We start from the raw sequence: 72,089 nt of genomic DNA on the forward strand, positions 1-72,089 counted from the left end.
AGACAATCATCTATCATACAACTCCTACTGGTGGGCGCATTGTGGCCGTAGACCCACCGCTACTGGAAGGTAACTCACCTCAAAGTAGCTGTTGATCTGCGCGGGAACTGACTGTCTGCTGATGCTGCTGCCCCGGGAATCCTAAAGCTATAATTCCCACGAAAACACTCAGTCAAATACTGCTAACCGACCTCAGGGTAAAATGACCTTTTACCCCTAATAAACCAAGAGTCCAAGTCAAAGTCAACTGCCAGTTGACCTGACTTGCCGAGTTGGCTTGCCAACTCGCCGAGTCCCTTTCCCTTAGTCTGACCATAAATCCGTCTCTACTCGTCGAGTTAGGCGCTGAATCAATGAGTTTTCCTTCTATACCCAAGGCCAATAGTCCTTCATCCTACTCGCCGAGTTGTATGAACAACTCACCGAGTTCATCTTCATCCGAAGAACACTCTATGTTGTGACTCGCCGTGTTGTATGAACAACTCGCCGAGTTGTTCTTGAGGCAAGAAGATTGCCTTGAACTCGCTGAGTCATGGCATTGACTCGTCGAGTTACTTCACGAGTGAGTCTAGCTTCCGACCCACTGAGTCCTATCCCACGACTCACCACTCCACCCCACAAACGTGAAAAGGGGGAAAACTCGAGGACTCGTGACTCTACTCGCCGAGTCAGATGAATGACTCGCCGAGTCGGCCACATGCAAATACTATACACGCGAGTCTGCTTGAATCCAGCTCATGCTATTCATAGATTTGGGTTTCTAGGGCATGAATAACAAGTAAAGTTTCCTACTTTACGTGTAAATAATCACCAATGAAGGTTTTAGGGCTCAAAATGCACCAAAAGAGTAGATCTAGGGCTTTCATGCAATATGGCTCCATAAAGGCAGTAGATCTAAGCTCCTGGAGCTCAATTACACCTAGATCTAGAGGCTAACAACTTATTACAAACCATAAGGCACAATCAAGCTTGGGGAAAAACTCAAGAAGGACTTCCATGGAGCTAAAAGGGACTATAAACATGAAAACAGAGGGAAATCGAGTTATACCTTAAGGAAAACACTGAGATAGCTCAAAGATGCCTGGCCTCCTCCTCTTCTTGTTGATCTACTCTCCTTCCCTCTCCAAATCTTCAAGAAAACACACCAAAATGCTTCAAACTCACAAGGAACAAGGCTTGAACGAAGTATAGAGCTCTGAGGGTGAAGGGGGCGAGCTTGGGGGCGGATAAGAGGGTTTAAATAGGATGCAAACCCTTGAAATTTAGGGTTTCATCAGACAGCGGGGACTCGTCGAGTCCAGAATATGGACTCGCCGAGTCGCCAACTTAAACGTGTTCCGGATCCCGTCTCTACTCGGCGAGTCGGACCTACAACTCGCCGAGTCCAAGGCTAAAATGAAAAACACTAAGATAAATTTTACGTACCAGGAACCAGGTGCTACATTTAGTTACTTATATATAATATATATATATATATATATATATATATATATATATATATATATATATATATATGTAGTGACGGTTCGGTTCGGGTATCCGCGGATATCGAAATATCCAAACCGAAACCGACCAGTAGATAGTCGGTTTTTTCGGTTTCGGTTTTGGTTTATTTCGGTTGCGGTTTTTTCGATTTCGGATTGGCTGGATCGGATTGGTTTTTCGGGTTTGCAGTTTTTTTGCACACCCCTACTACCATCACTGCTTTCACCCAAATTTATCACCCTAAATACCTGATGCAACACCCGCACCACCATTACAACATCTACTCACTTAACCAACCAACATCGCTTTCAACATCGTGCTAATCACCACCTGCTTTATCTCTATTAGCCACTAATATCTCCATCTCTAGACAAATGTTGGATACAACTTTTACATGCTCCATCTGAACCCATGCACCACTAAAAGCCACATGCTTCCAGTAAACAAATGACATATACAAACCTCCACTGGTAGCTCTCTATCTCGATTTATGATTTTTTATGTTTCATATAGTGTTTTTCTTTACATTTTTTTTTTATAGATTTATGCTTATTTGATATCAAATTCTGATGATTTACTTATAGGGTCTTGGTTTGATTTTTTGGGTTTGCTTGAAGAAGACGACTTCAGTTAATCTTAAAGCAAAAGAGAAAGCTTAAATTTGTTTGTATTCTTAGGTACGTTCACCATGTAGAAAAATAGAAGGTTAGTTTGGTCATATTATATACGATTATCTGATATAGTTTTGGAATTTAAATCAAGATTTTTAGTAGTTGTTGTTTTACCAAAATTTGATTCTATTTGGAAGGTGTTTTAACTTTTTCTTCTTTGTACTTTTTAATGAATTTTCTTTGTTGAGCATAGCCTGATTTTGTCTTTCTAATTCTATTTTTATTACCTGCCTGGAGTTGGTGCTCCCCCTCTAAAACCGGAATCAAGGATGTTTGTTATGGATCAGGGCAGACAATAAGAAGACATATCAGGGACAGATGCGGGTGCAACTCAAATACCATCTCAAGGTGACCTGGTTTGCTTCTGGAAGATGTGGACCAGATTGCCAAGGGTAAAAAGTTAATTGGATTTAGTTTTGTTGTTTTTATGATGTTTGAAGATATTTTAATTTGAGAAAAATATCAATTACCTTTTTGCTGTTTCCTTTTGCAAGAATGTATGCTCAAGTGACAATTTGTCATAAACGTTTTATGTAAAAACATAACTGCACTCTGGAAAAATAAAAAATTAATTAATTAAAATTCTTATTTGTTGTTTGTGGGGTAAAATTTATTCTTTTAACCTATAAATGAGACTGGGTATGGAAATCATTTTGTTCCTATGACACTAGGATGTGGATCAACAACATAAGATTTGGCTTCTTCTACATCTGGAGGAGCGAAGGCAACGACTTTGCATCTCTTTTGCATCATTTCCTCTAACATGAATATCATTTCTTGATAGAAATGCATAGGTTCGTCTTATATTCTAGCTCTTCTCTCGTCTCTTTCCTCTTTTCTATTTCTGAGAAGGTCTGTTGTTGTGTGTGTATGTGTGATGATAATGTATTGGATGATGTAATGTCATCTCTTTGTTCTTTTACATTTCTTTCATTCCCTTTAATTTTTTAATCACAATATTTTTGGCTCAATACAAATTCCATTTAATTTCTATAATTTAAAATTTTTTCCCCTGGATAACACCTAGAAAATGTTACATTAAAAAAATGCTTTTATGTTGCATCTTTTTGGGCATTCCAGTTCTTTGATTAATATGTTTTTAGGAATTGAAGACGAAAAGTAAGTTGCACAAGACACATATGGTATATAAAACCTCAGATTTTCTCTATTTTTTGTTTTGGGATTTGAATGTGATTAAAATTCTTTTTTGTTTGTGATTCTTGCATTTTCAAATGCCTATTATTTATGTGTGTGTATGGTTTTTTTTGGGTTAAAAGGAAAAAAAATCAAATACCTTTTTTTATTTTCTGAAATTAGGTTATGTGCACCTAAATCTGACAATATTTATCTGTAGATTTGTAAATATTTACGTTGAAGAAAATTCGTGGTGCTTTTGCATGAGATTGCACAATATAAGCTTATGCTTAACATCACAAAAGAAGCTTCCTCACATGTTCTTAATTCACAAGAGACAATAGCTAATATTATTGTTTGGTAGATGTGATAATGCCCAATATTTTACTATTAAAAAGTTTATTTGCAAATTAATGTATGAAGTTGGTAAAAAATGATAAGCCTTCATTTTGCATCCACGAGAGTGTGTTGAGATTGATAAAGTTAGTTTATTATTTCTACAACCTATGACCCTCTTTTTGTTTTCTGTAAATATATTTGACAAAACTTCATTTTTCATTGACTTTCAGGTTCAATGAGTGTGTTGGGTCTTCATCGGATAAGAAATTCGGAGAGTGTCTTCAAATTGCAATGATGGTTGTTGAATACATCTATTTGTTAGTTATATCAACCAATAGACAAAGTTCTTACTGCACATGATCAGGTACTGATTTACTAAACTTTCATGTTTGCAAATAGTTTAGACTTTCTAACTTTACAATTTTCTAATTAAAAACAAAAAAAATATGAATTTTACCAAAATAACTGGTGGAAGATGATGCTCATTCTGAGGGTAAATTACATTGGTAAGGAATTGTAACATAAACCTATGTCTGTACATCTATAAGACTATGAACAATTTTTATTGTGAATTTTGGGGTTAATATAAACAACTCGGATACTTACAGGTGGTAATGGCAAACCAAATGGATTTCACTAATATATATGCATCTATAAAACATCAAATATCACCAAGGAAAACTACGGATAAAAGACACAGTAGGAAACATGAAAACGTCCCGACCCCAACGGAAAAATGGTCAAGAAATCTGGACCATAAATAAGATGGAAGCAAGAACACCACCAGTTAGGAATTTGAGAGGGGAATGGTCTCAATAACAAGACTCCAAAGGAGAATAAAAAGAAAAGAAACTAGGCCCATATAAGCTTCCATATAGTGCTAGGAGCAAAAAGGTCATAAAATGAGAAGAAAAACAAGGCGGCTTAGGATGTACAGGGAAAAAAACTTTGAAGCTAACACCAAAAAGGCAATATCCATATAGAGCCAAAACTCACACCAGGTAAAGAACAGTCTCAAGTGTAAAATGGTCAAATTTTGAAACAAATTGTTGTGTGGGAATTGTACAAAATATTTTGCTATTTTTTTGTAAGTTTTGTTTGAGTAATTATCTCTCAAATAAAATAGATAGTTTTCTAATACATTCTAATTTGTTTTGAACGAGTGTTAAACTAAAAAATTCAACTAATGTATTTTTATAAATCGTGAGCTTGAAATCATCATGTGTACTTGGATGTTCCAGCAAAGATATGTCTGCCTTTAAATTTGGGTTGCTTGTATATGTTGTCCCTTTTTGAAAGATAGTTTTGATTTTTAAGGTTAAAATGCCGGTTTTCTCAACATGGATGCGAATTGACAGTTTTTTGCAACAAAGCTAAATGTGTGAACTAAAAAGGGTAGTATTACTTTTGGAAATTATCCTAATTTTTATTTACAGTTACAATATGTATGAAGTGTCGCAATTTTTAGAAGGGTTAAATGCTAAGAATAACAATGCAGTTTCATTGATTTATTTATTAGAACATTGTATGTTTTTTATAAATATTTTAAAATTAAGAAATTGTCAGAAATAAATTAAAAGGGTGGATCTTTGTTAATGGATGTTTATTGAAATATCTACTATTATAAGCTTTGAAAGTGAAAGGTAAAATGGAATTTGGTTACTAATTTTTGTTTGTTTACACTATGTTTTTTCTGGTTCTGCTTTCTGAATCTATTGATCTTAGCTCTACTTTTTGCACGATGTCATACAAAATCGAGTGATTGAGAACTTTGGTAGTTTTTACGAGTGATAGACAACTTTGACAATTTTTACTAGAAAACAAGTAGATCTATAATTTGATGTTTATGTATCACGTTGAATTATTAAATAAAAACTATTATTATTTTTTTTGTTTATTATAATTAGGTTGCTATTTAAAGTAAACAATTATAGTATTGTGTTGTGGATGAGTCCCAATTGAATGAATTGAGTCGTATATTTAATTATTGTAGTGAACATTGAACATATATCAAAGTGGGTTGAGTATAAGAGTTTTAAGATTGTCTTGGTGGAGTTTTTAACTCCCACTAATTTCTAAGAAAACTATTTGTACCCGTCGCTTGGCGCGGGTAAATGGCTAGTATATATATATATATATATATATATATATATATATATATATATATATATATATATATATATATATATATATATATATAAGAGTTTTTGAAAATAAAAATTACTGTTTCAACAACAAAAAAAACTAATAATATCTTCAATTATACAACCTATTTAACTTATTTTGTCATTTTATCTATAATAAATCAAAACAATATAAAATCCAAATGAACACGCGATAGATAGGTCAAATTAATATGATCTTAATTTTAGAAGGTGTAGGGAGATATTGGTGCAAGCATGATGCTTATTGTTTTAGGTGGGGGTGTTAATGAATGGCCTGTCTTACGGTTGTAATGAGTGTGCTTTTGTGGGTGTGTCGGAACGGTGTTGACAAATCCGTCGCCAATTCCTTTGTCTTTCCCTTGACAATTTGTCACAAACGACAAGTGCATTATTTTTCTTTAACTTGATCTAAAAGGTGTTTTATTTAACTTCTTTAATATATTTATATTTTCGTTTTACAAAAAATATAATAAGTAGATAAATTATTTTATAGTTTTTGCCAAATTATATATATATATATATATATATATATATATATATATATATATATATATAATAATAATAATAATAATAATAATAATAACTTATCAATAAAGTCATTAAATAAGAAGAAAATAAGATATTAAAAACTAACGAGTTTAATTATTTAACCTAATAAACATTTATAAAACTTTCTATCCAATTATTTAAAGGATTTTCTAATATGTGCCCTAAGGGCACATATAAGAAGTATTAATTAATGACAAATATTACCATAATTAAATGTAAAATACATTAATTATAACGAATATTATCATAATTAAATGTGAAATGCATTAATAATCTCTATAATAAATGTATTTAGAATTTAATTATAGTAATATTTTTCATAATTAATACTTCTTATATGTACCTTAGGATACATATTAAAAAATCTCTTTAATCGTTTTGATAAATAGTTCTTAATTTGTATCAGAAGCCAATATGGCAACTAAAGAGTAACTAAAGAGCTTTTGAGTTTGCATCATAAGCTATAGATGATTACTTTTATGTAATTTTTTTTCAAAATTAATATTTTTTTCATGTCATATTAATAGTTTATATTTTATTTTTGGTTTGTCTCAAAATGATAATCTATTACTAAAAATAAATATTTCTTTTATGAAAATACTCCTTATTATTATTAATCTATCATAGAATTAAATGCAACAAATGGATAAGACTATAATTTTAATTCAACAAATAGATAAGACTATAATTTCATTTAATAAAAATAATAATCATTAATATTTTTTGTATTAATATGTTTTTTTGTCTGTAAAAAATAATTTTAAAACGAAACAAATAACAGAAAAATATCATTATAATCCGTATTTTTTTTTTATCGATAACCTTCATCATGTATTCTATAATTAGATTCTAAAGACAAATGTGGACGGTCCTTTCTTTTTTGGTCATTTCTATTAGTTTTCGTCATTTTTCAATTTCTTTTTTACTTTTCCATTTTAAACCTTTTCTTTTATGTTTTTCTTGCTATTAACCCTTACTTATCAAATAACATCCCCCTCTACTTTTTAAAATGTCCTGTTTACCCCCTTGATTTTGCACTTTATATATTATCACTTTCGCCTTTTTTTTCTAAGTTTTTGTGTTTATTTTGGGGAATATATATATATATATATATATATATATATATATATATATATATATATATATAGAGAGAGAGAGAGAGAGCTAGGTTCAAATGTTTCTAGCAAATATTGTATGCCTAAATGCACCAATCAAAATTTAGGAAAAAAGAAATCATTAATTAAATAATAAAGGGTAATTTAGTCATTATGTATGTACAATTAATTATATTCCAAAATTATAATCCCTAAAATAATGGGTCAATTTCCCTTTAATAGCATTTAATCAAGATAATTAGTTTATAAACCCTTAAAAAATCATCGTTCGTTTCATCATCGTCACCATAAAATGCCGACTTCCACCCAAGCAAAAAATCCTTCATCCTAGGATATTGTGTTCTTCCCTTTTCGATCCTGGTAAACACCCTCTTCACCGACGACCCTCCACCTGCAGCCACCAATCCCTTCGTTTTTCCGGTGTTGGTCCCTTGCACCGACGATGATGGTGTCGCAACATACGAGGTGAAATCGAATATGTAAACTCGATCTCTACAATCGACGGTAAATTTCCTCCTGCTAATTTCTGATTTTACAATCGACCATCTTCCATCTCCTTCTTCGATTAAAACAATTCCTTTTTGAAATCATAATCGACAGTAAAACAGTTTCAATGGGGCTTCATTCTTGCTCTGTGAGCTTTTTATCCATCGCCACTTAAGACCCTCATTTCTGATGCACCGTTTCCACAGAGAAAGATCGAGTGGGAGAGAGGTAAAAAGTCAACACCGCCATCACCCTGCTATGCACATTCAATTACCTTTACCACACTGGTCGATTTTGCTTTACAAACCTCAATTCTCGTGATCGTCCCTTGGATTGTTGATTCAGTTATGAGAAGTACAGATGCCAAATTTTGTTTTCAAATTCTTCAAAGTCGGTATGAGAAGTAATTTGATGGTATAATTTTCGTTTGAACTCGATTTCTCATCGCCCTAATCCAAAGTAGCTTTTAATTGTGAATTCCAATTCTTTTCCCTCTGTTATTTCTGTTGGTTGCTTTTCGTGATCATTGAAGCCTCGATAGCCTCTATTTCCCATTTGTTTATCCCATCTTTATGTTGTTTATGCAAATCTCAATTTACATGTTGTTTCAGTGGCTTACAAGTTGTCCAAGTGTTTGATAATAAAACATGCCTTCCAAGTGTTTGATATAATGTCAAAAAGAGAAATTTTTTGTGTAAAAGAGACAAGTTTGATATGTTTTTTCATATCGATTATTCTGTTAGAATATTCAACAAAGAATGTTGAGAATATTATGCAACAATTATATTATTCTGTTAGAATATTCAACAAAGAATATTTATATATCTTTATGTTGTTTATGGAAATCTCAATTTTCATGTTGTTTTAGTAGCTTACAAGTTGTCTAAGAGGAAAGTTGATGAGAACTTGCATTTACTGCATACCATCCTTTTAGGAAAACGAATAAAGGTATAAATCAACAAATTAAATAATCTTTTTATCTTTTTTTATATATGAAAGCTAAGCTTTTGTGGCTTCTGAATATTATGCAACAAGTATATTATTCTGTTAGAATATTCAACAAATATTGTTAAGAATATTATGCAACAAGTATATTATTCTATTAGAATATTCAACAAAAAATGTTATTTTTTTAGTCACATTTTGTGTTAACATGATCGTTTCATGTATTTATATTTCAAATGTTTTGTTCGTTGGATATATTCATGATAATACAAATTCTTTAAGAATATTCAAAACCATTCTGCAAGAATAGTTTATTCTGTAAAGAATATTATTGATGTATTTTGATAGAATTATAGTTAATTATTTATATGTTTAATGTGCAGTTGTTACAAGTGTATCACTACAAAATATTTGGTAATGAATTTGTGATACAAATGGCTTGAAGACCTTATGGGAAAGGCTTGAAGAATGAATTAAAGAATGATCACACTCATTGTTTAAAAATATTGTTAATTTTTAAGAATTACTTGTTATTCTTTCAGAATGATGTTATTATCAAGAAAATGTTATTCTTGATAATATGTTGTATAATTCTTTAAGTATGTTTAATATAAAAAGTATATTAAATGAAATAATATTCTGCAAGAATAAAACCGCAAATATATTTACTAGTTTACTGTTGACTTTTTGTCATTCTGACAGAATAAAATCGGTTATTATTAAAAATAATATTAAAATTTAATTAGAATTAATTTAAAAAATTTCAGATTTTTAAAAAATAAGAGAATTAATGATCCCTTAAAATCCGAAAATTTCCTTTTTTAAAATAGGTTAATTGACCAACATACCCTTTTGCTGAAATTTATGTGATTATATGATACATGCTAACCTATGGTAATATCATAGACCCTCAGATCATGACTTATGATTCTATTGCATTCTGGCATACAATAGTTACTAGAAACAATATAACCTAATTATATATATATATATATATATATATATATATATATATATATATATATATATATATCATGATTTTTCTATAATTAACCCTTCAACTTTGTAAAATTCCATTTTGACCCCCTTAGCTTTACTCATTGTAAAATATGTCTTCACCCCTTCGACTTTAAACTTTGTAAAAATGTTTTTTTTGACCCATTTGGCTTTGAACTTTGTATAATCTAAATTTCCTTATTAACTTGTATTCGTTAACTGAAAAATAAAACTAATTTTTAACATACTTATTTTTATGCATGACTCGGTATAAATTCGATGTTGCAACATTTTGTCATACATTTAGAACTTTCGTTCGTCGATTTAAAAAAAATATGTATTTGTTTTTTTGTGTACTAATTGATATAAATTCAAGTTTGTTTACATTTCAGCGAAATTGTTTTTACATTTTTTGTTTTTTTTATATATGTTTCCTACGTATGAGTCGATCACATAAAATATATATTTTATTATTTAAAGTTTTGTGCGTTAACTAAATAAAATAATCTTGCCTTTTTATATACATGTCGATATAAATTCAAGGTTTTTTTTTTTTTTTTTTTTTTTTTTTTTTTTTTTTTTTTTTACGTTTTTATGTAAATTTTGTTTATATTTTCTTGTTAATTTTTATGTACCTTTCTTACGTATAAGTTCGGTCACATATAATACATTTTTCATTCGACGCTATACGTTGTCTATCTTTTATCAATACAATCGTCATAGTTAAACTCAAATCCGTTAGTGCCGCTACAACGCGGGGTCGTGTAAAATCCTAGTTCTATGTAAAAGGTTTGGGGTTTGGTTTTGTGCAATGGCCTTCAAAATATGTTCTGTGGAATCTTGTAACTATTGACTCAAACTATGTTTTATGGTAATATTGTGGGTTTCAAACTATGTACATAAATTGTGTATATTTTATGTATTTGTATATTGAAAATTTTATATGTAATGTAACTATGTTCATTGTTGTAACAGAAAGAAGGTTAATACATTTTTTTGGTGGTTGAATTTATTAATTTGTGAACTAAATTACTAATTTGTGTCCCTTAAGGTTGTTTTTGTAAGAAGATTAAAATGGTAATTTTCCCATTCAGTAGATCCATTCGACAACTTTATCATACAGTATTAGATCATTCATGTAAACTATTCGACCATTTCAGTACTCAAGCATCGAATTATTTAATTTCTACTAAACAACCATTATACCGAGTTTGTTGCTTAGCACAATTGCAATCATACAGTTAAAGTGTTACAAGTTAACAAAATTCAACCAACATATTATTTTGCTATAAAATAATATATAGAAATTATTTATATTTGGTTGTTCTAGAATATTTAAAGTTTTACAAATTTGAATGAGGATAATCCTCGGTTTTAACCAAACTACATATATCGGATAAAGGATCAATATCCTTTAAGGTAAAATTAAAATCTTTTATAGATGAACTAGGAAGTGTTCCCGTGCTTTTTACGGGACAATACTTTTTTATTAGATTTTTCCATTTTAAACGCAAGAGACGGCAACATACTTTCATTTAATTATGTATTATGGCACTCTACTTTCATTCCTTATAATAACGGCTATATCAAGAAGTCAATTAGTCAATAGAATTGATCATGTTAGTCCTGGTATTCAGGATGTGTGCTTCATGTGCCTATGTATGTAGGTTTAGTTTTGCTGTAGCTCTCACTTTATATATATATATATATATATATATATATATATATATATATATATATATATATATATATATATATATATATATATATATATATATATATATATATACTCCACCTGCAATTCTTCCTGTTGCCAAACTTGAAAGTACAGAGGTTGCACCTGCCCCCACTCCAAATCTGGAATTTGCCACCTGGAAGAAATGGGACAAATTCGTACTTCTCTGGCTCAGATCAACCCTATCTGAGTGTTGTCTTGCATCTGTTTCTCACTTCTAATCCTCTCATCAAGCCTAGCAAACCCTATAACACATGTTTCAAGCTCAAACTCATGCCTAACGCATGACAATGCAACAACAACTACAGACCCTCTCTAAAGGATCCTTATCCATGCTTGATTACCTTGAACGTAAACGCCAGATTGCTTATTCCTTGGCCGAAAATATCTCCATGGCTTGGATTCTTCCTACAGCTCTTTTACATCTTCCTTTTTAATGCAATCTGACATCAGCAACGTTGATAATCTCATTGGCCTACTCCTTCAGCAAGAAGCAAGACTTGAACATGATCTTACCAAACAAGTTGTTACCCATTTGCCTCCACCCACCTCCCTCTACCACACCATCATTACCTACTGCTCATCAGGTGTCTCGCACAAACAATCATAACTCTCGCCATTCTACAACTCACTCAGGATATTCATCCAACTACCGAGACACTGATTCATGTCGTTGCCGATTCCATTGTCAGCTCTGCAACAAGCCTGGTTATGAGGCTATAAATTTTTGGCAAAGGGCCAACCAAATTGACTACTCATCCACAAAGCCCGATCCTCATCAATAACAATGCCAAGCCCACCTCACTACTGGACCCAGTTCATCCACAGTTCTTGACCCTGCTTGGTATTTTGATACAAGTGCAGCAGATCACATCTCGCCTGATTTGAGCAAGCTGCAAATTACCGAACCCTATGTTGGAGACGACAAACTCCAAGTTAGAAATGGTACAAACCTCCTTATTACTCTTTTTGGCTCATATTCTCTATTATCATTGCATTTACCAAAAGTTCTTGTTGTCCATTGTTTAACCAGAAACCTACTCAGTGTTTTTCAACTTACATGAGACAACAATGTATACATGGAATTTTGGCCTAATCATTGCATTGTTAAGACATTTCAGGGAAAACCTCTCATTCACAGGAACATTGATAATGGTCTGTATCGATTGTCAACACACATCAATAAACCATCATCTATAATGGCTCTCTCTGGTGTGCGAAACTCCATGACTGGTTGGCACAATCGTCTTGCACACCCACATGAAGCTATTCTCAGAAGATTGATCTTTATTTTTCATCTTCCTACTTGCACCAATAACTTAACATCTGTTTGTGAACCATGCCAATTAGGAAAAAGTCATAAACTTCCTTTTTATTCTACTCATGTTTCTTGTACTCAACCATTTGAATTGGTATATTCTGATGTATGGGGGCCTTTACCCATATTTTCCATAAATGGAAATCGATATTTTGTTTTGTTTATTGATGACTTTACTAAATTTGTTTGGATATATTTCATCTCTAATAAGTCTTAAGTTTTTTCTTACTTTTCAAACCATAATCAAAACACAATTTAAGCGTGAAATCAAAAAATTCTAGTCTGATTAGGGTGGTGAATATCGGTCTGTATCTTCCTATCTCCAATCACGTGGCATCAATCATCGCCTATCCTGTCATCTACACCTCTGAACAAAATGGAGTTCTAGACGTCGAAACAAGATAATTGTCGAAAAAGGATTATCTCTACTCGCTAAATCCTCACTTCCTCATGATTTTTGGGAACATGCCTTCAAATCTGCCACGTATCTTCATAATCGCACCATCACACCCACTCTTAATTACACCTCACCATACTCTAAACTGTATAACAAAATTTATGACTATGCTTTCCTACGCACCTTTGGTTGCATGTGTTACCCATTTTTACGACCCTATACCTCCCACAAAATGAACGTCTGCTCTCTTCCTTGTGTTTTTATCAGATATAACACCTTTCATAAAGGTTACCTTTGTTTACATCGCCCAACCTCATGCATTTATATCTCACGACATGTAATCTTTAAAGAATCTATCTTTCCTTATGCTATAGCTTCTCCCATTCCTCACTCCTCCCACTCCACTTCCCCACCTATACCATCCGACATGAATATTCTTACTCATTCTCTCTATTTACCAACCACCCCCATTATACCTTCTCCGGTCTCTTCAGCCCCAACTCCCGCACACCCTTCCTCATCCTTTCCTCCCTCTTCCACTCTTTCCCATCGTCGACCCACCATTAGCTCCCAAGCAAAACAAACTACCCCTCATTTTTTCCGTCCCACTGCCAACACACAACATTAAATGGTCACTCGTACCTGCACCAACTCTCTTAAACCAAAAGCATTTCTCCATACCACTTCACCTTCACCCACAACTGAACCACATAATGTCCATCAAACTCTTCAAAACCCATCTTAGTTAAATTTAATTCGAATTGAATTTTATGCTTTAATGTGTAATAAGACATGGTCTCTCATACCACGCCCCATAAGGCTAACATTATTAGATGTAAATGGATTTTCAGGATCAAATGCCATTCTGATGGTACCATTGAACATTACAAGGCCCGCCTAGTAGTTAAAGGTTTTAACCAAGAGGAGGGTGTCGACTTCTTTGAAACCTTCAGTCCAGTTGTCAAGCCAACTACCATTCTCTTAGTTATCTTTGTGGCTCTCTCATGGTTGTAATATCTAACAACTAGACATCAATAATGCTTTCTTAAATGGTGTATTATCCAAAGAGGTTTATATGGAACAACCTCATGGTTTTGAAGACAAATTACAACCTAATGTCGTTTGTAAACTTCACAAGGCCTTGTACGGACTAAAACAAGCTCCAAGAGCTTGGTTCAATCAACTAAAAAACCATCTTGTCACCCATGAGTTTCGAGCATGTCATTCAGACACATCTTTATTTGTTCACACATCTAACGTTCCGTTGTCTATGTTTTTGTTTATGTAGATTATTTTATTATTACAAGCAATAATCCATCCTTTATTCAAAATATCATCAACAATCTGAATCAAACATTTTCCCTCAAAGACCTAGGTGATTTACATTACTTCCTTTGAGTGAAAATCATGAAGTCAACGCATGGCCTAACTATTTCCAAACAAAAATACATTCATGATCTTTTTAACCAAAACCAAAATGCTTGACCCAAAATACGTTTCCACACCAGCCGATCCTTCAACCATGCTTGTACTTTCTGGTGACCCTTTTCATGATCCCAAATTATACATACAAATCGTTGGATCCCTTCAATATGCCACCATAACTAGGCCCGAAATTGCATATGCAATCAATCGCGCTTTTCAATTCATGCATGTCCCAACCAGCCTCCAGTGGCAGGCTATAAAGCACATCTTAAGATATATGAATGACACAATGCATCATTGTCTTCATTTTACACCTCACAACACATATTGTCTCCTTGCTTATTCAGACTCTAGAAGGTTGTCTGAATCGGATGATAGCCGCTCTCAATATGGATTTGCTGTTTTCCGTGGACCTAATCTCATAAGTTGCACATCCAGAAAGCAACATGTTGTTGCCAGATCAAGCATTAAAGAAGAATATAGAGCTCTTGCCTACACGACTATTGAGCTCTTATGGATTCAACAACTCCTATGAGACCTGCATGTTTTGCTTCCTAAACCTCCAATTTTACTATGTGATAATGTTGGAGCCACATTTATGTGCAAATATCCCGTTATCGGCACCATGTCAAAGCACACTACTCTTGATTTTCATATCGTTAGAGAATAGGTGGACTTTAGAAATCTCAAGATCTGCCAAGTATCCTCTCTGCACTAGTATGCAAAAATCTTCACCAAGCCGTTGAGCAAGGATCGAATTGCTCAAATACAACACAAGCTTCTAGTCAGACCTGCACTTGAGCTTACCGGGGGGTAGTAACGGCTATATCAAGAAGTCAATTAGTCAATAAGACTAAGTCATTAGAATTGGTCATGTTAGTCATGGTTTTTAGGATGTATGCTTCACGTGCCTATGTATGTGGGTTTAGTTTAGTTGTAGCTCTCACTTTGTATGTATATACTTGTATCATTAATCACTTCAATAGATGAAATTTACTCTCAAATTCTCATAAGTACTATACCTTACTACAACAAGCTTGTACAATGAAAAATCTAACATATTATAGCAATTTTATCCAAAAACTTGAAAGTAAAGTGTTAGAACTAGATAGATTTTTGAACGTACAATGTTCAAAAATATATTCCAAAAAATATTGTCATATTTCACCCCTTTATTTGATCTTGTGATGTTCCTATTTTACACCAAATGTAAGTAAATGACTGTATGTTTCTAAAAAAAACATATTGTCTAAAACAACCAAATAAAGAGCAACATACACAATATGTTTCTATTTTAGACCAAAGTAAGTAAATGACTGTATTACCCTTTTGTTTAGAGTAACAACGTTAAATATATAATTTTTAGACATATATCAAATTCCAAATTCAGTACCTTAATATTAGCCTGTTTGTGAAAGCATACTTTGCAACTTTGTTATGTATTCCCTCTCATTACTTCTTAACATAATCAGAAACTTTTTCTTCTCTTCTTGCAATTTTACCAGCCTTTATCATTGTTTTCTCCAAGAATTTGCGTATCCTAATTTAATATATACCAAAAGCAATCAAGAACTTAAAACATTAAGAAATGGTATGTACATTAGAAGGTCTAATTACCAAAGAAACTTGAAAAAGAAGATAAAAAAACTCAAGAAAAAGTAAAGGAGGGTAATGCTTATAAACCAAAAGGTAATACTCAACTTTAAATTGTTAATACTATACTTTCTGGTTTTACTGGAACTCTTAAAGGTTGGTGGGATATCTATATTACATCAGAAGAAAAGAATGGAACTTTAATCACTACAAAAAGTATAACAAAATAAGAAAAATGGTCATCATGTACCAATATCAGTAGAAAATATGGTTAACGTAACGTCTCGATTTTTAAGGAAATTTTTTTCATTTTTATTTATTCAAAATATTCATTTGCATCAAAGTATTTATTACATTATGCGGAAACATGATTGTGAATGCGTGTATGTACAGTTGAGCCTTGCCATTCTCACGAGTCAATGAATTTTCTGAAAAACATTTATAACAACTGGGTAACCGCTAGGCAAAGTGAGTTCCTCAAAATGCCATATATCACAATACATATACATGCATACAAATAATGGCTTACGTTCTGCCAAAAATATGTGTATCTTAGACTTACAGCCTAACCCTTTCATCTTCAACATAGGTCTACGTGTCCTTACGGCCTACATGTCATTTCATCAACACAAGTCTATGTGTAATTACGAACTATTTTCCATTTCATTAATGCGGGTATATGTGTAACTAAAGCCTACTTGTCATTTCTTCAATGCAGGTCTATATGTACTTATGACCTACTTGCCATTTTGTCAACACGTGAGCCTATAGGCTCCCGACATCATTAGGCATTCCACCTGATGGGTTTTATAGATTACATTAGCTATGTGCTTGCAAAATTTCACTTAACATTTAAGGGAACATGCAACCTAAAGGATCTATGTATTTAACACTTTAAATGTAACATGTTATGAACAACAACAATTAACTTAAACCCTAATGAATCCCTAGTATAATCAAATAGAATAATTTGGGTTACATACCTTTGATTTGTTGTAGTAAAGAAATCACTTTAATCTCCTTCTTGAAAAATTGGAAAACAAGCACCAGAAATCTCGTGCCTCTAATAGCTCACACTCAAAACCTAGAAACCCTAGAATGAAGAGGAGAGGGAGAAGATAGGTATAATTTTCGTTCCTAAGCCTTATGGGAAGAGCATGAACGAAATTATAGTTTAGGTAACTTAGAGGCAAATTAAGATTTAAATAATTAAATAATAGATTTAATCCCAAATCAAATCCTTTCCATATCTTCATCCATGAGGCTTCTAGAAACCCTAAGGAGGCTCCCAAAATCGTCCACCTCTTGGATGATTCTAGAATTGCTTATTTTGTTCAACTATTCAATAATTACAATTCACCCCTTGAACCTTTAATTAATTCCAATTAATCCCAAATTTATTTTGGATTAATTCTGATTAATAATAAGTTAATTCCAATTGATTAGTTACTAATTTATTAATCATATAAATTAACAAATCAATTATATAACAATTGATCTCAAGTTAATTTATTAATTACACAATAAATTAACAAATCGGTTATCCATTTTCAATTAATATATTAATTACATAATATATTAGCAGATTATTTATCTCTCTTTCTCATAATATCATTTCTAGCTATTTCTGATTACGAGGGAACCCAAAAAGAACTTTGCTAATAATTCAAGATTATACTAATTTAATTTTTGACTAAGACACCTAATCCAATAGCCTCCAACTGGGTAAGTCTAAAACTAAATTATAGGTATAACTTCCAAATCAAATAGCAAAGTGTGCTTTCCAAACAACTATCGAACTCTGATCCGATCAAACATTAGTCCTAAGATAAGTGAACAAATATTCCTCTATTCTTTAAGATATCATATGGACGTGAGACATGGATCATAATCAATATCTTAGGCCAAGATTTTGTGTCCCGATTTCCGATTTATGATGACTAGATTTAGACTACTAATTGAACACATCAATTCAGCCCAGGCAAGGCCTTGCACATGCATGTCAACATCAAATCATCGAGGGGCCCAAAGATATCGCTTTTCCTGTTAATGAAAAAGGAGCGAATAAACTTCGACTCATATGCTTGTATCCTTTACTCATCAACTCATGCATGACACTACATTTTATAACATCATGTTACTGATGCGTTTTCGCAATACCAAAGCATAACTGGCTTGTAAATTACAACTCATATATCTCCGTTTTAAGAATATAAGATATTATCATCTAAGAATTACTCGTGATAGAATCCATGAAGTAATTCTCTGAGTGTGGTTTTATCCAATATTTAAATATCCATTTCTAAGTACTCATTAATCTTGTAGCAATACAATTGTTATGTATAAACTCCTTAGACAATCTACAGTCCAATTCATGACAATCTTAATTCACTACTTACTTCCTAAAGTAAAAGCGACTGTGGAACTTTGAATAATTAAATTGTTCATGAAGTAAACGTGCAAAGTGAAACATAATAATAAACTAATTAAGTATGGTCTCAAACCTATTGAATATAAATCATCTCTATTAATTAATCACCATAATAATTACGAATTTATTCATTGTAAAATGTTTTGAGCAATCAACCAACCACTTGAATTAAATAACATCAGTCATGTCATGTTATGAACATGCATACTATGTCTCTCTATGGTCCTTCCTTTGTGAACAAATGTTTATGACTAAGTTCTATCAAAATTATACGATCTAAATTGTTGGGCTGTAAATAGTTTTATTTATGTTGCGTCTTTTGGGCTCGTTAGATTAGCCTTTTTATTCTCCGGTTTGGGCATGTCCAACCGAGAGCCTTTTATGTATAGTATTTAAGTTAATGCTTGCATGCATATTAGGTTAAGATTCTAGAGATTATCGATATAGCGATTTATCAAGAGAACAATATTTTCCAGTAATCGTTCTTGTAATCTTCCAATCCTTTACAGTTGATGTTCTTAATCGAGCTCTTCTAAGGATTTTATTTAATCATTCGACACGTTTGATTCAAGCTGTTTGTTATTATTATTGCGTTCTTGCTGTTTCTTATTCATATACTTGTTCAAGATCTAATCGATCTTCATTGATTAAAAGTTAGTTTTTAATCCTATCAATTGGTATCAGAGCGGGAGGCTGTGTAATCGATACACATCTTTTCTGTGAAAAAGATTTCCATTAGGGTTTTCCGCAATCATCGATATTTATTGAGCCGTCATCTTAATTGACGTATCTTAGTATTTATTGTTTTGCCCTAATCTGCTTTATTACAAGTCTGATCTTTGAACAGGTTTTTACGATCATTATGGACGCAACGCAATCAAACCCTATTAATATTTCCAACAGCATCGGTTCGACGACAAAGATTCCAATCTTGTACACCCATGACTATGAAGTATGGGCACATCATTTTGAAGACTATGTGATTGGATCGGAAGACAATGGTTTTCTCATATGGGAAGCTATCATCAACGGACCGTTTTCTCATTCTGCGACATCCAGAGTTATTAAGACGCAAAAAGAGTACAACGATCTGCTTAAGGACGTGACGAATATTGCGCAAGATGAAAAAGACAAATTCCAGTGCAATATTAAGGCACTAAGGCTGATCAGATTCGCCCTTCAGTCCGACACATTCAGACTGGTCAGCTCATGCACTACGGCGAAGGAAGTGTGGGATAGGCTTCGCGAACTGTATTCCACAGACGAAGATCTTGAACATTCCATCCAAACCTTGCTTCTATCTGAATTTGGTGAATTCAGGCAAGGGGCCGAAGAAACTGTGACCCAGACATTTGATCGCTTCAATCATCTTCTCAGCAAGATGATAAAACACGACATTGAAAGGAAGCTCATCGAACAAAAGGTTACTTTCTCGAACGGACTACGATCTGAATGGAGAGCAGTTGTTTCCACAGTCAAAGCCCATGAACAGTTTAAATCATATTCTTTAGCGAAACTGGTGGGTATTCTAAAGTCCCAAGAGAAGATTGTGGTTCAAGAGAAGAATGTTGTCTCCAGTCTTGGTTCGTTGGCCCTCCTATCTAAAAGTAAAGCTGTGGTGGAGGATGAAGAGCTCAACTTGGAAGAATATGACCTCACAACTGAGGATTATGCCATGATGGTATCCAATCCTAAGAGGTTCATAAAGAAGAGATTCCCCAGCAACAAAAATAGAAACTGGCAGGGGAGTTACAGCTCAGAAAAAGCAAACAATGAACCGAATGCTGAGGAGCTCAAAAAGGAACCGAAAGCAGATGGCAATTCCGGAGTAAGCTGTTTCTATTGTGGTGGCAAGAACCACTACGCTAAGGACTGTGTTCTTAAGAAGATGGCTGAAAAGGACAATGGAAATGATGAGGAAGCTGTGCTGCAGAGGAGATTGGATGAGTTGAGAAAGAAGAAGTCTACCGCTAACCCTTCTATTAATGCTCTTATTGTGCAGGGTTCGGTCAATGACGATGAGTTCGGTAGCACCGAAGTTTGGTCTACTGACTCAGAAGACGAAGAAGTGAGGAAGCCTACTCATGGAAAGGCATATGCGGCTAAGGAGGAAAGCAGTGGTGGAAAATGCTTCATGGTGACTGAAGTGTCTCAAATGAGGGGATACAACACCGATGGAGGAAGCAACGGACCGAAGGTGCATGAGGATATGTGCTTTACGGCCAAACCACTCAGCCAACAGTTCAATGAGCTCGATGAACTGATAAAGAAGGTACAATCTGTTTTTATTTCATCTAAAGTACCATCATCCTCATATGAGAAAGAACTAAAAAATGTTAATACAAGAATTTCTCATTTAGATAGTAGCCTAACTCAAACTCGAGTCACCAATTCTAACCTGACTGATCAATTAAGCAGGGTGGCGTCGAAGAGTGAGGAGCGGTGAATGTGGATTGAGTTAAAAGAGTCGGAATTAATTAAAGTTAAAGACGAAAACATTTATTTGCAGAGAGACAATTTGAAATTGTTAAAACAACGAAATGTTTTTTGTTTAATTGCTAAACGTTTATATTCCAATATTACTCAACTTCACTTGGATTGTGAGATAGGCCAAAAGATCCATCGCATGATTTTGCCCTTCCTAGAATTTAAGGAGGATGAAATCGATGCCGAAGCTTACAATTGTGAGAGTGTGATATCATCTGATGATGTCAACCCAACTTATAAAATTGGACTAGACAAAATTGAGTCCTTCATTAAGTCCAAAGACCACAAGGACATGCTCAAAAACCTTTTGGATGAAAATGACAGACTTAAACTGAGAACCGAAACCATACAAAAGTTTGACTCTCTTAATGCCAAAGTAAGCTCAGAAAATAAAATCGATGTTGAAAACGCATCTGAGCTTAACGAGGACGAAAACATGAGTGAAATTTCTGTAGAGGATACGGTTGACTGCTCAGAATTTGTTAAAAGTGAAACTGAAAACCACAAAAATCTTATTTCTGAAAATTCTGTGGAATTCGCTAGATTGTCCCAACAAAAGTCCTCGAAATTAATAGAAAAAGCTGTCGTATATCAAAAGGTCAGGACCACTCCAAATCAGGTATACAAGGTCACTGGAGTAACCGAACATCAAACAGCTGAACTCACAGCTATTGTTAACGAAGACAATGCTGATGGCTGTGATGAGTATTTCTGGGAAGCTCCTATTGATAATGGAAACGAAACCATCGGCCTGTCTGAAAGAAACTCCTGGATGAAGAAAGGGAGATACATACCTGAACCCTTGAACAAGCCTGATAATTTCAGTGAACCAAGCACAAGTGGTACAAAAGATACTCCTCAAGAGATTGATCGTTCAGCAAAAGAAGACATTCCTTCAACGCCAACAGCTCGAAGTGAAACTTCATCCGATACTCCTTCCACTTCCTCAGGGGAAACTGAATCTTCTTCAGATATTCCCTCTGCTCCCTCGGCTCAAAGAAAAACTCCTAAAGTTCTAAAGGAACCAGCCAAGGTGACATCAAAAGCGAAAGCGAACGTTCATCATCAACCTAAACAGATGAGGGATAAAAAGATAGAAAGGAACCTAAGATACAAGAAAAACCTTTCTGAAAGGAAACAATTCTGGCACTCCCAGAATGCATACTATTCACACAAGGATAAGAATCTGAAGTATGAAAATAATCCCATAAGAAAGCCTGATAATTCCAACAACCAAAAGTCGAGGTTCGGTTCGCAAGAAAACAACAACCGAAAGCCAAGGTTCGGTTCGCATGAAAATACCAACCGAAAACAAAGGTTCGGTTCTGATAAGGATTTCAACCGAAACCAAAGGTTCGGTTCCAAGAACAACTCCAACCGAACTCAGAGGTTCGGCTCTGAAGTCAGACGAGAACAAGACTCAAAGGTTAACCCCACCAACGATCAAAAGCAAAAGGGTCACCTAGAGTCATCAGCAAGGAAGACATCTCCATCCAAATCAAAATCCTCTCTTCCTAATTCTTCTCGTTCATCTCCATCTTGCTCTAACGCTAATTCCGTTGGTTCTCAAAAACCTCGTCCATCTGCTGAACAGAAGGGAAAGCAGAAGGTCGATGAATCCAAACATGAGTCCAAAGCGATCAAACCCAATCCTAACAAAATAAAAGTCTTCACCATTAAAAAGAAAGATGAAACAACTCTAATAAAACGAACATATCTAGTTGACATCTCTCTTACTATTCCTGTTCCCATGAAAAACTCACATGGACCCAAGAAACTTTGGGTTCCTAAATTTGCTTAATCTTTGCAGGTTATAAGTGACGAGCAGTTTGACGAAGAATGGTACATCGACAGTGGCTGCTCGCGTCACATGACTGGGAGAAAAGAGGAGCTTAGGGAATACAGATCTCTTGCAAATGGTGGCAATGTTAAGTTTGGAAATAACTCTTTCGGCACCATAAAGGGATATGGAATCATAACTAATGGTGATTTTACCATAAGGAAGGTGGCCTATGTGGAAGGACTTCAACACAACCTCATCAGTGTATCTCAGCTTGTTGGAGGTACAGGTCTCAAAGTTTCATTCGATGATGAAGGTTCTGAAATCATAGAGAAAAAGACAAAGAAAGTGATTCTGAAGTCAGAACGAAAGGGTGAAATGTTTCCTCTGAACATGAAACCCATCAAAGGAAACCCAGCCATATGTCTGCTATCAAAAGCTCAATCCGACGAAAGCTGGCTGTGGCACCGAAGACTCTCTCATCTCAATTTCAAAGATATCAATCAACTTGTCACTGGAGGTCACGTTAGGGGTCTTCCACTGCTAAAGTTTGACAGAGAGCATTTGTGTGCTGCATGCGAAATGGGAAAGCAGAGTCGTCAAAGTCATCCATCCATAATTAACACAAAAGTTGTTGAACCACTCGAATTGCTTCATATCGATTTGTGTGGTCCTTCATCTATCGAAAGCATCGGTGGTAGCAAGTATATTCTTGTTATCGTTGATGACTTTTCACGATTTACATGGGTGTTCTTTCTAAAGCTCAAATCTGAAGCGACTCAAAAGCTGAAGGTGTTTATCAAGCAAATTGAAGTCCAACTCAAAAAGGTCGTTCGAAACATCAGGAGCGACAATGGTCTCGAATTCAAGAACAAAGAGTTTGAAGAGTTTCTTACAGAAAAGGGAATCAGTCATAATTTCTCAGCTCCCTACACACCACAACAGAACGGAATAGTCGAAAGACGAAACCGATCCTTATGTGAAGCTGCCCGAACTATGTTAAGTTTCGCTTCCTTACCTCTTTATTTTTGGGCTGATGCTATTTCTGCTGCTTGTTATACACAGAACAGGTCCTATCTCAATAAGCGATTCACGCTCACACCATATGAGATAATAAATAACAGAAAACCCAACGTGAAATTTTTCCATGTGTTTGGCTCAAGGTGTTTCATCTTTAACTCTAAAGAACACCGCAACAAGTTTGATGTCAAAGCTGACGAGGGAATCTTTCTGGGTTACTCACTCACTTCAAAGGCGTACAGGGTCCTAAACAAACGATCAAGAAGGATTGAAGAGACATACTATGTGACCTTCGACGATAGCTATGTCAAGAAGCTACAGGCCATAGATGACACTGCCAGGGAAATCTTTCCTCAAACTGGTCAAGTCACTGTCTCAATTGCCAACATGTACGAGAATTTTCTGGATCTCTTTGACGAACCGGAAAAAGCTTCTCTCTCAGAAGCAGGTGCAGCCGACAACAAAATAGATAATATGAAGCAGATAGTCGAAGATGCTGCAAGAAGAATGCATGAAGGAGAATCGCCCACTGATGAATCTCCATCCAACAATGCATCAGTCGAGGGGGAGACTAGTACTCAAATCGAGGGGGAGCCAAATACTCAAGTCCAGAGGGAGCCAAGCTCTACTACTTCAACCGAAGGTCCTTCAACAACCGAAGGTACCTCTCCTACCGAAGATCCCTCTCCAAGCGAAGGTGCTTCAATGCCTGAAAATCCAGCACCACAAGAAACCCCTGAACCTCATGTTTCTCAAGACTCATCAATTGAGGGGGAGCATGATGATATGACGCTTGATTTCGATAGCCAATCTGAGCCAGAAGAGATGATCAATGCCGAACTAGATCCAACCTTCGATCCAAATTACCCTCCTCTTACCAAATGGACCAGAGATCATCCCATCTCTCAAATAGTCGGTGATGTATCTGAAAAGGTTCTGACCCGATCTCAACTGAAGGCAAAACAGAAATCCTTATTTTCAAAGGTTGAGTTTTGCATGTTTAACTCATTCATATCAAAAGTTGAACCGAAGACAGTGAATACTGCACTCGATCACTCTGATTGGGTTCAAGCAATGCAAGACGAACTGAACGAGTTTGAAAGGAACAAAGTCTGGCGTCTCATTCCAACGCCTCCAGATGCTTCAGTTGTTGGTCTTAAATGGGTTTTCAGAAATAAAATGGACAAGGAAGGTAATGTCATAAGGAACAAGGCTCGTCTGGTGGTCAAGGGATACTGTCAGGAGGAAGGAATAGATTACGAAGAGACGTTCGCTCTAGTAGCTAGGCTAGAATCTGTTAGAATATTTCTGGCTTATGCTGCTCACAAAAACTTTGAGGTTTTCCAAATGGACGTCAAATGTGCGTTTCTCAATGGAGAACTTGAAGAAACTGTGTATGTGGAGCAACCTCCTGGGTTTGTGAATGAAAAGCATCCAAATCATTGCTACATTCTGGATAAAGCTGTGTACGGCCTCAAACAAGCTCCGAGAGCCTGGTATGAAACGCTTACAAAATTTTTAAAGATGTCCAAATTCAAACAAGGTTCGGTTGACCCAACCTTCTTTCGCAAAAAGGAAGGTAACCACCTTATGATAGTTCAAATTTATGTCGATGACATCATCTTTGGCTCCACGAATCCCAGCTTAACAGCCGAATTCAGAAAGTTGATGGAGACTAAGTTTGAAATGAGCTCAATGGGTCCTATTAACTTTTTCCTTGGTTTAAACATAAGACAGGGACCCGAAGGCATCTTTATCAATCAGGAAGCTTACACAAAGACTCTCCTAGCGAAGTTTGGAATGATGGGAGACTCAAAAGTCAAAGTCCCAATGGCATTCGGCACCAAGCTGACCCCTTCACTAGATAAACCGGCTGTTGACATCACACTCTATCGACAAATGATAGGCTCATTGATGTATCTAACTGCTAGCAGGCCTGATATCATGTTTTCTGTGTGTTATTGTGCTCGATTTCAGGCTAACCCACGCGAACCTCACATGCTGGCAGTGAAGAACATCCTACGCTATCTCAAGCGAACCGCCTCCTTAGGTCTTTGGTATCCATCCAATTCAGGCTTCTTCGTTCAAGCCTATTCTGATGCTGACCTTGGAGGATGTGGACTCGACCGCAAAAGCACAACTGGTGGCTGTCAATTTCTTGATGGGAAGTTGGTCAGCTGGCAATCCAAGAAACAAACATGTGTGTCGCTGTCTACTGCTGAAGCGGAATACATTGCCGCTGCATCCTGCACATCACAAGTGATTTGGATCCAGAGTCAACTTCGAGACTATGGACTCAATATGAAGAAGATCCCACTATATTGTGACTCTGAAAGTGCAATTAGGATCTGTCATAACCCAGTGCAACACTCTAAAACCAAACATATAGCACTGAGGTATCACTTCATCAAAGATCATGTGGAAGATGGAAATGTCGAAGTTCACTTCGTAAGAACCACTGATCAACTGGCTGATGTCTTTACCAAAGCTCTTCCTGAAGCATCATTCAATAAAATTTTGCAAGGGCTAGGTATGATGGAATCAGATTCAGTACCTCACACTACCTCTCAAACTCAACCGTAAGAAGCGAAACCAACCGAACGTTCGGGTTCGGTTCAATCATCTGACTCGCTCATCACCTCAAAGGTAGTCTCTCTTTGTTGTATATTTCTTGTACCATTTTGTTTTTCTCTATATTTAAAGTATTTATTTTGTATCTAACTTTCTTAGTTTTTCAAAATTTTGTGGAACCGAAACCAACCGAAGGTTCGGGTTCGGTTTTTCAACATTTTTTAGAACCGAAACCAACCGAAGGTTCGGGTTCGGTTTTTCAAAATATTCCTGAACCGAAACCAACCGAACGCTCGGGTTCAGTTTTTCAAGTTTTTTCCAAGTTTTTTTTTATATATAATTTTTTTTACTCTTTTATAATTTTTTTTAGGTCTTTTTTTTTATTATTATTTTTTTTTATATACAAATTTCAAAAACTCCAAAAATATTTTCTTTCATTTTTTTGTGTTCGTTTGTTCATGGGGATATATTTGATAAATTACTTAAGTGTCCCTAGAAGCATGCTGCTGTATGTGTCCCAAGCCTCATAAGATTTTGAATAATTGCCTTCACGACCTGGTATACACAAACCTTGTCTTCCCAATAAGGCTAACTTATTTATTCTAATCGTGAGCTACCTCACACTCTTCTCACATGAGTTAAGAGTCTCCTGCTTGGTCCTTTCTTTCGCAGCAGAGGTACTATGTCTTCTTTCACCATCCCCATTACACTTCTCCATAACATTCGTTTCATCACTGTAACCCTTGAGACTCTCAGAAACTACCACTGAGGTTTATGGTTACACAACATCTGTGTTTATGATCTTAGTTTCGTGCCACTACGAGCTGAGTGAAACCCAAAATTCAACACCAAAGAATTGACGGTGACAAATTAATTTGATCAAGTTTTCACCAATGAATTGACGAATGTACCTTCATGAAATCTCAATTTTTTTCTGATTCCAATGAAATTGTTACACACCATAACATTTCTTCCCATGGGATCCAGTTATAATTTTTTTTATCTGAGATTTTATACTCATCCAAGTCACTTAAAAATCAACTCTAACCTACTTGTTCAACAGACTACACCGGTCTCACAAGTACTTTGTTCACATTCGTTCTTATATCAAGAATTGAATTGTTGACTCAAAGCGAAACCACCCTTACTTAGCCTTATTAAAAGAAACCTTTCAACATTTATTAATAAATGTTTGATCGTAATTCAACGGGATTCCACACTAACACTTTGAGGTCTCTCTTGATCTTGAAGGAAGAGATTCGTGCCCGGGATCATCAGTTTCATGTCATAATTGACATCACAGATTATCCCAAAAAGAGCTGCTTTATTTCTTTATCTTTTACACTCTTTGCACGAAAATCCTAGGTTTTCAAAATTCCGTTACTAATTATTTTACAGGCTGGTTTATTACTGAGGGATTACTAATGAGGTTGTGGCCAACAATTAGCCACGTGGGTCCTAAATTGAATACAACTGATTAAAAAGGGGAAAAGACAAGAAGTTGCCGACGCGGCGGAAGTTCAAAGGATAGAAATTCAAACGACGGTACAAAAGGAGGGCGCGTGAATTTGAAGCGGCCGCGCTTTTTCTGACACTTTTGGACGCGTGTGCAGTATTGAAGCGTCATCTTGTTGGGCTGTAAATAGTTTTATTTATGTTGCGTCTTTTGGGCTCGTTAGATTAGCCTTTTTATTCTCCGGTTTGGGCCTGTCCAACCGAGAGCCTTTTATGTATAGTATTTAAGTTAATGCTTGCATGCATATTAGGTTAAGATTCTAGAGATTATCGATATAGCGATTTATCAAGAGAACAATATTTTCCAGTAATCGTTCTTGTAATCTTCCAATCCTTTACAGTTGATGTTCTTAATCGAGCTCTTCTAAGGATTTTATTTAATCATTCGACACGTTTGATTCAAGCTGTTTGTTATTATTATTGCGTTCTTGCTGTTTCTTATTCATATACTTGTTCAAGATCTAATCGATCTTCATTGATTAAAAGTTAGTTTTTAATCCTATCATAAACTTTCACAATCAAAACAAAGTATGAATGCCCTCTCCTTTAAGTTTATCATAGAGAAACTATTCCCAAACTTCGCAATTTGAAAATTGAAAACTTTGTTCCCTACGAACGGTATATGCAATACTAGCATAACAGTTATGATGCCACTAGCTTTGACATGTACCTATAAATCAACTGGACTTTCACCAATATTCTTGACTTCCTTACTGAAGTACAAATTTTTGTTATAGGATGCTTCGATAAGTATCCATGTAGACTTCTTAAGCTTATACACCTTCATTGGATAGTTTATGTGTATGTTTAATCCCTTTCAAAACTTATAGATATATGTATTGAATTTTCAAACAATCCGTGCTATTCCTCATAATTCGAAATATGAATAGGGATTCCGTAATCATATTGTGAATTTGAGAACACAATTAACACAACCAATATCCATACTGATCTTTATCATATCTTTTAAAATCTACTAGCCAAATCATTTCCTCATAATCATTCTCATTAATTAGAGTGAAACCTTTGCCACCTAGATTTTATGGTGCATACGTTCTCATCCATGTGAATCTATCATTTCCAGCATACAATCGGAAGAGAAGGTTTAGGACAAAAAACAAATTTAAATTTAGCTTTCCTTCATGGACCGAACTTTGCTATTCTACTTTTCTTGTCCTATGGTAGCACAAGGTCCTACCAGTGCTTCTGTGTTGTTAACAGTTCACCCATATTGATCAATGTAATTTTACTGACCAACATGCTTTGCTTTTGTAGTTAAATGAAAACATAGAACTCACAATCATTTCCAAATCAACAGCAAGGTGCATAGAAATAAGAACGTGTCAATTAAACATGACCAGTTATCAACCTCAGGTCGCGTGCTAGTGATAACTAAAAGGTTTATTGTCGGTTGAATCCTGAAACTCTCAAGATCTACAAGGCCCCACAGACTTCTTGAACTATGATTTTTCTCTCAAGGAACATTCCTTGACGAGCTTAAACAAATATTCAAGATTTCGTGTGGATTCTCGACAAGAAAACACTTCATAGAGTTGGTCTCAGTTTATCTTTTGTTTTGATGAAAAACATCACAACTCCAATTCTAAATATTCTAGAGTAAGAAAACATTATTACTCCACATTTCATGAGGTGTTGTCAACCTACTTAGTATGAAATAAGTTTCAAGACACAATTTGTAGTAACTAGAGCATGGCTCTAAAACTTGATTGGAAACAAAGTATGACTCATCTATTGATTGAACCATTTCAACAATATCAGACTCCTCTTCTTAGTCATTCAATTACGCTAAGATGTTCTTTGAGGATCAATTGTGATATAGTTCCATAATCGTTAAGATGATCATAAAACATGATGCTAAATTATTTCTCCTTTCCTTTCATATTGGAGAAACTTTTATCTTTCTGCCTAATCGATTCTTCTATTCGTTCTGCTACTCTTTGAATCTTTTTCAAAGTATTAGAATTATGCTTAATATTATAAACACAACCATATTTACTGAAACACTACTAAATCATGACAAATAGAATTATCGTCCTTTGTAGTGGATCTGAATAGTCCATATCAACAAGTACTAGATTCATCAATCCTTAACTTGACTGACATAAACATGTGAACAAAGAATTAGTTATAATTTTCCTATGAACTAGATTCTCATACAATATACAATGTGCATTGTACAACACCAAGTATCTGTCCAGTTGGTGATGAGATTTATTTTCAATTAGTCAATTATGATAATACCACACGCGATATTATAAGAATCGAATCCACAACTAATATTACTATTATTAGAAATGTAATCAACACTTTCATAAATTCCATTTGAAAGAAAATATAAACTAAGGCTACCAGATGAACCAATATTTCACTTTTATTGAAAGTAAACCAAAAGATGGAACTTGTCCTTACAACGCATAAAATAAAAATCTATGTTTCTAGACATCTCCTAAGAGTAATAGAAATCTATTAAATTATCCTAACTCCTAAGAAGTAGCTCCATTTATCATGATCAGATTTGGCTCACCTTGTTCAAGCTTTCCTTTTTTCTCTTAGCATCTTTGATATCATCAAAATGTGATCATCACATCATGTATTAAGAGTCAATGAATATGAACTCATAAAACAATGGAGTTAGATAATGGATGTACCTGAAGTAGATTCATTCAAATTGACTTTACCATCTCTGAGATCTTTCAGGTTATTTGGGTAGCTTTGCAACTAATGTCCCTTCAATTGGTAGTAGAACCAAATGGACTCTTTGGGTCTAACATATGGAATGATCCTAGAACTAGTTTTTCTCTTTACCATACAACCAAACGGTTTGATCTCGGATGACCCCTTTGCATTGGGAAGATAAATCTTTCTAGACCACGATTGTCACGAATGTCCATGGAAACCTTGGAATTAGACCCAATAAGCATCTCTTCTTTAGATGTTCTCTTTAGCATTTTTGCTTCAACAATAATCAACATTTAGGTCAGATCAATTAGACTCATATCGATATTCCTCATATAAAAGTTAAAAATAAACTGGTCATATGACTTTGGAAGAAAAAGAATAATCAATTCAATGGCTTTCCTCCTTGGCAAAAACGACACCTATTCTATCCAATTTGTCGATGTATGATTTCCTTTTTTAGAATATACGCACATACAAAATTTCCATATTGATGTTTATAAGCCAATAAGGCTCGAGTAGTTTTGTATCTTTCAACTTGGGGAAAACGTGACATAGGGAGAGTCATTGGAGGAGGAGGTGGAAGAGATGAAGAAAAATGATATTTATTTCCATCATTTCCTAAGGGAGGGAAAACAATTTCACATTGACTTGAAATTGGAAGACCATCTCTTGAAGATGAGAGGGACCATTTCCATAAGAATGAGAAATACCATTTTTTTTTATCTTCATAAGAAATCTAAAAGTGGGAAACAAGAGAATTCAAGTTAGTTGATTTAATCCTTAATTATTAACCCAAAGTTTTAAATTAAGGCTAGGATCCATATTTTTTATTTGAACTTTGAAAAGGGATATCGTAATCAAATTTGAATCTATTTGAGGTAGGTAAGGCTTTTACCAATTTCAATCTTATCAAATTCTTAGATATTTATAGATTCATTGAATCTTATCAATGTCATGTTTAATCTCTTATTATGCTCTCACTTTTGTGATTGGGATGCCGATGATCACAAACAAGATGTGAATAATCATGCAACCATGCTCCATTAACAATGATAATGTTCAAGATGCCTATCATATCTCTTTATAGTCCATATTTATGTGCCGATTAACCACAAACGCTCCACTAACGACATATAAAGCATGATGTGCATTTTTCATGGATTAGCATACTTTTCATATTTTCCTAAAGTAACCATGAGTGGGATTTTATAAAGAAATGCTTAGTTACTTTATATCATTATACATATTAATGAGATTATGTCCTATCAAATCTGTTAAGCTAACAGCCTTTGACAATACAAGAGAGCGATGAGTAAGAATGAAGACCCAATGGCGGTAATTTTATAGGGCGCTTCCTTCAACTCCCCTTATAGTATGGCTTTGTGAATGAGGCGTACTAGCAATTTGATTGACTTTTTTATACATATAATATATTAAATTTTTAATTATATATAGTATAAGGTGTATTTTAAAACATTTTAAAAATACAAGGTTTAATCTTTTAATTATATAAATTAAACTTTTAATTTAATTAAACTTTAAACCAATTTATGGATTTAATATTTATCTTTTAATTAATCATTTAATTAAATTAATAATAATATCCATAAGGATAATATTAATTAATCTTTTAATTAATGATTATTTAGTCAAAGGATATCTCATAACATTTAGGGTTTTATTTAATTATCTAATATAAGCAAAATTCGGATTTGGCATATATTAAAAGAGATAATTACCAAATAACAACCAAATAAATCAAATTAGGCAGAAAAATCCAAAATACTGGATCTGGTAGTTCTCACGTTGTGAGAGATAGATTCTCACGACATGAGAAACAACTTTTCACAAAAATCGATTTTGTTTAGTTCATCCTATGTACAAACAATGTAAGCCACGCCTAGGCTATGATACCACTGATGAGTTTTATAGATTACATTAGCTATGTGCTTGCGAGATTAGATTTCACTAACCATTTAAGGGCACATGCAACCTAAAGGGTCTATGTCTTTAACACTTTGAATGTAGCATGCTATGAACAACAAAAATTAACTTGAACCATAATGAATCTCTAGTATAATCAAATAGAATAATTAGGGTTACATACCTTTGATTTGTTGTATAAACATCTACTTCAATCTCCTTCTTGAAAACTTATTAAAGCAAGCACCAAAAATCTTGTGCCTCTAATGTCCTACACCCAAAACCTAGAAACCCTAGAATGAAGAAGAGAGAGAGAGAGAGAGAGAGAGGGAGAGGGAGAGAGAGAGAGAAAGAGAGAGAGAGAAAGAGAGAGAAGAGAGGTATAATTTTTGTTCATAATCCTTATAGGAAGAGCATGAATGAAATTGAGGCCATAAGGGGTCCTATTTATAGTTTAGGTAGCTTAAGGACAAAACGAGATTTGAATGATTAAATAATAGATTCAATCCTAAATCAAATCCTTTCCTTAACTTCATCCAGGAGGCTTCTAGAAACCCTAAGGAGGCTCCCAAAACCGTCCACCTCTTGGATGATTCTAGAACTGCTTATTTTTTTCAACTATTCAACAATTATAATTCACCCCTTGCAAATTTAATTAATTTCAATTAATCCCAAATTAATTCCAAATTAATTCTGATTAATAATTAATTAATTAATTCTAATTGATTTCTTATCAATTTATTAATCATATAAATTAACAAATCAATTATATAACAATTGATCCCATGTTAATTTGTTAAATACACAATAAATTAACATATATTAATTATCTATTTCTAGTTAATATATTAATCACATAATATGTTAACAAATTATTTATCTCTCTTTCTCCCAATACACTACTAGGAAAACAGCCTTTTACGACGCTCATTGCGCATCGTAAAAGGCTCAGACGACGCGCAAATGCGCGTCAAGGAAGGCCCTGTCATAAAGAGATATGATGCGCTTTTGCGCGTCGTCTATAGACGACGCGCATTTACGACACTCATTTACGACGCTCATTTACGATGCGCGTTTACGACATGCAATGCGTATCAAGAAAGGCCCTGTCATAAAGGAAGACGACACTCATTCGCGTGTCGTAACCTTACGACGCGCGTGTTAATGACACGCAATGCGTATCAAGAAAGCCCCTGTCAAGAAAGGCCATGTCATAAATGAAGATGACATATATTTTTCCGTATCATAATTTTAAATGTTTAAAAAAAATATTATTTATAGATTTACTAATTTTTAAATTAAATTTGCATTTAATGTCTCATAATCACAAAAGAGCATGAAAGAACATTATTACACGAAGGGGAGAGAAGAAGAATTGTAAAACACAAAACCAAAATTTTATTATAGACTTCAAGGAAGATCAGTTACAAAGTTACATAAGACATACAAATACAAGTCAAACCATTGTGACTTTTATTCCTAACATTGCAACTCTTCAATGACCACAGTTCAATCATTGACTTCTTAAAACCTTAACTTCTATAATAGTTGCTTATATTTAATCGCTAACTTATTAAATAGTGATATAATTTCCAGAATTCTAACATAATTACCAAAATACCCTTAAGTCTAGATTATATTCCAACAGTAATAACAAATGGAATTGTATTGGAAGCTTCATCTCACCAGCATTGCGAAGAGCTTATTGGTTCATCAGAGACGTCTTCCAAACCCTACAATAGATTCATATAAACTATAAACATGTTGAAAAAGTAACACATATGTTGTTTAACTAGAATGAAATTGGTATTTGACAAAGACGAACAAAATTAAAGAGAAAGAAGCCCACACATACCTGCTACTATATGTACTAGAGGCGATGAAGTTTACCCTCGAATATTAACAACTATTCTTCAATAACGAGTTTATAAGGAGTATCAAGATTTTATGACTCTTTTCAGCATCTGTAAAAAGTTTCTCAATTTTAATAGCAGTACTTCTGTTGAATATGTAATCAGTGATATTCGCAGTTGTAACTATACCTAGTTCATCAAGGAAAAACAGAAGAACTAGGGGAGAAGAAACGAGGGATTAAAACAGCAGAAACAAGAAAAAACAGAGGAACAATATTGGTTGGTGCTGTAGATAACTTAACTGAATAAAACTTGGTTCTTAACACATTAAAAGGACAACGGTTACATCTATATATGCTAAATAAGATAGCATCCAAGTATAACTTGAGGGGCAGACACAAGAATTTTCAACAATAGTGGCACCAAAGCCTGTAACAACAAAAAAGATAACATCAAGGCTTATCTAAATATCCATATTTGGGTTAAGGCTTCTCTAAATATCCAAAGCTTGTAACAACAAAAAAGATAAGATCAAGGCTAAGGGAAAATAAGTAATTTTAGCAAAATAAGATGTAATACTACTTCCAACCTATAGCAAGCTATGGTATGATAATCCTGGGATAGCTGTGGTAGTACGGTAGTACCTTGCGTTACGAATAAACCTAACAGACACCAGATGAAATATGTATATTTTAGCATTATATGTATATTTTAATAGTATACGGGTTTGTTAACCGTGTGATTCTACCATACCTTTAAACTAGATGAAAAGTTTGTAACTTCTTTCTTGAAGCATGGTGGTGCATGGTTCTGATAAGGTAGACACATGTATTATAAACATTTTTAATTATAAAACTATGATAAAATGTTGAAACTATTAATTTTATATAAATTGTAACGTAGGAGACTTACATCTTTTGAAATAAGTGTACTTATTACCTGGGAATATCTAATTTTGGTTTCCATCCTCCAAAAAGACCCTTTTAGTGTTCTTCCAGTAATAAATAATCCATAATGACATGCTACATTTGGGTTTGTCTTAGGAACCCCAAGAGTAACTATCACACCCCACCCCTAATAATTAATGACAAAAATAATTATCTTTTTTACCTTTTAAAGATTAAGAGATTAAGAAAGGAGTTAGTTAGGTTACATCACAGCAAGAATGCAAAGCTATATTTATCATCTCAGTGTCTCCAATGCATTCAAATGAATATTCTACACCACCGTCTATAAGTCGCTTGATAGCCTGAAATCATAAATATAAGAAGTCAACTATATTATCCTTATTAATCTTATTATTGGAGTATTTATTAACATAAACATAGTACTAGTGTACCTGTTGAACTGTCTCATCAATGTCATTTGGGTTGATGAAATCTGTTACTCCAAAAGCTTTTGCTGCAAAAATAACAAAAATCATTATTAATGAACAATTTTAATACTAATCACATCAAGAAAGACTTGTTAGATTTAGCACTTGTTATGAAAATAAATCGTGTGTTATTACCTTTCTCTTTCTTTTCAGGATTAGTGTCCACCCCAATTATCGTAGATGTGCCCCTTAGTTTAGCACCTTGTGCAACCTAATCAATTGACATTTCAATTAACCAATAAAAATAGGTTTAGATACTTATAGACAGTTCCCAAACCAAAAATCGCAACTGTTGATCCTTTAGAAACATCAGAAACACTCCAAGTTGCACCCAAACCTATAAAAACAATTCTATTTACAATATTTCTTTTCAAAATTTTCTTATTTATGAAAAATGCAAAATTGGTCCCTGTGGTTTGCCTTTTTCTTTGGTTTTTGTCCCTCAAGTTTCAAATTTTCAAATTTGGTGTACTTTTGTTGCGGTTTTTGATCCTGTTCCAACTTGAAAAGACTATTTTGCCCTTACGTAATTTCTTTTGGATTTTCTTTTCAAATGACTAAAAAGAGGGGTCCTTTATTTAAAATTATCTAGAAAAGAGATCAGAAGAGCAAAATAGTCTTTTTCAAGTTGAGGAGGGACCAAAAATACAACAAAAGTATGCCAAAAGGACCAAATTTGCAATTATATATATATCACAAGGGAAAAATAGTCTTTTTCATTTTGAGATGGGACAAAAACCACAAAAAAGGACCAAATTTGCAACTTTGAAACTTGAGGGATCAATTATGCAAATTTATGTTTTACAAAGTTTGTTAACCTGCTGCTGTTCCATAACTGAGGAGGCAAACTTTTTCTAGAGGGGAGTTTTGGTCATTTTTACAGCACATCCAGAATTAACAACTGAATTATGATAAAAATAATATTAAAAAAAAATAATAATAATAAGCAAATAATGCAAATTTATGTTTTACAAAGTTTGTTTACTCGCTGTTCCTGAATCCAACCGAATTATAATTGGTAATGTATGCAAATAATGATAAAATAATAATAATAATAATAACTTACATCACATGTGTCTACAAGAGCTAGAAAATTGTCAGGAAAGGCTAAAGCATATAAAATAAAAGCAGCTAATTCACTCTTATTAGTTTCACCAAAAACACCCATCAATATACTTAGCCTCTGAAACATATAAAAAAATAGAGTTATTAAAAATATGATATATAATTATATAAATAATGAAAAATGAAAATTTCTTACCTTTATTTTGCTTAACCAGGTCTGAGAAGCACTAACAAAATCCTCACATACTTGAGATCCATCATGACTTTTTAGAGACTTATCTATAATCTCATCAGTTCCCTACATCAAAAAATAAAAAAATGTAATAAGAACTTTTTAATTGAATAAAAAAAGGTTATTTATAATACTAACCATGAATGAGCTAACAAAAGCATGGGAATGTGTTCCACGAAGTGGTATTCTAAATATTATTCCAGCTGCACAATTGCTAACATTTCACAATAAAAATAATATATAAGCTACAATTCTACATTGTTATTTGTAGCAATATCTTGATGCCCCTATACCACCATATGGGCCCTACATATAAAAGAAACAAGAACTTTTGTAAAAAAAGGAGGGGTAAAATGGCCATCCCATTTGATTAGAAGGTCACGAATCCGATTTTGAAGATTCATAATTGGATGCATAAGGGTTAAAAGTGATGTTAGTTTAAAGAACAAATGACATATTAAGTAAGCACATGGCAAAACAACGATCACCTAAAAGGGATCATTAGGTTGCACTCCAACAATCTTCACTCGTTTAATAGATTCTAATGCTTGTTCTAAGTATCAATTATTGATGTAACCTGTTATCAATGAGCCCAATTAGATAAATTCCCTCTTAGGCTTTTCATCAAACATCTTCTCTGCAACATCTATCTGGACAAACTTTATGAATCCAATGTCTAAAATTACCCTCTTAAGTGAAGTTTCCCTCATAGTGATAAAGAATTCACAGATGTACAACAACCTATGTCTTCTGAAAGATTAAAAGCTACATATAATATTATACTTAATTAAAAGCACAAAAGAATTCAAGAAAAGTATGTATGAATGACTATCTTCAAATTACCTCAACGGAAAAGGGAAAACTTCATATAATTAGAGGTTGATATACAAGAACTTAGGGTTCACCAAATCAAATAGTAGGTATATGTGTAGAAGAAGGAACCGAAGTTGGAATCGAGTTCTGGTATAGAAGTCGATGGCAAGGAGTTGTTATGAGAAGGGAAAAAAGAGTTATCAGCTGACCTGGATGATAACCATGGCAGATCGAAAGGGGAAGTTGTTCTCCTTCATTCTCATTATGAGTACCTCCATTAAGCGTCGATGGAAGAGGAGTGACAATGAAGACCATCATTTCAACGGTATCAAATTAGAACAATCCAAATAAAATTAGCTGTCCCGACAGGCGGCGACGTTAGATGGCCCAGTTGGAGGAGACGACAGCCGACCGGAAAGATGTAAACGGGGTACAATTTTTAAACTGTTTTTTATTTGAAGCATGGGGAGGAGAAATAAAGAACTGGAAATTGTAAGATAAAAAAAACATTACCTTAATCTACTTTGAAAGAAGTGTATCGCGGTGCATTGAAAGCTACCCACAGAATAGTTGCCATGTTGAGAGAATTTCCATGTGTAACCACGTGTAACCACCGAATCAATAAATTCAATCACACCAGTTGCTTCAATCGAATCCTAATATACAAGGAAAAAAAATCAATAGCAAAACCGGTAGATTTTGAGACCAGTTAGACAAAAAAGTGGCAATAGGGTACCAAATCGGCATTCCAAAAACACAAAATTGGCGACCCAAACAACAAAATTGGCAATCCTAATCACATATTGGACCAATTGCGATCTCTAAAAACACGTTCCAGCAATCAATTTTGCCATCCAGTGGGATCGTGGAGTTTCCGTACCAAAATACGTTTCCGCCAAGGATCAAAACGATAACGTACCGTTATTGGGAACGAAACGTTCAGAACCTGGATCATGGCTAATAGAGGGATCCCTGTGACTATGATATTAGCGCATATTGAAGTTATAATTCATCAAGGGAGAAGAGGTTAGGGTTTGGGGAATAAAAGAAGAAGAAGCTCATTACCTCGATAATTAAAGAACTGAAGTGGGTCAAAACTTAGATTTCCGATGATTCCCATCGTTATCTCTCTAATTGTTCTTATCTAAGCAGTCTGAAATCAAGATGTAAACATAAGTATCAAAGATACAGATTTCACCCCTTTAAAACTAATTTTTGATACCAAGAATAAAAAGGGTGGGTTTGATTCCTTGTTGCTAAGGATTTACGCATGTACGTCGACACCACCATCGAAATTGACAACGCCATCTCCGAAATTGACCGGAAAGCACCTCCGTTCATCATCACCAACAGATCCATCCCAGTCTCCCTTCTTTCCATCACTTCTCACAATAGAGAAAAAAGAGGGAGAGTCGATTGCAAAGATGAAAGATAGAAAGAAGCTAGAAAAGAACAAGGCGGGTTTTCAAAATTTTGGGGATTTCGTTTCCCCTTGTCTACTAAATGCGCGTTTCAATAAAAATTATAAAGCGACAGTTATGGAGGACGCACATGTGCCCTCCGTGTTTTTAATTTTTTTACATTAGACACTAATTTAAGGGCATGCAATTATGCGTGACTTAAATCCTTAAATTTTTTGAAGAGATGACACTTTTTTAATGTCACTCTCTTTTGCGTAACATAAATCAATGAGTGTCGTGGTTTGCGCGTCGTAAAAGGGTCTTTTTCTTGTAGTGATATCATTTCTAGCTATTTCTGTTTTTGAGGACAACCCAAAAGGAACTTTGCTAATAACTCAAGATTATACTAATTTAGTTATTGGCTTAGACACCTAATCCAATAATCATCCCCTAACTAAGTCCAATATTACAATAATTTCGCACATAGAGAGTGTGCTTTAGATTATACTAATACAGACACATTCATAGTTCCTACTCTACCAGTTTACCCTCAAGCACATAGAGATTATACTACTAGCTCTACTCTACACATTCCCTATCCTAACACACACACACATTCATACTTCTTACTATATATATATATATATATATATATATATATATATATATATATATATATATATATGACGTGCATAATTATTCCTATCAACTTTTAAATTTATAAACCTAAGTAACTTAACTAATTTATGCACCTATAGGAAAAGTTCTTAGTCGGGTTATAGAATAGTCTAGGTAAGTCAGATGTCTAACAAAGGGGATGGAATTTAACTAATAAAGCAGCTACTAAAAGCTAAACTAAGAAACAAACTTTTAGTGGGGGTTTTATTGATTTTGTAAGATCATAAGAACTTAAATCCAACAATTACCATATAACACTATTAAACTAAACAAATCAAACAATTCAAATTTAATATTAAAGAGTACTTTCGTTAGATCTAAATCCCCCATTTTTCCCTATGGTTGATTTCTTATTAAATTACTATTGAAGGTTACCAAATTATTATGAAACTAGTTATTTTGATCAAATTCCTAGTTGTTCAAATTTATGACTTACTATGTTATGATCAAATACAAGTAAACCCGAAATTGGTATTAAGATAAATTTGGCTATGCACGATAAATCTAAGAGTTACTTTCTTATGATATCACACAAGAACGCTTCCCACTTAATTTGAAAAACATTCATTTTATGCATCCCTCCGAAACCATCCCCATGAATCTTTTCTTAACCTCAAGGTATTTTTGGCTAAGCTGCCAAGTATACATATGGAAAAATAACCTAGAAAGAAAAATACAATAAAAATAACTTTGAGTTTTGGCAATTTTGTCTTATTCTTCACTTTCTTTAACTTGAATCTTCAATAATTTGAACTTTCGAACTTTTCTTCATGTTTATTGATCTTCATAGGTTTGTGGACTCCTATTCACTCAAACTTTTGTAACTTTTGTTTTTCATTTCTATTTTTTTTCTTTTTCTTTTTTCACAACTCACTTCTTTTCACTCCAAAGTAAAAATCCAAAAAATAAAAACATATGCTTAAGAAAGGGAACTTAACTTCAACCTTTATTGGTTAAAGGCATTAGTTTAAAGTGCAATTACTATATAAGCTCTCCTAGATACATTTATGGTACATGATGCTTAACATATTATGTCCCTTAAACTAAACCGATTTACGTTTTTGTCCAACATTTCACTAAGATTGGGAAGCCAAAAATACACTATAACATATTGGCTCAACTAAATCTTAGGGCTCGCATCAAATCATCCCACATAACACTAGCAAACTAGCCCAAATGCAATAATATCAAAATTTTGAAATGACTAGATTTTTAGACTATTTTTGCAAGCCTATTAATTTCTTAATTTCTATCATTTTCTTTTTAATTACTGTCATGCTTGATAATCATTTTTTGACCCCCTACCCCCACACTTATTTCATACATTGCCCTCATTGTATGCATAAAATAATGAATGCACATAAAAAGCAATAAAATGGAGAAAAATGAACAGACTCCCAAGGGGTAGTAGTTGTCACACCCCAAAACCGATAACGGCGGAATACGTTTCGGGGTGGATGACGTAGTGAATAGTATCATCACAATTGCATAATAGTAGAAACAAGAATCATACAACCATAGTATTACATAGTGAATTTAATTACATGCGTGTTTTGTAATGTTTAATAATGACCCAAAAGCAATTCAAAAATAAGAGATGGGTCTTGTGTGCTCCACCTTCTCCAAAATGTTGCGTCTATACCTGTCTATCTTTGACCTGAAGATACAAGTTATTTTGAAAACAATTATTAGCATAAAGCTGGTGAGTTCATAAGAGTTTAGTGTGAGTTTTGTATACAAAGCATTGGTGCTAAAAATGTATCATTTATGTTCATAAGTAATAGAAACTTAGAAAATCCCATATTTTCCAGGAAATACATTGTAAGTGACAATCTGTGAAAAGTATGCATTCTTTATCTTCTTGAAAACAATTTGTTGTAAAAATACTTTGGCAAATCTTCAAATAACAAATGTGATAGGATAAGTTAAGCCCGTGATCAATGATAGAGGTGCGAGCTTCCTTTAGTGATAGATACTTACTTACTTCGGGATGTGGTTTAACATTTAGTGTAGTATTTTAGTGTAGTTGTTGGGTATTCCTTGTATATTACCAATAGTGAGGATAATAGAGGATCCCATGACCTTCCCGGTCATGCACAATGTAGTGAAGTAGTGGCATCCCTAGGCCTGTACGGCGCGGACTGAGTTAACAGTCGGGATGTAATAGCGTCTGCCCCGTATAGATCTATACATGTAGAGTTGTATCCTTCTGGAACACTCCGGGCGTAGTGAATAGCGAATAGAGTATTTTGTAGTGGTTTAGTGTATTAATGTTTGTTTAGTGTTTACTCTATGGTTATAGTGTAGTAAGCTTTTAGTATTGAACATAGTGTATTCTCTTACTAGTGTATCGTAGAGTAATAGTGAGTATTATGGTGTAGATAGTAATAACTTTAGCGAGTAGTAGCGGTAGCGACCCTAACCATACCTATTATGGTTATCTTAGTGGGGATGTTTCTTAGCACGTTAGTGACTTTAGCATTAAGTGAAAGCAGTAATAATCGTATCCCATACTGACATACAGATTTTATATAAGTAAGAAATCAACGACAGTCGGACGGATAACTACTACCCTAAGCCCACAATCAAACAAGAACAGGAAATAAGGCGAGATATCGGTCCTAAGTCCTCCAAGTCTTATTTATATAAATATATCAGTGTGGTTACATTTTATAAGCAAATTGATTTAATAAAAGTATTTTCCAAAAGAACATTTAAATTCTGATTCACTGTCTAAAAATAGTTTGAAAAGGGTAAAACCTGTTTTTAAGGCATAGGGACAAATCACATGTGATTTGGACTAAGAGTAGTGAATCACATGTGATTAATCCTTGTAACTCGGAAATCGTTCTGTAAAACTTTACATAAACATTTATAAGCAACTTGTATCTCCCCCCTAAAACATGTAAAACACTTGAAAGGTTCATTAAAGGGGTATGAACTCACCTGAAATCGCGGAAATCGGGTGAATCGGGTAAATCGGGTAATAGTGTCGATTGAGCGTTTGGTACCAAATAACCACTTGAGCACCTTTTAGGACCCTAATGTCATATGAAATATGTATTTTACAGGAAGTTAATCATCTTGTACTCTTCATTATAGTATTTGGACATTCTAGTGTCGTTTTCGGGGTTTTAAGGCCTAGAAAGGGTTCCCGGGAGTGGTACAAGGCCATGGATGATTTATGGGAGGGTCCATGAGTTCACTTTCTTAGAGTTTATGGCTTAAAAGCCACCCATTGGGAGTTTACGGCCGTAAGCCCCCTAGGCTTGGCCGTAAACTCTTGTGACACTCTAAAATGTGTGTTTAGGGCCTTATCTCACTTCCTTGATTTAGTGGTGTGTGTTTTGGACCAAGAGGGAAGGATTAAACATCATAATTTGTGACATTTTTGGGGAGTTTACGGCCAAGACTTGTTCTTGGGCCGTAAACTCCTATAGGCCCTTCAAGATGTAGGTTTTACTTGTACAACATGGTCCCAAATGGCTTAGAAAAATCCTAGAAGGCCCTATAGTGAGTTTGGAACAATTTGGCATACATTTTTGGGGAGTTTACGGCCCAAGAACATCCTTGGCCGTAAACTCTTCATTTGGTATCAAGATGAGGTGTTTAATGGTACAACACACTTCCAAAGGCCTTAGATAAATCCCTTTCATGCATTAGGGTAGTTTAAGGGCTTGTTTGACACAATTTCTTGGGTGTTTACGGCCCAAGATTAGTCTTGGCCGTAAACTCCTCTTTTTGTGCTCAAATGATATTGTTTAATGCATTTAAGTGTTCCTTGGAGTCAAGTCTAATTTACCAAACATCCTAGAAGTGTTTTTGGGGCTTAAAACATGGATTTGAGGGGTGTTTGAGGTGTTTACGGCCTAAGCACATGCTTGGGCCGTAAACTCCTTTTTAAGCATCATTTTCTTGTGTTTTAATGTCCAAACCCTTCTAGTTATAAGCCTTAATTAGTATACTAACATACAAGAAGGAAAAACTTGGCCTTGGGCATGAATTTGGGGGTTTACGGCCTAAGGAGCTTCTTAGGCCGTAAACTCCTTTATGGTCCTTGATTTCTTTGATTTTTGGCCCTCAAATTCAATGAAGCATGTCTAGAATAAGATAGAGGATGAGTACTTACGTTTGGAAGTCGGAAATTAGCGGAAATCGGGGTCGTTTTCGAGTCTAGAGAGAGAAAGTAGACAGAGAGTGGGTGTGTAGTAAATGAGTGTTCAAATGTTGTGCACACCCATTGCATATGTCTCGGGAACCGCACCCGATACACGGCTACCCGATGTTTAAAGTTACCTGGGTTAAAACTTTTTACCCGGGTGAAGTGGTTGAAAAGGTAATACAACTCTATTAGGTTAAACGGGGTTAACACATACGAGTTATATTTCTTATGATAATATTAAGCCATGCATAAATTTAGATATCAGGATATTAACGATTCCAAATATTGCATAATATAACGTATAGTGACATGTTCCGTTAGTGAAAATGGGGTTTGTAACGGAATTAGATTTGGGGTTGTCACATCATCCCCCCGTTAGGGGAATTTCGTCCCGAAATTTAGAATACAAACAGATACGATATTACAATACTACTAAGCGAAGAGATGAGGGTATTTGAGTTTCATTTGATCTTCGCGCTCCCAAGTGAATTCCGGTCCTCGCTTGGCGTTCCACCGAACCTTCACAATTAGGATGCGGCTTTGTTTCGTCCGTTTTACTTCACGATCCAAAACCTCAGCAGGTTCTTCCACGAAGTTGAGGCTCTCATTGATCTCGATCTCGTCGAGGGGAATCACGAGAGTCTCGTCCGACAGACATTTCTTCAAGTTTGAGACGTGGAAGGTAGGATGTATGTTACTTAGCTCGCGGGGTAAGTTTAGTTTGTAAGCTACGGGGCCGATTCTAGCAATAATCTCAAAAGGCCCTATGTACCTTGGGTTCAACTTTCCACGCTTCCCAAAGCGTATCGTGCCTTTCCAGGGCGAGACCTTCAGAAGGACCCGGTCTCCGACCTGGAATTCCAAGGGTTTCCTTCGTTTGTCGGCGTAGCTCTTCTGTCGATCCATAGCGGCTTTTAGTCGTTCACGTATCTGTACAATCTTCTCGGTCGTCTCTCGAATGATCACTGGACCAGTGAGGGCGCTATCAGGAACTCGTCCTTTAGCTAACTGAGTGTCTCCCACCTCGGCCCAGCACAAAGGGGATCTGCACTTTCGGCCGTAGAGAGCTTCGAATAGAGCTGCCTTGATGCTCGTGTGATAACTATTGTTGTAGGAAAACTCCACAAGAGGTAAGTGTGTATCCCACGATTTCCCGAAGTCGATCACACAAGCTCGCAGCATGTCTTCTAATGTTTGGATCGTCCTCTCACTTTGTCCGTCAGTCTGCGGATGGTAGGCTGTACTCATATCCAGCCTCGTCCCTAGTGCCTTTTGTAATGATTGCCAAAATCTAGAGGTGAATCTACTGTCTCTGTCTGATATAATAGATATAGGGACGCCATGCAATCGTACTATTTCTTTTATATAAATCCTAGTGAGCTTTTCCATCTTATCCGTCTCTTTGATGGGTAGGAAGTGGGCGGACTTGGTCAACCTGTCAACGATGACCCAAATGGTATCTAATCCACCTGCTGTCTTGGGCAGCTTGGTGATGAAGTCCATTGTGATTCGCTCCCACTTCCATTCTGGTATTTCTGGTTGTTGGAGGAGTCCTGATGGCTTTTGACATTCTACTTTGACCTTCGCGCAAGTAAGGCACTTACTTACAAAGGTAGCGATCTCTGCTTTCATGTTCGGCCACCAGTATAGCTTTTTGAGATCCAGATACATCTTATCTGAACCCGGGTGGACGGAGTAACGAGTGTTGTGTGCTTCCCTCATAACCAAATCCCTGAAACCTCCATGATGCGGAGTCCAGATTCGGTCCATAAAGTAATAGGCTCCGTCACCCTTAACCTCCAGATTTTTATCCATCCCGCGCAGGGATTCTCCCGCCACATTTCCAGGCTTTAAGGCTTCCAGCTGAGCCTCCTTGATCTGTGTGGATAGATGTGAATGTATAGTCATTGTCAGTGACTTGGTTCTTCGTCCGGAATATTCTTTCCTGCTCAGGGCGTCCGCTACTACGTTGGCTTTCCCCGGATGATATCAAATTTCGCAGTCGTAATCGTTAAGCAATTCGACCCATCGACGCTGTCTCATGTTGAGTTCCTTCTGGTTCAGTATATGTTGGAGGCTTTTATGATCAGTGTACACCACGCTCTTCGTCCCATACAAGTAGTGTCTCCAGATTTTTAGTGCAAAGACAACCGCTCCTAACTCGAGGTCGTGAGTAGTGTAATTCACTTCATGGTTCTTTAGCTGTCTCGAGGCATAGGCAATAACCTTGCCTCGCTGCATCAAGACACAACCGAGCCCCTGATTGGATGCATCACAGTATACGACGAAATCCTCTGTCCCTTCGGGAAGGGATAATACTGGTGCGGTGCACAGGGCTCTCTTCAGGGTCTGAAATGCTTTCTCCTGTTTCTCTTCCCAGTCGAATGATACACCCTTCTGGGTTAGCATGGTGAGGGGTTTTGCAATCCGAGAGAAATTTTGGATGAACCGACGGTAGTAGCCAGCGAGGCCTAGAAATTGACGAATTTCCGTAGGCGTCTTTGGTGCTGACCAGTTCTCAATAGCTTTGATTTTGGAGGGGTCCACGTGGATTCCGTCTTCACTGACCACGTGCCCTAAGAATTCAACTCTCCGGATCCAAAACTCGCACTTAGAGAACTTCGCATACAGCTTCTCGGATCGTAGGGTTTCCAGGACTAATCGTAAATGGCTTCTGTGCTCTTCCTCGCTCCGAGAGTAGACAAGTATGTCGTCAATAAAGACGATGACGAACTGATCTAGATATGGACGACATACTCTATTCATCAAGTCCATGAATACTGCGGGGGCATTAGTCAGTCCAAAGGGCATCACTACGAACTCGAAATGCCCATAGCGGGTTCGAAAAGCTGTCTTTGGAACATCCTCCTCGAGCACCCGCAACTGATGGTACCCCGATCTAAGATCAATCTTGGAGAAGTAACTGGCTCCCTGGAGTTGATCGAATAGGTCGTCGATACGAGGGAGAGGATAGCGATTTTTGATCGTGAGTTTATTGAGTTCCCTATAATCGATGCACATCCGAAACGACCCATCCTTTTTCTTCACGAACAAGACCGGAGCTCCCCAAGGTGAGAAGCTCGGTCTTATAAAACCCTTGCTAAGCAGTTCGTTGAGTTGACCGGATAGTTCTTGCATTTCGGCGGGCGCTAGGCGGTAGGGCGACTTAGCTACGGGGGTAGCTCCTGGGATTAGGTCGATTCTGAATTCAACCTGTCGTTTAGGAGGTAGGCCTGGGAGATCCTCCGGAAAGACATCAGGATAATCGCATACTACTGGAATGTCTTTTGGATCTTTCGATTTCTGGTTAGTGTCGACGACGTGGGCAAGAAAGGCGCGATATTCCTTGCGCAAGTATTTCTGAGCCTGAATACTAGAGATGATACGAAGGTTTCTACTTGGCTTATCTCCGTATATCACTAGGGTCTCTCGATTCGGAAAGTTCAGGCGAATGGCTTTCTCGGAACATAGGATGTCGGCGTAGTGAAGGCTTAGCCAATCCATACCAACAATGATATCAAAATTTTTGATTGAGACTGGTATAAGATCGATTAAAAAGGGGTGATCATCTAACGTGAGAGTACAACCTATATAGATTTCATTAGAGCTTTGTGTCTTCCCATTAGCCATTTCTACAACGAATGTTTCTTTTAGTGGTTGAGGGGTTTGTTTGAGTAGGTGTTTAAAGTTTTGATTTATGAAGCTTCTTTCTGCACCACTATCAAATAAGACACAGGCGTAAGAGTTGTTGAGAAGAAACGTACCCGTGACCACCGTGGGATCGGCTACCGCTTCATTGTGACCGATAGCAAGTAACCTTCTAGTTCCCCCAGCATTTGCAACTTTCGGACAGTTCTTCTTAAAATGGCCCGCTTCACCGCATCCATAACAAGTCGGGGTCACTCCCGTACCAGGAACCTGTGTAATAGGTTTGGGAGGGGCCTTGCAAAATCGGACAGTATGGCCCTTCCGTCCGCAGTTGGAACACTGCAATTCACGGCATGGACCGTTGTGGTGAAAAGGGCACTTGGGACACTTAGGCAAGTTTCCACTGTAAGCCTTTGGCGGGGCTGGAGCAACTGGTGTGGCTGGGATGGTGGCAGCATGGACCGCCACAATTTGCTGGTCCTTGGAGGCGGTTTGAGTTTTCTTGCCTTTCTTCTTATCCCAACGTTTCCTTTTTCTGTCAGATGATCCTGAAGGTGCAGTGGTTGTGGTGGTTGTTGTTGCTGGAGTGGAGGAGATTTCGTGGTTGATCAGACTCTGGGCCAATTCCTTGGCGTTGTCGAAAGTGGTAGGGCGTGAAGCCAGAACATTTCCTCGATACGGGGGCACTAAACCCCAGATGTAACGTTCAATCTTCTTGCTTTCAGAGGGGATCATGTTGGGACACATAGCTGCCAAGTCGCAAAACCTGGCCGTATAGGCCGTTATGTCGGTCCCCTTCATCTTGAGGTTCCAGAGTTCTTCCTCCAGCTTCTGGACCTCGCCCCTAGGGCAGTACTCTCCTCTCATGAGGTCCTTTAGAGTGTCCCAGCCCATGGCATTGGCTGTAACCAAGGAGAGTGCATTGACATGGCCGTTCCACCATGACAAAGCCCTGTTAGCGAGGGTAGCGGTAGCGAACTTGATTTTGCTCTCTTCGGGACAAGAGCACATTTCGAATACAGCTTCGGTCCTTTCGAACCATTGGGACAATGCCAGAATTCCTCCGGTACCATCGAAGAAAACAGGTTTACAATTCATGAAGTCTTTATAAGTGCATCCCTGCACTCGTTGGTGGACTTCACCAAATCTAGAATTCCCACCGCTCGCATCACCCGAGTTCATTTGGGCCATGGCTGCTGTTACAGCCGCAGTCACAGCCGCTTGGAACAATACCGGATCGAACTGCGGAGGAGGAGGTGGTGGGGGAGGGGTTTGAGTTTCAGGTCTTCCTCTGCTGGGACGCTTTCGTGGAGGCATCCTTCACTGGAAGATCATAGAAATGATAGCAATAGTAAGAACCTATTGTGAATATGAATAGAGTGTTTCGTGGATTAAATCAACATAATCCAAGATCAGGGTAAGAGATATAGCAATAGAGAAATCATCTGCCAATACACTGGTATTAATGATGCAACAGAAGTTCGTGAAAATTGACCTAGTAGTAAGTCTTACATCATACCATAGAGAAAATGCTGGCAGTTTAGAGGTTCAGCTAGAGTACTCTTAAACTAGGAATGTTTACAGACAAGGGACCTACGGAACATAGAGATAAAAGGCTAGTCCTTTAAACAAAAGAGTGAGGTAACTAGATGTCTTCTACTGGCGACGGCTGCTTGTCGGGCGAATCCTCAGATCCTCCAGTTGACGCATAACTTCATGAAGGTGTCGATCCTGAGTCCTTTGGCGTGCTCGGAGTTCCCTAACTTCAGCTCGGGATGCTGCCAGCTGATGCTGCAGAGCCTCGTTGGTCCTCCTTGTCCTGTCCATGGCTTCTTCGAGTTGGCGGATGCGAACAGTGTTGAGGTTTAAGTTGGCATCCACTTCTACCACTGGACCAATGGCCGCTTGACTTTGCTCCACATTCCTGGAAATTCTTCGGATCATGATGGGCAGAACCCGATCTGCTGATCCTCCTTCGCTTATGTTGTAGAAGCTTCGGTCTCCATTGTAAGGCAAAGGCTGACCCTGCTCCTCGCTCCATCGATGCAAGGACATTGCCCACATAGGAGTGGGGCCCTGAAATGCCGGTCGAGGGTTAGGGTTCGGGGCTTCAGGAGGTTGGTTGTTGACTTCTGGCTCGGAGCTCGAGCTATCCGAGAAGCCTTCAGCATGATGATCATCCAAAGGAATAGGGTGATCGTCATCTGACTCCTCTTCGAGCCATCCTCCATTGCCCTGGTTCGGAAAGTACGGATCGCCGGGTAAGTGGAAGCCAGCCATGCTATCTACGCGAGAAAAAGGGGGAAAAGAAGATTAATAGACGTACTATTCTAAGATACTTATAGGAGGAATCGTTACTAGTTGACCCAATACTTGCATAGTGCATACCGATTACATGTAATCGAAGCAAGATAGTCCTTCGAATAAACCACCCTAACTTCAGACCCCCAATCAAAGAAGAACAGGGAATGAAGCAAAGGCTGCAGATTCTGAGTCTATAGCGCCCTAATCACATGTAATCGTGGTGTATCCACTTAGCAACTATTGTCCTACTAGTAACGACCCTTTTTGTTAACACATACGCATAATCTAGGGATACAGAATACTCCTATAGTATTCTCATGTTAGCGTTATTATGGTATTGTTGGTAAGTTTTAGACTTGCTGTAACATCGCAACCGAACTTAGGCACATGCTAGTCACCCTCAGGAAAACGTAGTTGATCAGGCTACATCATCCTGAATGTGACTATATGTCTCTAAACCCAATTGTGCTGCCCAGCAATCTTAATACTTTTGTTTTGTTCTAGGATGATACTGATTCCTGTGTTTCATAGTGATGTGTGTATATATATACTTAGTTAGGCCTTTTAGATACTTAACAGTATATATTCTTGGTCAGAGTGTTTTAGTCCCGAAGTGTTTATAGTTCGTATATCTTTTATAGGTTGATATACTTGATTCACTATAAACAATGCTCTGATACCAATCAGTCACACCCCAAAACCGATAACGGCGGAATACGTTTCGGGGTGGATGACGTAGTGAACAGTATCATCACAATTGAATAATAGTAGAAACAAGAATCATACAACCATAGTATTACATAGTGAATTTAATTACATGCGTGTTTTGTAATGTTTAATAATCACCCAAAAGCAATTCAAAAATAAGAGATGGGTCTTGTGTGCTCCACCTTCTCCAAAATGTTGCGTCTATACCTGTCTATCTTTGACCTGAAGATACAAGTTATTTTGAAAACAATTATCAGCATAAAGCTGGTGAGTTCATAAGAGTTTAGTGTGAGTTTTGTATACAAAGCATTGGTGCTAAAAATGTATCATTTATGTTCATAAGTAATAGAAACTTAGAAAATCCCATATTTTCCAGGAAATACATTGTAAGTGACAATCTGTGAAAAGTATGCATTCTTTATCTTCTTGAAAACAATTTGTTGTAAAAATACTTTGGCAAATCTTCAAATAACAAATGTGATAGGATAAGTTAAGCCCGTGATCAATGATAGAGGTGCGAGCTTCCTTTAGTGATAGATACTTACTTACTTCGGGATGTGGTTTAACATTTAGTGTAGTATTTTAGTGTAGTTGTTGGGTATTCCTTGTATATTACCAATAGTGAGGATAATAGAGGATCCCATGACCTTCCCGGTCATGCACAATGTAGTGAAGTAGTGGCATCCCTGGGCCTGTACGGCGCGGACTGAGTTAACAGTCGGGATGTAATAGCGTCTGCCCCGTATAGATCTATACATGTAGAGTCGTCTCCTTCTGGAACACTCCGGGCGTAGTGAATAGCGAATAGAGTATTTTGTAGTGGTTTAGTGTATTAATGTTTGTTTAGTGTTTACTCTATGGTTATAGTGTAGTAAGCTTTTAGTATTGAACATAGTGTATTCTCTTACTAGTGTATCGTAGAGTAATAGTGAGTATTATGGTGTAGATAGTAATAACTTTAGCGAGTAGTAGCGGTAGCAACCCTAACCATACCTATTATGGTTATCTTAGTGGGGATGTTTCTTAGCACGTTAGTGACTTTAGCATTAAGTGAAAGCAGTAATAATCGTATCCCATACTGACATACAGATTTTATATAAGTAAGAAATCAACGACAGTCGGACGGATAACTACTACCCTAAGCCCACAATCAAACAAGAACAGGAAATAAGGCGAGATATCGGTCCTAAGTCCTCCAAGTCTTATTTATATAAACATATCAGTGTGGTTACATTTTATAAGCAAATTGATTTAATAAAAGTATTTTCCAAAAGAACATTTAAATTCTGATTCACTGTCTAAAAATAGTTTGAAAAGGGTAAAACCCGTTTTTAAGGCATAGGGACAAATCACATGTGATTTGGACTAAGAGTAGTGAATCACATGTGATTAATCCTTGTAACTCGGAAATCGTTCTGTAAAACTTTACATAAACATTTATAAGCAACTTGTATCTCCCCCCTAAAACATGTAAAACACTTGAAAGGTTCATTAAAGGGGTATGAACTCACCTGAAATCGCGGAAATCGGGTGAATCGGGTAAATCGGGTAATAGTGTCGATTGAGCGTTTGGTACCAAATAACCACTTGAGCACCTTTTAGGACCCTAATGTCATATGAAATATGTATTTTACAGGAAGTTAATCATCTTGTACTCTTCATTATAGTATTTGGACATTCTAGTGTCGTTTTCGGGGTTTTAAGGCCTAGAAAGGGTTCCCGGGAGTGGTACTAGGCCATGGATGATTTATGGGAGGGTCCATGAGTTCACTTTCTTAGAGTTTATGGCTTAAAAGCCACCCATTGGGAGTTTACGGTCGTAAGCCCCCTAGGCTTGGCCGTAAACTCTTGTAACACTCCAAAATGTGTGTTTAGGGCCTTATCTCACTTCCTTGATTTAGTGGTGTGTGTTTTGGACCAAGAGGGAAGGATTAAACATCATAATTTGTGACATTTTTGGGGAGTTTACGGCCAAGACTTGTTCTTGGGCCGTAAACTCCTATAGGCCCTTCAAGATGTAGGTTTTACTTGTACAACATGGTCCCAAATGGCTTAGAAAAATCCTAGAAGGCCCTATAGTGAGTTTGGAACAATTTGGCATACATTTTTGGGGAGTTTACGGCCCAAGAACATCCTTGGCCGTAAACTCTTCATTTGGTATCAAGATGAGGTGTTTAATGGTACAACACACTTCCAAAGGCCTTAGATAAATCCCTTTCATGCATTAGGGTAGTTTAAGGGCTTGTTTGACACAATTTCTTGGGTGTTTACGGCCCAAGCTTAGTCTTGGCCGTAAACTCCTCTTTTTGTGCTCAAATGATATTGTTTAATGCATTTAAGTGTTCCTTGGAGTCAAGTCTAATTTACCAAACATCCTAGAAGTGTTTTTGGGGCTTAAAACATGGATTTGAGGGGTGTTTGAGGTGTTTACGGCCTAAGCGCATGCTTGGGCCGTAAACTCCTTTTTAAGCATCATTTTCTTGTGTTTTAATGTCCAAACCCTTCTAGTTATAAGCCTTAATTAGTATACTAACATACAAGAAGGAAAAACTTGGCCTTGGGCATGAATTTGGATGTTTACGGCCTAAGGAGCTTCTTAGGCCGTAAACTCCTTTATGGTCCTTGATTTCTTTGATTTTTGGCCCTCAAATTCAATGAAGCATGTCTAGAATAAGATAGAGGATGAGTACTTACGTTTGGAAGTCGGAAATTAGCGGAAATCGGGGTCGTTTTCGAGTCTAGAGAGAGAAAGTAGAGAGAGAGTGGGTGTGTAGTAAATGAGTGTTCAAATGTTGTGCACACCCATTGCATATGTCTCGGAATCGCACCCGATACACGGCTACCCGATGTTTAAAGTTACCTGGGTTAAAACTTTTTACCCGGGTGAAGTGGTTGAAAAGGTAATACAACTCTATTAGGTTAAACGGGGTTAACACATACGAGTTATATTTCTTATGATAATATTAAGCCATGCATAAATTTAGATATCAGGATATTAACGATTCCAAATATTGCATAATATAACGTATAGTGACATGTTCCGTTAGTGAAAATGGGGTTTGTAACGGAATTAGATTTGGGGTTGTCACAGTAGTGGCAAGATTGAAATTGATTGTTGTGGGAAAGCTTGAAGATCTTGAATATGTTGCTGGAACTAGAAACTAGACTCCTGCTGCTCGTGAATGTGAATGTGTCGGACAAAAATAATCAAAAGAACTAAAAACCCAGCTTCAAAAAGTGTGTTGAATAGGGCCACGATGTGGGAAAGCATATGCCACGTCGTGAAGGTGAGTCTGAAAGTTTCTAATTGCGCATATATGAATCGCCACAACGTAGGAATATGATGGCCACATCGTGGTTATGGGGAGGTTTCAAAAATAGTTTCTACCCAAATTTTTCTGGAAATTATTCAATTCATCACTATGACACTTTTAATCGTCTGTTTATCCTACAAAGTCTCCACTAAACTCTTCCAAATGTGACACACACCCCAAACTTATTCAAAATTGTGGTCTTCGGGTTTCTTTTAAACTTCTCACAACTTTTTCCATTTAAGCTTCTTCACTACTTCCATTCGGAAATCATAAGATCAAGGTCTAGAAAAACACATCATCATTTAGTTAAACAAAAAAGAAACTAATCAAAAAGGAAAAGGAAAAGGAAAATCAAACTCTAAAAAAAAAGTTGGGTTGCCTCCCGATAAGCGCTTCTTTTTGGAGGAGTCATGAGTCAGACTCCTTCCCACTTTACGTTGTTGTAGTTGGGAGTGGGGTCTCCTTGTTCTCCTTTGTTTCTTTCCATCCTCTTTGGTATGATTGTACACGCCTTATGTATGACTTCTTCATGTTTTACTTTGTCTCTGTGTTGGCATTTTCATCGTGTTTGCGTTTCAAACCTTTACTTTTCCCAAAAAGTTGTTTCGTTCTTTCCTCTTCTTTTGCTTCTCTTTCTTCCACTTCCATATTTTCAATGATTGGATCGTTTTCTCTTGCTTAATTCCTTCTCTCTCTTCTCCTCATCATCACCGGAATCAAAATTTTCTTCCTCACTTTCTTCATATACTCGATCCTTGGGTGCAGTGAACGCGAATACTTCAAAGTTCATAGGAATTAAAGCTTTTGGCTTGATAAGTTTAACTTCTTCAACTTTAGGCTTCTCCCAAGCTCTCAATTCTTCCTCCATCAACTTCTCTATCTTATCTAACTCATCGAGTTTCTCTTCTATTCTTTTACCTTCTAAATTATTCACTTCTAACATCTCATCTAAAGGTTCTTCATGATTCATTTCTTGGTTTATTTCAAAGGTAATTTCTTAGTATTCTACTCGAAGTGTCAACTTTGAATTATTGATATCAATGAGGGCTCTTGCGGTACTCAAGAATGGTCTTCCCAAGATTATGGGAAGGTCTTCGTTTTATTTCATGTCTAAAACCACAAAATCTACTGGAAAAATAAATCTTCCAACCTTCACCGATAAGTCTTCTACAATCCCACGTGGATGAGTGATTAAGTAATCCACCATTCGAAGTGTCATTCTTGTATTTTGTAGCTTTGGTAGAGCGAGATTTTTGTAAAAAGAGTATGACCTGAGATTTATGCTAGTCCCCGAATTGGCTAAAGCATTTATTGAAGTGTAATTGCCAAATTCACTAGGTAGAGTTAATCGGACCGGATCCCCCATTTTTATTGGAAATTTATCAATGATGGTAGTAGAGAATAATTCATTTAGCACAATAGTGAATGCTTTTTCTAACTCCTTTTGATTAGTCATCACTTCCTTGGTGAATTTAGGAAGTCTAGCCATGAAATTGAGGAATGGAGCATTGATCGAGGGGGATAGCACTTGCTCCATGAATTTCTTATGTTCCGGATCCAGTTGGTTTCTCATGGATCAAAAGGGATAAAGCAGTGGAGGCTGATACTGTTTTAAAAACGAAGAATTTTCATCCTTCAGTGGCCACAACGTGGCTAGGTCGCCATGTCGTGGGGTCTGGACACAACTCAACTCTGTTGTTTCTGCGGGCTTTACTCCTTTTGGTTGTAGATCTGACTGTTCGGTGGTTGCATCGTACATCACAAATGGCTCAGAATAAACCTCCTTTTCAGTGTATATCTCCATAACATGATATTGTGCTTTTAGTTCTGGATTCTTGAGTGGTAACAGCTCATTCATGAGTTTAGTCAGTTGACACAATTGAGTCTTAATATTTGTTATCGCTGCTTGTTGGATTCTTATCAAAGCATCAGTCGCGTCATGTCATTTCTCTGAAACGGCTGCAAAGCATGTAAACATTGAATGTAACTCGGATTTGTTATCGGATGGTGGTTGTTTTTTTTTATAAAACCCTCTACTGGTTTGCCTATACTTCTCATCGGTTTGCCTATATTTGTGCTTTCTGGTTCACATTCTCATCTAGATCTCAATCCTTAGTCAAGTGCGGCCCATTGAAATTATCACACCCAACTCGTATGAAATGTATATATTGATCCATCTTCTTCATTTGCTGATGCATATTCTTGATTTTAGCCATTATTTCAGCCAAGTTTTCGTTTCCTCGTTCTCTAGTACCTTTACCTCTTGTAACATCTTCTCGTGGGTTATGGTATTCTCTTGAGTGCTTCATAAATTCTTCAGTTAACTCTTTGATTGTGGACGAATTCATCTTAGTTAGCGGACATTGATAGTCAAGAAGTTGTCTTGTTGACACATTCACTCCATCAAAGAAAATAGACACCTCTTATTGCACGTTTAAGTCGTGCTAAGGACAATCTCTAAGCAAACATGTGTACCTCTCCCTCGCTTCATATAAGGACTCTCCCATATGTTATTCGAAATTGGCTATATTGTTCTTCAATTTTGCAACCTTGGATGGTGAACTAAATTGTTGGATGAACTCTTCATTAAGTTGAGCCCATGTAGTGATAGCACCAGGTGGAAGTGCCTTTAACCAATCTTTTTCCGTTCCTCTAAAAGTTACCAGAAGCATCCACAACAACACCGTTGCAAGAGGTATATTGGGAACATTAATATAGTTAGCAATGTTGTTAACCTCATTAATATGGTTGTAGGCATCTTTGTGATCTTTCTTGTAGAATGGGATATCTTTTAGCATGGCCAAAATGTGCCTATTCAGTTTGAAATTGGCGTTGTTTGGAATTTCGGGTTGCACAAGACTTGGCCCATTATCATGCTTCCGCTTTTTGTACTCTTACATCATCATATTTGTTATGCCCGCCATCTCCTCTTCCTCGATCTTGGTGTCATCCTCTGAATCCTCTGCGGTTTCTGGCTTGTTTCCTACTTCGTTCTTACTTGGAGTCTTCTCAAAGTGCTCAAACGTGTCAACTACAAAAGTGCTAGTTGACTCGTCAACTTGTAACATCCCGACTCCCAGGTATAAATTTAAATTGTTTTGTATTCATTTTGATAGGGAAACTCGATGAGTTGGAGGTCCCAACTCATCGAGTATAGATTGAGATTGCTGCATGGATTTTAGAATCAACTCGATGAGTTGGAGGACCCAACTCTACGAGTTGGAGCTGAGCGTGAAAACCCTAATTTTCAGGGTTTGCACCCTATTTAAAGGATCTTAAGCCCTCTATACCGCCTCCCTCATCACCTTATCATGCTGAGACAAATCCTAATCGATCTATCTACCACTGTGAGAGAGAGTGAGGCTAAGAGTGTGTGTTTTGGTGCATTTCTTGAAGGAACTTGAGGAGTAAAAGGCTTGGAAAAAGGAGTCTTTGGATCCATCATCCATTTAGTGTTGACGACCATTTGGAGGTAAAAAGACATTATCTTGATCACTTTTTTGTTAGATCTCTCCATTAGTGAGTTTTTGGCCATTTTTATCATTTTCTTGAGTCATTGTTGGTTTTGATCTTACCTTGAAGCTAATACTTCAGATATGGACGTTATTAGGCCCTTTAGGCCTAAAGACTCAAGCTTTACCAACCTTTGGCCAACTTGCACGCCGTAAACCTTTTTGTTGAGCTTTGTTTTGGCAAACTTAGCCCTAAATGCCATGCATGGACATATAGCTTGTAAATTTACGTGGTATTTCAGCCTTAGAAGGCTAGATCTAGAGTTTGGGGCCTTAGTCTCGCTGAAAAGCATCTGAATGAGTTATTGGGCTGAAGGAGCTCGACGAGTTGGTTTTGCCAACTCAATGAGTTCGTTAGGGTTTTCCTGGTTAACCTAGATGTTGTACAAACTCGGCGAGCTGAGTTGAATTTTCCCGATTTTTCTGAGAGTAGAAGGAACTCGATAAGTCGTATGGATGCACTCGACGAGTTGGGTCAACATGGACTGTTGACTTGAGCGTTGACTTCCGTTGACTTTTAGGGTTTGGTCAAGTTGTGGACTTTGGAGACCATGGAGGGGTAAAATGGTCTTTCACCCTTTCCGAGAGTTAGTAAAGGAGTTAGCTTAACATCTTTGGAGTTATCATCATAAATTGTTAATTAGAGATGATTATGATATATTTAGGCGGAGACTAGACCGACTGTTGAGTACAAGACATACTTGTTTCACTTACGAGTTGAGTCTTCTCACTATACTTGCCTGAGTAGTAATCACTGTGCGAGCAGAGGGTCTTATTTGTGTTATCGACCGGAGGGTCTGATGTGCTTATATTGAGACATGTGATATGATGCTTTTTGTCGTTGTGATTTATGTTCTATATTATTATATGCATTTATTGAGATAGGACCAGAGGGTCCAAACGGAGTCGTGAGACTGGAGGGTCTTCACTAAGACACATGAACGGAGGGTCCTTATTGACATATAGCCATGAGTGTGGTATCTAGGGGAACTCACTAAGCTTTGTGCTTATAGTTTTGTGTGAAATGTGTTTCAGTTACATCTCAGGATTGCGGGAAGGCGCCGACATGATTGTACACACCAGCTAGTTGATTTGTATTTTGAGAATTCTGGGATATTTGACAAACAATTTTAAGTCTTGTGTTTGAAACAAATTATAAATTGGGTTTGAGAAATGTTAAACTGTGTTTTTTGTGAATTTAAAAATGAAAATTTTATTTTAAAATTTAGAGTGTTACAAGTTCGTATCAGAGCTTTGGTTTGAGGGATTCGGATGTACGTACGGATATGTATGGACTCATTATGAGAATTTGAGGAATTTCTCTAAAAATAAATGATTTTCTAAACGAGTAAATTTTTTTAAGAGGAAACGAGATGAAGCAATGTGTACAATCAACCATAGCCCGAACAATGATTTTCCCAAAATAACCTTACTTGTTTATATTATAAGATGAGATACTTATGAGATATTAGAGTTGCATGCTAGATGATAGGCTAGGTATTTCTGGAATTTAGAGCTAGAGTTGCTTAATTCATGATTCCTTAGCCTATGGGGATTCTACTGATTGATATTATATGCTATTTGCTATGTGTGTGTGCTGAGTAGGTGTACATGGCAGGAATCTTTTAGAGAGAGTTTTGATTTTAGGAGTAATCTGGGAGAGTTACCTAGATGCGCATTTTAGGAATCTACTGAGAGAGTAGTTTGATATCCGTGAGGAATAGAGTACTTGTGAATTAGGATCCTAAGAGGAGGACTTGGGGTGACTATGGGTTGGCATGGAAGGTAGTATTAGGCCCATACTACTTGATGAGATTAAAACTTAATCTTGAAGATCGATTAGATCTCAAACAGGTAAAATAAAGATTAAACAGCAAGAACATGAAAACAATAAACAACTGAAGAATGAATCAAACATGTCGAATGATTATAAAACAACCCTCAGAAGAGCTCGATCAAGAACATCAACTGTAGAGGGTTAAAAGGTTTACAGGAACGATGAAGAAAATCAAAGCTATCGTAATTCTCTATCTTGTATTCTAGATCGTTAACCTAATATGCATGCAAGCATATTGTTATATAGTAAACCTAACAGGCTCACGGTTGGACAGGCCCAAACCGGAGTACAAAATAATTGAACAATTAACCGAGCCCAATGACGCAATATTAAACAAATCTGCAACCCAACAATCTCCCCCTTTGCGTCAATTGGAGCGAGACCTTCACTTCTTACTTGGGCCAGCAGCAGCAGGAACCTTCTTCTTTACAGTCTGAAATAGACGAGAGATAAGAGCAAGTATCGTTTGTCTGAACCTGATGTACCATTGAATCATATCATTGAAGTATTTGATATCATCCGCTGCATTCTCTTTACACCGATGGATGATCTCCAGCACATGATCTAGACAAGCAGTCGTATAAAGATGTTTATCCGCTAAGGCAAAGAGACATTTCTGTCCTTCTGCTCTAGTGAACATGACCGAATTACGCCTCGGGTCAATCTTGCCCATCTTCATCTGGTTCAGATCACTGGCTGAGCCAACAGGAGATATCTTCGGTTTCTTCTTGAAGACAGTGGCTACCTCCTGATCCATCAAGGCGACCTCCATGATATAGCATACTAACATCCTTTTGAGATTGTCTATAATCGGACCATATTCAGCTTCATTCGTCAAGAGGATGTTATGCAGAACAATCCAGTCATGGGGGTTGAGGTTCGGTAGATCTGCTAAGGATATAAGATGTTCGGTTCTTGCAGACCCTCGAATCACTCTGAACCGAACGTTGATGAATCTCCCCTCAGAATAAGGCTTCAAAACCCGAACATTAACGATCTTCTGAGTGCTCCATGTTTGGTACTGTGGTTGAGCAGCCTTCAGATAGAAATCGATTAACTCCCGATCAACCTCAGGATTAGGATGAGGGACTTCAAAAATGTTGGAGAAGGCGTGGAAGATAAACGCCTTTCGGGTTAAGGGCATGTCGAACTGCGAGTCGACAGAGTTGTAGCAGTTGAAGGAGATCACCGGTTCGAGCCAAAGGATGCTCGGAGTATCGATAGCCTCCTTAATCATTCTCTCTCGAGTCCAAGCAGGGAAAAGATTCTTCCTGCTCTCGAGGAGATCGTGGGCTTCTTTCTTCTTGCGTTCGGCTTCTTCAGCTTCTCGCGCCACATGAATGTTGTCATTATCAACATTGTGACTATTTTTGCGTTTCAGCAAGTCAACAATGGTTTCTTTATCATCTTCATCTTCTTCCTCAAATATCTTCTTTCCTTTATCCTTCACACCCGAACCCGAAGTTTGACCAGTAGGAGGAGGTTCGGTTGTGTGAGCAGCTTTTGAGGAAGGAGGTGGTTTCGATCCGGACTTCACTTCTCCCCCTTGTTTCGGAGTGGACACGAAACTAGGTAGCCCTTCTATTTTACTGAGCAGGTCCAGGGCAGGAGCAAGTTTTTCTGCAAGGGTTTGCCTCACAGAGTGGTTGAGAATCGGATCGTGTGCTTCCAGGATGTTGGATATGGTAGAGTGTACATCCGAAACACATGTCTTGATGACCTCCCGTTCGGATCGAAGAGCGTCAAGTTGTTGATGAGAGTTGGAAAGCTGAGCGCTCTTGACCTTGAGGGCGGTGGTTTTGCTTGCAAGGTCGTCCATCAACGAGTTTTCTGCAGTGAGATCCTCTTGCAGTTTAGAGAGGCGGTCGTCAATGGAGGCACGGAGGGCCGAGTTGTCGTCACTAATTGATTGGCGAAGGGTAGCGAACGACTTCAACTCCGTGGAGACGAACGTGGCCAATTGTTGAATGATTGGTTCCAACGTTGTCTTTGTGATATCTGCGCTCTCCTGTAAGGACTTTAACAGGGAAGAGGCGTCGGAGAATAGTTTATCGACTTTTTCGGTCGCAGCCTCACATGCTTTCGTCGAGGCGTCAATGGCGGCAGTGGCTGAAGCGACTGAAGCTTGCTGAGCCCGGGAAAAGGCATCAACGATCTTCTGAAGAGCAGCTTCAGAGAGAGAGGATTGAGAATTGGAGGATGAAGCAATAAGCAGGTCAACCTTCTCATGCAGCTCCTTAAGATGTTTCTTTGTTACTGGAGCTTCCTCATCGTCGTCGCTTTGGACCTGAAACGGACTGTAGTAGACCGAATTGAAGGTCATATTTTCCCCTCCAAGGAAAGGGTTATCTCCGTCAGAGGCATGACCAGGAGATGGGGGTAATGGTGAAGCTGGAGGTGTAGTGGTGTGAGTAGGTTCAGGTTGAGTGTGAGTTGGGGTAGGTTCGGGTGGTTGTTGAGTATGGGTAGTTTCGGTTACTGGTGGTGGTTCGGTTGCATCGATATGAACCCCCGTATCAAATACGTTGGTTGTAACCTTTGCAGTAGTTGTTGTAGTTGTATCAGTGAAAATGGGTGGTGGTATAGGGAAAGAGGTTTTAGGAATGGTGTTGGAGGGGTTTATGGTGGGAATGGAAGTAGGGATTGTTTGAGTGGGTGAAGGAATGGGTGAGATATGGATTTCCATGTTTGGGGTAGGTGATCGGGGTGGGGTGTTGCCTCTTGGAGGGGTTTCGCCTCGTTGAGAGCCGTCCGAATCCAAACTCTCGCCTTCTGAGTCACTCGAAGAAGAAGCGATTATGAGTTTGCGCTTCGGTTGAGTCTTTCGCCTCTTCGGCTGTGGGGATTGTGCAGTTGTGGTTGGTTTCCGCTTCCTGGGAGAAGGACCTTTAGCCCCTTTGGTCACTCGCTTCCCTTTATCTGCCTTTTTGCCTCTATGAACAGGCTTGTCTGCATCATGGATGGACTTGAGCATTTCCTGTGTGAGTTCCCTTGGTCCTGACTGTTTGAACTCCTTAATAGTCCGGATGATCCGGCTGTCAGATGGAACATCGCCGTACATGGTCTCCGGAATAGAGCCAATGAATGAGAACTTTGATGCATCTGAGACGATAATCTTCGTGGTATGAAAAGTACCGATCGAAGACATCGATGCACCGGCAGCAGTGGGGACATCAAATTTATCCATCGCCCATTTTGTGATGAGAGCCCAAAACCTTGCATACGACACCTCAGAATGTCGTGAAGAAGAAGAGAGGCATTGGATGAGTTGTTGCCAGAGAACCAACCCATAATCGACGTTGATCCCGTTGTAGACACCGTACATGATCGACAGGAAGAGTCGACTAGAGCCATCAGATCCTAAGCTCCGTTCAGATAAACCTTTAAAAAGAACAGTGAACATACCGTTCCACTGTGGCGGCAAGCAAGACTTTTTAAATTTCGCGACGGAGGTGAGCACCTCCGTGTACCCCATGTTGTAAAACATATTGTAGATATGGCCAATCGGAATCGTCTCCGGATTAACCCTGGAAGGGTCAGCAGCAAACCCTAGCAATGCGCCAAATCGTTTATTTGAAATCGAGGTCTTGTGATCAGAAACCTCGAAGAAAACCCTATCGACTGCTTTATCGTAATGTGCAGTCGCATACACCTGCGAGAGGAGCTCCATAGGCACAGATTCAACCTTAGAAAGTGCAGGAGCGATCGGCGAGTACTTCAGGCACTCAATAATCAGAAACATGTAGGAATCGTACGCCTGAGGGGTTAAATCGATCACCAAACACTATTGAGGGCGAATGGGAAGGATGTGGGAAGTAGCGTGAACTGACGATGATTCTGCCATTGTTGAAGTTGGAAAGAAGAAGATGAACAGTAAGGGTTTAAGGGAATTTTTGCTCTCTTGGGAATTCGGATGCAGTAAAGAGGTAAATGGGAGAGGAGACTGCCTTTTATAGTGGGTGTAAGGAGAGAGAAAAATCTGTTCAAATCTTCTATCGAAATACGAAAGGTTTTTCCGGAATGACAGATGCGTGACAGTTAAGGTATGCGATGATCACGCATGAAAGAGAGTGTCAGATTCCTTGTAACACGCCGCCCAACAAGCACCATTGCAGAAGAAACCATTTCAAATTCACACGCGCCTGTTTGTGCCAGAGAGGAACCGCTTCATCTTCGCACACGCGTCCATAACGTCAATTAAAGAATGGGCGTTTCAAATTTGCATGCGTCCCTTTTTACCGCCGTTTGAAATTCAATCCGTTTATCTCTCGCCTGAGTCAGCAACCCTTCATCTTATCTTTTGAATGGCATCGTTTGAATAAATCTCCCACGTGGATTATTTTTGACCACAACTTGTAAATAACCTCCAATTCAGTAAAACAGCCTGAAATTATTAGTACCAGAATTTTGGAAAATCAAAGATTTTCGTGCTAAGAGTGTAAAAAGAAAAGAAATAAAGCAACTCTTTTTAGGAATAAATGTGATGTCAATAATGACACGAAACAAATGATCCCGGGCACGAATCTCTTCCTTCAAGTTCAAGAGAGACCTTAAAGTGTTGATATGGTTTCCCGTTGAATGACGATCAAACACTTATTAAGAAATGTTGAAAGGCTTCTTTTAATTAAGCTACTTAAGGGTGGCTTTCGCTTTGATGCAACAATTCTAATCTTGAAATAAGAAAGAAAGTGAACAAAGTACTTGTGAGACCGGTGTAGTCTGTTGAACAAGTAGGTAGGAATTAATTTTAAAGTGGCTTGGAAAATATGAAATCTCAACACAAAAAAAAAAAAAAAAACTAGATTCCAAGGGAAGAAATGTTATGGGGTTTAACAATTTCATAGGAATCACACAAAATAAATTTTGAGATTTCATCAAGGTACATCCGTCAATTCTTTGGTGAAAACTTGAGCAAATTAATTGTTCACCGTCAATTCAGATTTGGTGTTGAATTTTGGGTTTCACTCAGCTCGTAGTGGCATGAACCTAAGATCATAAACACAGTTGTTGTGTAACCATAAACCTCAGTGGTAATTTCTGAGAGTCTTAAGGGTTACGTTGATGAAACGAATGTAATGGAGATGATGTAAGAAAGTAAAGTACCTCAGCTGCAAAAAAATAAGGACCAAGCAGAAAACTCTTATCTCATATGAGAAGAGAGTGAGGTAGCTCACGATTAGAATAAATGTGGTAGCCTAATTGGGAAGACAAGGTTTGTTTATACCAGGTCATTAAGGATATTATTCAAAATCTTATGAGGCTTGGGACACATATAGCAGCATGCTTCTAGGGACACTTAAATAAAATAAAAAAATATTTTTGGAGTTTTTGATATATAAAAAAAAATTAAATTAAAATAAAAAACAAGCAAGAAGAAAAAAATAAGATTTAGAAAGATTAAAAAAAACTTTGGAAAATTTGGTAACCGAACCCGAACGTTCGGTTGGTTTCGGTTGAGAAAAATTTTGAAAAAAAACCGAACCCGAGCGTTCGGTTGGTTTCGGTTTTGAAAAATTTTGAAAAACCGAACCCGAGCGTTCGGATGGTTTCGGTTTTGAAAAATTTTGAAAAAGCGAACCCGAGCGTTCGGTTGGTTTCGGTTTTGAAAAATTTTGAAAAACCGAACCCGAGCGTTCGGTTGGTTTCGGTTTTGAAAAATTTTGAAAAACCGAACCCGAGCGTTCGGTTGGTTTCGGTTTTGAAAAATTTTGGAAAACCGAACCCGAACCTTCGGTTGGTTTCGGTTTTGAAAAATTTTTAGAAACCAAGGAATTTTGACATTCAAGTAGGTAATACTTTAGACGAATAGATAAACAACTATGTACAAGAAATTTACAACCCAAAAAACTATCTTTGAAATGATGAGCGAGTGCAGATGATGCAACTGAACCTGAACGTTCGGTCAATTTCGCTTCTTACGATTGAGGTTGAGAGGTAGTTTGGGGTACTAACTCTGATTCCATCATACCTAGCCCTTGTAATATTCTGTTGAATGATGCTTCAGGAAGAGTTTTGCTGTAACAGCCCGGAATTTCAGGTATTGTTATATTTATGATTTTGGGTGTTTTAAGAGGGGACTCGGCGAGTTGGAGCCTAGACTCGCCGAGTAGGATCGCGGATCTGGTCGCGGGTTCGCGACTGGACTCGACGAGTCCGGATATGGACTCGGCGAGTCTGCGCTGTTTAGCGAAAACCCTAACCGTTCAGGTTTGGGACGTATATGAGGGACTTTATGGCCGTCATTGTTCACCCTAGTCCTCTGAGAGAAACCCTAATTCGATTGTGAGCGTCTGGAGCAAGGTTGAAGACCATTGTTGATTTTGGAAGTGTTGTTTTGCAAGGAAGAAGAGGCTTGGTTAAGGGAACAACAAGGGAAGCCACGTTCTGAGGATTGGGGACACAGAGAGCACGTTATTCAGGTAATATTTCGAGTTAAATCCTTCTATGTTGGTGTGTATATGGATTTAGGGTTTATTGAACCCTTTTGTGGCTAGATTGAGTGTTACTTTAGTCCCCCAAACGATTGGAACCCTGTATTGAGATCTTTGGAAGTCCAGAATGTCCCATGCCTGAGCATTTCGGGAATCAATGGAGGTTTTGGATTGGAATCCTTATGCCTTAGGTCAAAATGTAAATTATGAGTCATGGGGTGTATTATGAGCACCGAAATGAGGACCTTACGTGATGAATCAGTCTAGGAAGGCCAGACCTATGAATGGTCGGAGCAGTTCTGACCTTAGAAAGCAGTTTGAGCGGTTGCATGGCATGGACTCGCCGAGTCCGATGAACAGACTCGGCGAGTAGCTTGAAGATTAACTGGGACTCGTCAAGTTGTTCTTCAGACTCGGTGAGTTGAGTCGGGGTGGCCCCGCGATTCTTCCAGGAGAAACTCGTCGAGTCAAGGAGGATACTCGACGAGTAGAAAGGGAATCTTAGAGAATTGGTGAGGACGTCTAGACTCGCCGAGTCGCCCTAGCACTCGCCGAGTCAGGTCAGGTTGACCGTTGACCGTTGACCAGAGTTGACCTATGTTTGACCTCTTAGGGATAGTCAAACTTAGAAGATAAAAGTGTTAATAAGAGATGTATGATGTTATAGGGAGATTGTAGCTCGGCGGATCGAGTACGAGTGACTTCGGGATTTGCTAGCTTTCGACATTCACGAGGTGAGTCTTCTCACTATACTGTACCCGGAAGGGTTTGACTGTGTGACCGGAAGGTCGGATATGATATGAGATATATGTGCTATATGTGATAAGTTAATTGTTATACGTGCTATGTATGTTATGTGGGCTGGAAGACATTATGTTATTGGCCGGAAGGCATTATGTTATGGGCCGGAAGGCGATTATGTTATGGGCCGGAAGGCGTTGTGTTGTGGACCGGAAGGTCGGCGTGGGTAGGACCGGAAGGTTTACCCAGTAGGGACGGAAGTCCCCTGAGACACATGGACCGGAAGGTCAGGGCCTGGAAAGGCGTATGTGCGTAAGTTGTATATTGGGGAACTCACTAAGCATTTATGCTTACAGTTGTTATGTATGTGTTTCAGGTACTAGCGAGGACCGTGGGAAGGCGCCGGCGTGATCTGTACACACTGAAGGATGTTTTGTGATCTTGGGATTTAGATGACTTGTATTTTTGACATGACACTTGAAATGTTTATGCTTTGTTTTGAATGAAAATAACTTATTTTGAAATGAAAAATTTGTTTGAAAATTTACGGTGTTACAAATTGGTATCAGAGCCTTGGTTTGAGGGATTCGGGTGCAGCTTTGGGCGTAACTGAACTCAAACCGAGGATTTGAGGAACACTTTTAAAAATAAAGGCATAAACTTTTATAAATGATTTTGTGGTAAACAAGAAAGAAGCAGTGTGTACGATCAGTCAGCTCCCGAAGGGTAAAAATCCCCAAAATACCTTACAATGTTATGTTATGAGATAAGAATTGTTATGCATGCTAGAAGACTAGGTATTTATGATAGGACTAGAGTGGCCTGATTTGTGATGCCTTAGTCTAGGGAGGTTTGCCGATATGAGATGCTTTGATAGCGTACAGATAGATAGTGCATATCAGAGGTAGAGTACTCACTATCCGGGGTTTGGGGAGGAAGATTTGGGATGAATGCTGATGCGGTGTGGTCGGTAGTATTGGGCCCGTACTACCGAAGACACCGGGTCAGTGGGAGACCCAAGTCAGAATCCCTGGATACCGGAGACTGAGTAGGGTTGCGTTATCGAGTGCAATTATACTCGATGGAGTCTCTGATAGTTTTATGTTGTATTTCAGAGACAGCATGGTTAGACCGCGCCATGGAGCGAGTACGAGCGGTGTGAGTGACGAGGAAATTCGTCAGATGATTCACGAGGAGGTGGCTGCAGCGATCCGGGCTGAGATTCCGGAGATGTTTGGGTCTATTAAGACCACCTTGATGGAGACTTTTGAGGAGCGGTACGCCGCATTGACTGAGGCTGCAGCCGCTGCAGCTACCGCAGCTGTGGCCGCTGCCAGGCCACAAGGGGGTGACTCGTTGTTGTTTCGGGAGTTCAGCAACACGAAGCCACCTGAGTTTGATGGGATGCAGGACCCGATTGCTGCGATGAGGTGGATCGCTGATATTGAGGGGTGCTTCTACACTTGTTCATGTCCGGAGCATCTGAGGGTACGGTTCGCTTTGAACCAGCTCCGTCTGGGAGCAAAGGATTGGTGGAAGTTTGTGACGGTGAACTTCACTTTGGCAGAGATTTCAGCAGTGACATGGGAGGGGTTTACCTCTATGTTCAAAGACGAGTACGTTCCCCCGGTGGAGAGGGAACGATTGGTTCAGGAGTTCTTGACCCTCAAGCAGGGTACTGATTCGGTTGCGGTGATCACGCGGAAGTTTCATGAGAGGGCGATGTTCTGCCCCGAGCTGGTGTCCACAGAGCAGGCTCGGATGAGCCGGTACTTGGGTGTTTTGAGGAGGGATATCTGGGAGTTTGTGTCAAACTCCACCTATCATACCTTTGCTGAGCTTTAGGCGAATGCCAGGAAGCGCGAGATTGAGTTGGAGACCCAGGCCAGGGAGGAGGCCGAGTCTCAGCGGGTGGACCGGCGGCCGGCTCAGTCTCATCCGGCAGCCAAGCGGACTAAGTCCACCGATTCGAGGACGGGAGGTCCGAAGGGCCGCACTTGCGGAAAGTGCGGCAAGGGTCATGATGGGGCATGTCGATCTGGTGCTTGCTACAAGTGTGGCAAGGAGGGGCACATTGCTAGGGAGTGCCCCAAGGGGTTTACGGTTTACTTTCATTGCAACCAGACAGGCCATCGGAAGGCCGAGTGCCCCCAGCTTCTTCAGGGATCTGCACCTACTGCCAGAGCTACTGCGACTCGACCGGTGAAGGCCGAGGCCCCCAGGGCTCGTGGGAGAGCCTTTCAGCTGACTGCGGAGGAGGTCCGCTGTGCCCGATGTTGTGGCATGTATGCTTTATTTCATGTATTTATTTTGATGTCGAGATGTTATGCTTATGTTAGGATATGCGTAGGTACTTTCCTTGTGAACTCTGTGCCTGCTTTAGTGTTATTTGACTCGGGTGCGAGTCGGTCCTTTGTATCCTTGGCTTTTAGTTAGCATATCAGCGTTAGTTGTGAGCCGTTGAGTCGGCCTCTGAGAGTTTCTATAGCTGACGAGAGAGTGATTTGTGCCACGGAGGTTCTCCGGGGATGTGTGTTAGATATTTTTGGGGTCGAGTTTCCGATTGATCTGATTCCTATTGCGATGGGTGATGTCTGTGTCATTGTGGGCATGGACTGGTTGAGCCGATTCGGCGCCGTCATCGACTGTGAGCGTCAGCTGGTGACTATACGAGACCCTAGTGGGGGAGTTCTTTCGGTGTACAGCGAGGGTACCCGTTCGGGATCAGCTTTTTGTTCGGCCGCTAGGGCGAGGCAGTGTCTACAGCAGGGCTGTAAGGGTTTTGTGGCGTATGTGATGGATACGCGGGAGGTTTCCGAGAGACCGAGATCAGTTGAGGAGGTCCCAGTGGTGCGTGAGTTTCTAGATGTTTTCCCCGAGGAGCTGCCGGGAGTACCTCCTGTGAGGCAAGTAGAGTTTGGTATCGATCTGGTTCCGGGGGCCGCGCCCATTGCTAAGGTGCCTTATCGTCTTGCACCTCCAGAGATGCAAGAGTTGTCCTCGCAGCTTCAGGGGTTGCTGGGGAAGGGATTCATTCGGCCGAGCAGCTCGCCGTGGGGAGCACCTATTCTGTTCGTCAAGAAGAAGGATGGTTCACACCGGATGTGCATTGATTACCGGGAGTTGAACAAGTTGACGGTCAAGAACCGTTACCCGTTACCGAGGATCGATGATTTATTCGATCAGTTGCAGGGAGCATCTTGGTTTTCCAAGATCGATCTGAGGTCAGGGTACCATCAGGTGAGAGTGCGGGATGAGGACATCCAGAAGACAGCGTTTAGGACGCGATATGGGCATTATGAGTTTGTGGTGATGCCTTTCGGGTTCACCAATGCCCCGGCTGTGTTCATGGATCTCATGAACAGAGTATGCAGGCCGATGTTGGATCGGTCAGTGATTGTATTTATCGATGATATTCTAGTGTATTCGAGATCTAGAGAGCAGCATGAGGAGCATTTGAGGGAGGTCCTTGAGGTATTGAGATCGGAGAAGCTTTATGCAAAGTTCTCCAAATGTGACTTCTGGTTGCGGGAGGTCCAATTCCTAGGACATGTTGTTAATCAGGAAGGGATATTGGTCGATCCGGCCAAGGTTGAGGCGGTGATGAGTTGGGAGGTGCCGAAGTCACCTTCTGAGATCAGGAGCTTCCTTGGGTTGGCAGGGTATTATCGGAGATTTATTAAGGATTTCTCCAAGATCGCAGTGCTGCTCACCAGATTGACCCGGAAGGGTGTTGCATTCTCTTGGGGACCCGAGCAGCAGACCTCCTTTGAGACACTTCACCAAAGGTTGTGCGAAGCCCCAATATTAGCTCTCCTGGAAGGGATGGAGGATTTTGTAGTATATTGCGATGCATCGATTTCGGGGTTGGGTGCAATGTTGATGCAGAGGGGTCATGTGATAGCTTATGCGTCGAGGCAGCTGAAGCCTCATGAGGCGAGATATCCCACGCATGATTTAGAGTTGGGGGCAGTAGTGTTTGCTCTCAAGATTTGGCGTCACTACTTGTATGGGGTTCGATGTACGATATACACGGACCATACTCTGAGAAGAGGTAACTCTTGTTCAGAAGTGATAGTCAAAATTGGAATATGGAAATGTTTCCATATGCGAAAGTTTTTCTGTAAATCTATGTAAGGTTAGGAAACTTAATGCAAGAAGGATGTTCAAAGGAATGTACTTTGAATGTGAAACTTCGTTTCCAAGGAATTGCTCTCCATTGGAATACTTTGTAATGTCTGTTGCCAAGTCTCTATGACTTTTGTGCATAGTCATTACAAGAGGATCATTGCATATAAGTTTAAAATCTAATAGATTATAGCGAATGGCAAGAGTTTGGTATTCTTACATTTACGATAAGGATTTGGAAATGTGAAATGAGTGTCATTGAAATGCTTTCCGTTGATCTATTTCACAAAGAAAGGATCATAGGTAAACATAGTGTGCATGCTTGGAGCATGGGATAACTATTGTTTTTATTCAAGTATTTAGTTGATTAATCGAAACATTATACAATTAATAATGTGTAATCAATATGGTGATTAAATAAAATGTGTTTTATTTGTATTCATAAGGTCTGAGACCACACTGGATTCACTTATTCTTGTGTTTCACTTTGCATGTTTTGACTTCCCAAATAACTAGGTTATTCAAACTATCCACAATCGATCATACTTTGGAAGTAGGTATTGAGGCAAGACTTTCATGAATCTGACTGTAAATTGTCTAGGTGTTTTAGATATAGCACAAGTTTGTTGCAGTGTTCATGAGTACTCCTGGAATAAGATTCGAGTATTGGATTAAACCCACGCTCATCTGAATCACTTCATGGATTTTATCACGAGTGATTGTGAGACAATAATATCTTATATTCTTGAAACCAAGACATGTGAGTTGTAGTTTACAAGTCGGTTGCACATTGACATATGTAAACGCACCGGTAACTTGGTGTTATAAAACATATTGTTGTGTGTTATTTGATGATTAAGTACAAGCAAGAATTTGAGTCAAAGTTGTTGGATTAGATGTCTAAGCCCATAACTATTATTGGTATGTACTCGACCCGAGAGTAGTATGGTCTATTTGGGTTGCATGACATCGGAACAATTGGAGAAACAAGTGAGAAAAGGTTATTTATGATTTATATTAACATAATATAAGTTCTAATATATTAATATGAAATCGTATTATTTATTTAGTATTGATCAAGAATTAATTTGGAATTAATTTTGTGATC

At 37.7% G+C, this 72,089-nt stretch overlaps 1 protein-coding gene, 1 non-coding gene and 1 pseudogene across 2 annotated transcripts; 1 reads left to right on the forward strand and 2 right to left on the reverse strand.

The window, feature by feature from the left end:
• Nucleotides 1-16,212: 16,212 nt before the first annotated feature.
• On the reverse strand, nucleotides 16,213-37,176 carry LOC145095809 (alcohol dehydrogenase-like 6; annotated as a pseudogene).
• Nucleotides 37,177-55,431: 18,255 nt separating this feature from the next.
• Nucleotides 55,432-55,869, reverse strand: LOC145095810 (uncharacterized). The gene has a single exon (XM_079033630.1). The coding sequence runs from the start codon at nucleotides 55,867-55,869 to the stop codon at nucleotides 55,432-55,434; it is 438 nt and encodes a 145-aa protein (XP_078889756.1).
• An 899-nt stretch (nucleotides 55,870-56,768) lies between these two features.
• Nucleotides 56,769-56,875, forward strand: LOC145096469 (small nucleolar RNA R71). The gene has a single exon (XR_013703876.1). It is a non-coding gene; the product is annotated as a small nucleolar RNA R71 (small nucleolar RNA).
• Nucleotides 56,876-72,089: the final 15,214 nt, after the last annotated feature.

Source organism: Lactuca serriola, chromosome 3 (assembly GCF_051521515.1).
Source record: "Lactuca serriola cultivar US96UC23 chromosome 3, Lser_US96UC23_V15, whole genome shotgun sequence".
NCBI lineage: Eukaryota > Viridiplantae > Streptophyta > Magnoliopsida > Asterales > Asteraceae > Lactuca > Lactuca serriola.

Bases quoted from the DNA above. Each gene is read 5' to 3' on its own strand.
- LOC145095810 (XM_079033630.1), bottom strand. From the start codon at position 55,869: ATGGAGCAAGTGCTATCCCCCTCGATCAATGCTCCATTCCTCAATTTC.